Source organism: Gastrolobium bilobum, unplaced genomic scaffold, assembly GCF_033153095.1.
Source record: "Gastrolobium bilobum isolate Gb01-03AN ecotype WA unplaced genomic scaffold, APGP_CSIRO_Gbil_v1 utg1885, whole genome shotgun sequence".
NCBI lineage: Eukaryota > Viridiplantae > Streptophyta > Magnoliopsida > Fabales > Fabaceae > Gastrolobium > Gastrolobium bilobum.
Window position 1 is genome coordinate 305,534 of NW_026899589.1, and position 66,930 is coordinate 372,463.

The following is a 66,930-nucleotide window of genomic DNA, read 5'->3' on the forward strand; positions in this document are numbered from 1 at the left end:
TTATTATTATCTGTTAATATTTTTTAATTAATGATTTAAATTAAATATATTTAAAATTAGTTAATTAATTTGCACAATTAAGTTTGAAATAGAAAAAAAGAATGCATATGAATACCCGTGGAGTTAACTTTTTATCTTTCTCTATATATAACTAGCTTTGGAATTTAATTAGTTATCATAAATTAATTTTTATTTTTTTAATCAAATAAAAATAATAATGACTTCTCTTACTATTTTTTATTTATAAAATTTTAATTATCTCTTATTACGATCATGGTCGCAACCGTCGTTATAAAGCACGTTTGACATTATATTCACTTTGTCCCTCTTCTCTTCATATGCTTCAATTCACTCCCTATTCTCATTCTCAGATCCTTCAATATAATCATGTTCGTCAAGAAGCTCGTAGAGAAAGCTTCCATAAAGAAAGTAAAACAATTTATTCGTCTCTTAATGTCCGGGACCCCTTCAAACGGTGTCTTTTTACTTGCTTTTATGCTATTGTAACGGGCTCTAGGGCTGGTGAAGTCCCTAATATAAAGAAGCCCAATCGAGGAAGAGCAACTAAGTGTCCAGCATATTTGAAAGACTTTGTTTTGGGCTGAGCTGTGACATGAGCCCATTAGCTTAATTCAGTTTATTATGCAATTCTGATTATCCACTGTTATTCATGTTAGGTTTCAAACATCCATTGTATTACAAATAGCCTTTGCGGCTTCAGAAAAGGATATGAAAAATTCGGCAAACTCTCTCTCCTTTCTCTCTTTCTCCCTCTCTCTCATTTCTGTTATAACTTCCCTGTTACATTGGTGCTTCCATTGAGGTGCTATGGCAGAAAATACCAGACTCAAAGATCTTACTACCCAAGTTCAAGCCCATGACTTACAATTTTCTAATCTGGAACACGTCCTTGACAACAGGAAGCACGCGTTTGATCTCTCCCAGACTCAACGGCTGGATGAATTTAGCAGGCGGTTCCAAGAAGTGTTCACTCTGCTTCAAAATATGCAACAGCAGATGACAACCATGACCACCAACCCACCAGTGGGATTACTGGGTGCCTCACCCTCTCGTTCCCCACAGCCGATTAGATCTATGAAAATAGATTTTCCCAGATTCGGCTCAGGAGACCCAGGTCCTTGGCTTTTTGCAGTGGACAGGTACTTTCGTTACTATCAAATTCCAGATCAAGATCGTTTGGATCTCGTTTCTTTTAACTTGACATGCCTGCATCTTGCTGGTTTGAGGCACTGTTTACACATGGCCATTTTCCAGATTGGCACACTTTTGTTAGATCTATTAACCAACGCTTTGGTCCTACGAAATTCGAGGATCCGTTGGGCTCTTTGGCTAAACTACAACAATCTGGATCTGTTGTTGAGTTTCAGACAACATTTGAACTAATTGCTCGTCGTACTACAGATCTCACTCCTCTCATGAGAAAGAGCTTGTTTATTGCGGGACTGAAACCTCAAATCCGCAGAGCGGTCTTGGTTCATAGACCGCTTGATATGTCTTCCGCATTTGCTTATGCAAAAGTTTATGAGGATCAATTTACCGAAAACCGTGCTACTAAACCGTGGCTCTCACGCCCCACTCCAAATACATCACCAGTTGTCGCCCCCTATTAATACAGTACCTCCATTTCTTACCCATAAACCTATTTCAGTGTTACCACCCATTCCCATTAAACGGTTATCACCTGCAGAAATGCAAGCCTGTCGTGACAAAAACTTGTGTTATAATTGTGATGAGACATTTGTCCGTGGGCATAGATGTAAAGGAAGAGCTACTTTGCTGTATTTAGAAGGGACTGATGATGAGCCCCCTGATATATCCCCAGAACAAGTAGAGCCAGTGGTGGAGTTACCCGAACCACCTTCCCAAGAGGTTTTTCATGAAATTAGCTTTAATGCTTTATTGGGCCATCGCTCCTCTAACTCATTCAGGATGAAAGGTAAAATTCATGGCCAACCAGTTCAATTGTTAGTGGATGGAGGTAGTACTCATAACTTTATCACAGCTCGTATGGCTTCCCATTTACATTTAATTTTACAGGTTGTTCCACCTTTTAAGGTTCGGGTGGGTAATGGGGATGCTTTGTTATGTTCTGCCTCTTGCAAGTCAGTTTCTGTTGACATTCAATCCCATTTATTTAGCATCGATGTGTATGTCATTGCTTTAAAAGGGGCTGATATTGTATTGGGGGTACAGTGGCTTTCCACATTGGGCCCAATTGTAATGGATTTTGCTGCACTAACCATGTCCTTTACTCACAATAACTCACAGGTGTTACTTCAAGGGGATCTGGACACAAACCTCAACCACATCAGTTCTTCCCAATTGCACAAACTTATGAGCCATGACTCCATATCTTCCTGTTTAATGTGTTTTGCTTCCCAATTGAACGTTCACAATGACACAAGGGACACGGAAGAAACCATTCAGGGGTTGCATCACATGCTCCAAGAATTCGATGATGTCTTCCAGGAACCTTCCTCTCTACCTCCGGATAGAGATTATAACCATCATATTCATCTTTTGCCTAATTCAAAACCGGTGCAAGTTCGACCCTACCGTTATCCACACTGCCAAAAGAGTGAAATCGAGCGATTTGTGATTGAAATGTTGCACACTGGGGTGATTCAACACAGTCACTCAGCTTTCAGTTCACCAGTTTTATTGGTTAAAAAGAAAGATGGCACATGGTGTTTCTGTGTAGATTATAGGGCCCTCAATGCCCTCACGGTGCAAGACAAATTTCCTATTCCAACTATTGATGAATTGCTGGATGAGTTACATGGCGCAACAATTTTTTCTAATTTAGATTTGCGCTCCGGCTATCATCAGATCCGTATGCACCCAGAAGACTCTCACAAGACAGCCTTTCGCACACACCATGGCCATTTCGAATTCTTGGTAATGCCATTTGGTCTATCTAACGCACCCTCCACCTTCCAGGCCACTATGAACACTATATTCGCTGCTTACCTTCGGCGTTTTGTAGTCATATTCTTCGATGATATACTGGTGTATAGTTCTTCCCCAACTCAACACCTACATCATTTGCGGGCTGTTCTCACTACCTTAAGAGCGCATTCCCTATTTGCCAAAAAGGAGAAATGTTCATTTGGTTGTTTCGAGGTTCCTTATGTAAGCCATATTATTATAGGTGGTGGTGTATCCCCTGATCCAGATAAACTGAAGGCTATTCTGGACTGGCCCATTCCATCCAACACCACACAAGCGCGGGCCTTTTTGGGTATTTCAGGGTATTACAGGAAATTCATTAAGCGATATGCCTCTATTGCTAGTCCAATCACTTATTTGCTCTCTAAAAATGGGTTTGTTTGGTCTACGGAAGCGGATACAGCATTCCGTGAACTCAAAAATCATCTCATTACAGCCCCCATATTGGCCCTACCCGATTTTTCCCAACCATTTGTAGTTGAAACAGACGCTTCTGGGGTGGGAATCAGTGTTGTCTTGTTACAGAATGAGAAACCTTTGGCCTTCTACAGCCGCAAGTTATCGCCTGCAATGCAGCGACAGTCGGTATATGTTAGAGAAATGTTTGCGAATACTTCCGCCATTAGTAAATGGCGTCAGTATCTCCTTGGTTCCCCATTTACCATACGCACAAACCACAAAAGTCTTCATAACTTGATGAGTCAAGTCATTCAGACTCCTGAGCAGCAACAATTCTTATCCAAATCGTTGGGATTTAACTATACGATCACGTATAAGGCCGGTAAGACCAACACGGTGCCCGACAGCCTGTCCCGTTCGTCTACAGGGGGTGCAACAATTTCCCAACCCCACTGCATGGCCATTTCTGGCCCAGTTCTTAACCACACAACAGTTTTACAGTCCGAGTACAAATCTGATCCCTACTCTACAGCTCTGTTACAACAAATTCAAGACAATCCTAGTTCTATAGCTGACTGGAAAACCCGCAACGGATTGCTCTTCCACCGTGACCACATTTATCTGCCAGCCAAATCGTCACTGATTGCAACCATTCTTCATGAATACCACACTTCTGTTCAGGGGGGTCACTCTGGCATCCAAGCTACTCTGCACAGAATAAACAGAAACTTCACTTGGAAGGGGATCCAAAAAGACATCAAAGAATACATACAGACCTGTGAAACTTGTCAAAAGCTTAAACCCCCAAATCACCCTCATTTTGGCCTTTTACAACCATTACAGATACCAGATACATTGTGGGCACATCTCAGTATGGACTTTATAACTCACTTACCTTTGTCCGGAGGATATACGGCCATCTTGGTTGTTATGGACCGATTTTCAAAAGCAGCTCACTTCGTTCCTCTACCCACACACTATTCAGCTTCCAAGATTGCTCAACTTTTCTGGGATTTTGTGGGCAAGCTCCATGGGTTACCCGAATCCATCGTGACAGATCGTGATCCGATCTTCCTCAGTGACTTTTGGCGTTCCCTGTTCAGATTGCAAGGTACTAAATTAAATTTTAGTTCTAGCTATCATCCTTAAACTGACGGCCAGACGGAAAGGGTGAATCGTTGTTTAGAAAATTACCTGAGGGCATTTTCCCATCATCATCATGCGTCGTGGTCGAAGTTCCTCAGCTTAGCAGAGTATCACTACAACACTTCCTTCCACTCTTCCACTGGCGTGGCCCCGTATCAAGCCATGTTTGGTCGTAGCCCACCGAACCTTTTGGCCTACTGTCTTGGTGCTTCCACCAACGAAGTTGTTGCCGCTACTCTCACTGAGCGCATGTCCCTCATGCACACATTAAAAGAAAATTTGTTCAGAGCTCAACAAGTGATGAAAGCTCAAGCTGATAAAAAGAGAAAAGACTGGAACTTTACCTCAGGGGACTTAGTCCTTGTCCGTTTGCAACCGTACCGACAGCTGTCGGTTAACCGCCGGTCTTCGCAAAAGTTGGCGCTACGGTATTACGGTCCCTTTGCAGTGGACGAACGTGTCGGGTCTGTGGCTTATCGTCTTCAACTCCCAGCCACCGCACGGATCCACCCTGTTTTCCACATCTCCCTACTGCGACCCTTCAGATCTGGCCGAACATATAAGGTTCACTCCTTTCCCACATCTGTTTCTGACAACCCTCTGCAACACCATCATCTGGCCATCGTCGGATCCAGACACATCTGGCGAAAGGGAGTTTTGGTACCTCAAGTGCTGGTGCAGTGGAAAGATCTACCTCCAGAAGATTCCACGTGGGAGGATGAGACTGACTTGACCATGCCAGGGACTCATACACGAAACAAGGAACAGCAACCAGTCAGCCGGGGATCCACAGCGTCTGCAGCTAAGGGGAACAACCAAACGACTCACCACCCCCACGACACAGAGAAAGAAGGGACTAAAGAAGAAGACCTGGGACGAGTAATAGGGAAGACCGTCGCTTTGAATGAGGTTAATGGAAAGCAAACCACTCTCCTCGAAAACTCACTTATGTCTGGGGACTTTAACTCAAGTGGCCAGTATCTACCCCTTGATTCGCTCCCTACTGCAACGGCTGTGATGCATCCTCAGGTGTCGGTGCAATCTCAACCACACTTGCACGCAACTGGTTCCCAGTTGGCACCCATTTTGCATTCCCAACCAACGGCTATTAATCAGCCCACGTTGACTGCTCCTTCAACACCGTTGATTGTGCGCAACAACTGTTTCCCTTCAACGTCTGTGGAAGACCACAAGTCTTTGGACCCTCTGGAAGCTTCACCCATTTTACCTACCCAAGTTGCTGACACGTATCCTAGACTTGAGGACAAGTCTAATTTGGATGGGTGGGGTGATGTAACGGGCTCTAGGGCTGGTGAAGACCTTAATATAAAGAAGCCCAATCGAGGAAGAGCAACTAAGTGTCCAGCATATTTGAAAGACTTTGTTTTGGGCTGAGCTGTGACATGAGCCCATTAGCTTAATTCAGTTTATTATGCAATTCTGATTATCCACTGTTATTCATGTTAGGTTTCAAACATCCATTGTATTACAAATAGCCTTTGCAGCTTCAGAAAAGGATATGAAAAATTCGGCAAACTCTCTCTCCCTTCTCTCTTTCTCCCTCTCTCTCATTTCTGTTATAACTTCCCTGTTACAGCTATCATTACTTTTTTTTATTCCCTTCATTCATTGTGGAAAGTGTTGATAGTTAAATTGTCCAAGAGTTTCGATTCATTTTCCTATAACATATATTTGGTCTCCTGTTTAAAATACGAGTTAAAGTGTTGTAAAGAACCTTAGGATACTTACAAGTGTCGAGAGTTTAAATTTCTTTTCTTACAGTGAGTTTGATGTCTTGTTTAAAATATCAAAATAATAGTTTAGATCTCTAACAAAAAAAATATATATATATAGTTTAGATAAAAGTTAAAAGAGACTAGTTTTGGTTCTAAACCATGATTTGAGACTTGAAAGAAACAAAAATACACTACTAGGTGTCTAGGTTAGATATTTCAGATTTTATAATTCGTGAAAGTAATGATCCTTACTGAACCCTTCGGTATATTTTACTTCATAATTGATTAAAATCCTAAAGCTCAAAGCGTATCATCTCCCTTTCTCTCTTATCAAATTGCTATCCGTTTTGTGTTTAAGAGAAAGAATAAAACAGAAATGGAAATGAATGGATACCGGTGAACATAATAATTTTTTGTTGTTGTTTTTTTGCCATATCATGATTCAAATTCCTTATGGTAATTTCATATATATATATATATATATATATATATATATATATATATATAAGATATATGAGATATGATTCTTTAATACTGGTATCAAATTAAAAAAATTTGACACCAAATCCTAATCGTTGATTTTCATCAATCGACGATTACAATTTATTAAAAAATACTAATTAATTAATAAGTTTGATCCATAGGATCGTGTTATACTTTAATTTTTATTTTTGTGTTGTTCATATTTTCTTTTAAATTCTGAATGTTATTCCATTTCTTGTTTTGCTAATAAGAAGCAGGGTTTTCTTTTATAATGCATCTTTTCAAGACAAAAATTGCTCGATATGGAATGTTATTTTTAAGCATGTAAAAATGCTATTACAAATAGGGGTGTTCGCGGTCTGAATTGGATCAGTTTTGAAAGCAAAAATCATCTGATCCAATCCCTTTGGTTTCATCATGTAATCATCTATTTGGTTTGATTTTTTTTCAAATCCGATCTCATCCAATCCAATTTTTTTCGGTTTGGATTGGATCGGTTTTCGGTTTTTTGAAAATTCTAAAATTTGTTTCATGATTATTGTGCAAATAACATCTTTTGTATATATTGGTTTTGTAAAAAAAAAATCGAAATATAAAAGCATCAGTAAACGATAATATAATTTTTTTTTGGCAATAAGATATGAAGCTCTATACAGATGAAATTTTGTTGATGAGATGTGACTAGATTTTTTCTTGGGTTTAGTTGATGCGTCTTGGGTTTAGAAAATTTTGGGCTATGATTGGGGAAAGACCCAAGTAGGTAGAGGGGAATTAATATATTGGATCGATTTGGATTGGATCTGGTTTCATCAACCAACTCGAAAATCGATCCAATCCAATTAAAAATTGCGGATTTTTTTCGGTTTTCGATTTTTTGGTTTTTGATTTTCGATTTTTCGGTTCGGTCACCGCGAATCGGTTTGGATCGGTTGATGAACATCCCTAATTACAAATATTATAGTTTCAATTGCTTTTCCTCAATAAGTATAATTGTATGTGATTCAGAAATATCCAATAATTAGAAGATCATGAATCTTTTTTTACTGTTTTATGATGAAAGAAAAATAAAGAGCAATTTAATTTTATTAATCATAAAAAAATGCCTAGTTTTGGTTTGCAGGAAAGGAAAATCTATTGTATATTTGGTTAAATTTTAATGAGGAAAGTGTTTGTATGGACCTAAGCTATGGTGTAGAGTAGGGAAAAATCTAATATAATATGGATGTATGTACGACAGATCAATAAAAGCGCGTCACCTTAGCTTCTAGTTTACTGGAGAGAGAAAAGGAAAAATGGTTTTTTTTGTTTTACATTATATAGTATATACTATGGGGTTGCATTTTCTCATGCAACATGAGAGGAGCTTTTCTCCTACACATACAATTAAGTGGGCCCACTAGTTTAAATAAAAAAGGAAAATGAAAGAAAATATTAACACGGAAATCGAGCTCTCACTAACATGAGAGAAGGCTATTCCTACAACATGAGATTTATTTATCCCATATACTATCAGTAGTATATAGTGTAAAATCCAAAAGTCACACTCAATTCCATGCAACAGATGTACTAAAGATGCACTCCTAGGGTAAAGATGAAATGGGTCAAACAATTTCTCATAGACTTATTGTCGGGCCTATGTTACGCCAGTCATAGCCTAGCATATTTAATAAAATAAAATGAGCTAATATCTTAAAAATAAACTTGTTCGAAAAATGGTTCATAAACATATTTTTAGAAAATCTAGCCTACAAGCATAAAGGTCAATATCGTATTACTTATTTTAATTAAAATAAAATAAAATAATTGTCTATATATTTTAATTAATACAATTGTAATTTGTATTTTTTTTTAATTCTTAATAGGTATTCAAAATTTCAAATTTAAATAGGTTAATAGTTCTATATTAGGCATGTTGTGTTTAAAATATAGGTAAGATTATGCTCATAATTTAGCCTACATCATGGTAAAATGTCATGTTAGCCTTAAAATATTTTATATAAAGTTTAATCTAATCCAACCCAACCCATTTATACCCGGAAAGCTTAGACGAAAGGAATTTCGGAAGTCAAAACACATAAGGGAAAAATTGGCCTTTTGACTCTTCTGATGCAAAATCCAAGACATATTATCGATTTAATTCTTTTGGTAAACTATTTATCAGTCTAATGCCAATGAAACTCGTATGAGAAATGTGTTCGTTTAAGTGGCGCATCACCTCCACGAGCGATTTGAGTGAAAATGCAAAACATGCATTCTAGTAGAGTGCATTCAAATCGTGCACATACCCCATGGGTATCTTGCTGAGCGCGAAATGTGGCAAGTGCATTTTAACTTTTGCACAAGTCACATATGTGGATAATGTGTGACTTAAACGTGCATCCTTCCCATGTGCGTTTCACTCTCATTAAAAGAATTAAATAACTTAATATATCAGTAGTTTTGGATCAGAATGGTAAAAAAATCCGAAAAAATAATAGTGGCAGTGTGGCACTGCAAGTTTTCCTAGTTCTAATTTATTGCTTGGTCCTTTATTTTTTTGAAAATAATTTCATTATGGATTTGGATCTTTCATGTACTTCATTAGTATTAGGCTAGTGTAAGATCCTTCTGCATAGCTCTTCAATAAAAATAAGAAATTTTCCTATTTAACTCTTTTGGATTAATTTATTTTAGAAAAAAATAATATTTTTCTAAGCTTTTTAAAATTTTAAACAAACAAATATTTTTTAAAAAGTAAATGTTAAAACAAACATGCACTAAATAAAATTTTCAAAACATTGTAACAAACCCAAGACAATACCATTTCTTATTTTCTTGCTAGCTCAGTCACAATCTCTACACTATCCCCAACACGTTCAAATAAAATTCACTATTTTCAAGGTTATATATATATATATATATATATATATATATATATATAGAGAGAGAGAGAGAGAGAGAGAGATAGGATCCTTTGACACCAGTGTCAAATTTGAAGTTTGACACCTCCTCTGAGAGTCGTTAGATCAAAAATATTAACGACTCTGATTTGTAAGTATGTGACACCATTGATCTTTTTTGATCTAACGGCTCTCAGAGGAAGTGTCAAACTTCAAATTTGACATTGGTGTTAAATGATCCTACCTCATATATATATATATATATATATATATATATATATATATATATATATATATATATATATATATATATATATATATATAGAGAGAGAGAAAGAGAGAGGTAGAATCATTTGACACCAGTGTCAAATTTGAAGTTTGACACCTCATCTGAGAGCCGTTAGATAAAAAAAGATCAATGACTCTGATTTGTAAGCAAGTGACATCATTGATCTTTTTTGATCTAACTATTCTCAGATGAGGTGTCAAATTTCAAATTTGACACCGGTGTCAAATTTTAAATTTGAGGTGTCAAAGGATCCTACCTCATATATATATATATAGGGATGAGATCCGTTTACAAACTTTTTTTGCAAATTACACTAAGTACGACTGGTCGTACACTGCATGATTAAAGTATGACCGATCGTACTTAGTGTAGATTGTAAGAGTTTGTAAACAAAAAAGTTTGTAAATATAACCTGCCCTATATATATATATATATATATTTATAAAAGATCAAATTTGCATAAATATTAATATTTTGACAGACAGTTATTAATAAATAAACTTATAGTGAATGGAATTTAATTCCCATAAATTTTATTTTTTTATTTTACTTTAATTGCTCTTCCCAACCCAACTTGAACTATAGAAGCATTTGCCACATTTCGTGCTAAGCAAGACCCCCATTGGATGCGTGCACGACTTGAATGCTCTCTATTAGGATGCACGGTTTGCATTGCGCTGATTTTCACTTAAATCATTCGTGGAGGTGATGCATGACTTAAACACGCACATTTCCCTGTGCGTCAACTACATAGAAGCCCAACTTGAACTATAGAAGACCTTTTGCCAGGCTCAATGGATGAGTCTTAAAAAGAAAGAAAAAAGAAAACGACAACAACAACCTTGTACATGCACAAATGGAGCATGGTTAAAATTTTGTGGTGTTATTTATTTATTTATTTCTATTTTTTCATGTAGTGGAGAATGGAGCAATGTATTATAAAAACGTACATAACTCATACTTAAGCATAGAACTAGAAAAATTGGTAAACTTCATGTAGGAGCATAACAACCAACTAGAAAACTAAAAATCACAATTGTGAATTTTCCTGGCAGCCTGGTGGAAATTCCTCAGATGGATTAAAAGCTATTGATGTAGATCCACGCCTGATATTTCATCAAGGGGTACCATCGAGTGGTGCCAAGTTTGCCTATGACAAGATTCAGAACATATTGGCTCTTTCTACCAAGTATGTTCACCCTTGCCATTTGTACAAGTCCTTGTCAATTTTTTGATGTATACATTGTTCTTTCTGACATCTAATTGGCAGATAAACTGTTATAGCTTACGTATTTTTATTGAATTTATGTTTGAAACTTATTTTTGTTGGGACTTTTTTTAAGGGATGGACGGATTAAACTATTTGGAAAAGATAATGCCCAAGTCCTACTTGAATCTAGTGAGTCAGTGCCTAGCAAGTTTTTAAAGGTTATATTTTCTTTTCTTTTGGTGGCCAATTTTGTCTTTTAATTTCAAATGGTTGATTGATTTCCTTGATGTTGTGAAGGGTGTTCTTTTTATAGGAATATACTTGTCTATTATCAATAATATGATATTTAATATATGCATGCAGTTCTTCCATAACCAGGGCATCCTTATAAATGTCACTCTCAATAACCATATTGAGGCAAGTAAACCTATGAACTTTGCTAAAATTTGTTATATTTTTCAAGTTGGTACTAGCAACTGTTCTGCTATTAAGATTCACCATGTCAATATTTTATCTAAATCATATCATAAAGAAAGTGTTGGGGACATTTAGGTTTGGGACATGGACAAGAAAGTGTTGGCCGATGTGTACATTGCTAAAGAAGAAATCACTTGTCTTGCAATCATTCAACATAGCCTCTTTATGTAAGTAATGTGTCTACTTCGAAATAAGATATCAAGAGATTACATTTTTAAGGAGCACCAAAATTTAGTTATAAGTATGTATCTGCATTGGCAGGTATGTTGGAGTTTCTAATGGTAACATTTCAGTTTTGAAGTTTGATCAAGAACCATGGCATGTGGTACATATGAAATACACCATACCCCTCTTAGCTTCTTATGGTGAGATACATATTTTGTCCTTCCTTTTTTTGGGAGGGGTCCTTTTCCATTCACTTGTTCCAAGTAAATCTTGCCTAGAATACACACCATTGATTCTCTAAACCAGCATTTTGATTAGAACAATAAAGTAAAGAACACGCACTCTCTTAGATATAGCTTCTTGTCATTTTAAATTCCTTAATAATCTTTTTCAGGGAATTCAAATGAAGTGTCTGATGACACTGTTGTGACACACATATTGCCTCAACCAGAAGCCGAAAGTAAGAGGTGATATGTACAAAACCTTCCTCCCTTTAGGACATTTTTATATAATTAATTTGGAGTTTGTTTTTACTTGATCATTTTTTTTATTTAAAAGTTCCAACTTATGTTTCCTGTTGGGCAAGCGGCTTCTTTAATAAAGATGCGGATGAACACCTAGAGGGAGGATGAATAGATGTTCTAGGATTTTTAGAAAAAACCTTTATGTCAAGTAAACTTTAATATTTGATAAATCTAGAATTAGAATCACCAAATTAGGTAGATGCTTTATCTTCAATTTTAATAGAGTGCAATTGTTTCCTATATGCCCTAATATACTAGAATGAAGTAAGAGAACATAATATGGTATCTTGCATCGTGCAACTTCCGTGCGTAGCTAAACTGTCAAGTATATTAATACAAATTACTTACCCAACACCTTTTTTTTATTTGTGCAGCAGAAATACACAAATGCAGATTTTTTTTTAAAAAAATGTAAAAAAAAAAAAAAAAAACTTGAAATTGGGCTTAGAAATATATTTTTTGTAAAAGCCAACAAAAATGACAGAATATAAAAACAATATCTATTCAATGGAGATAAGATCTATATTTCAAGCTCTATCAGTACAAGACTTCAACAACTAATGAACCAACAGATCTAGTCACTAACACTTTCACATAGTTTACAACAAAAACAAATCAGAGTTTTATATGTTTTATGACTTATACTGAAACCTACAACATAGATGCTCCTTTGGATATTTTGACAATGTAGAAAATAGAATTTAAATCTGGAATATATCAAAGAATACTATTTCAGTGCAATTTTAGACCTTATATAAAATTCAGAAGAAGAAAATTTTTGCTCAAAGAAAATGTACTATTCTTGAAGAACAACTTTTTGGAGAGAGATATATATCAGGTTGTGTAATCTGAAAGAGTTTATATATATATATATATATATATATATATATATATAGGAAAAAATGTGTGTCATTTTAAAGGATGTAAAGTTGTGTCATTTTAAGAGAGAGAAAGAGATAGATAAAGGAGGAGAGAGATTTGACAAAACAAAATAAAGGTGTGGGTCCTATCTCTTGGTGATAGTGAAAGGATATAAGTTGTATCATTTAAAAGGATAAACACTTTTTCCATATATATATCTCAATTAAATGAGTTATTATGGACAACCTTATCTTGAGCCCAAAAAAAAAATTGCCATCAGAATTTTATCAAGAGGCCCACATGATTCTTACAAGACAAGTGTTTTAAAAAAATGAGTATTAAAGTAAGGGTTTTATTTCTCTCATGTTATAGGAGAGATGTTATCTTGTGGACTCCACTTAATTTATCTCACAACATGTTGTGAGATAAATTAAGTGGGGTCCACCAATTTTTTTAAAAAGAAAAAGAAAAAAAGAGAGGGGCATATCTTTTTATGTGGGTGTGTGTAACATAAGAGTATAATTTCCCTTAAAGTAATTGCTAAACTGAGTTCAGTTTATTTTATTATTATTATTAACTAATTCTAGTGAAATATCTACACAGCCTTTAAATCATTACTGCTTTGTTTTTTTTATTTTAAAAAAAATTAATTGAATGAGCTATGCTTATATGATCTGTGTATGATTGGAGCAAGATATGACATTTTCAAGGCCAGAAAAAGAAAAGGTGTCACATACCATCTAACATATTTGACACTAAGCTCCCAAAACTTTGTTTCTTCAATTTGAGATAGCTTTGTATCTTCAATCTCTTAGGCATCATCAAAACATTATAAACTTTGAGCTCATGGGATGTCTTCATTCTCTTGTTTGTTCAATGCAGAGTTCTTATAATCTTTAGAAATGGCCAAATAACATTATGGGATATTCGAGAAAGCAAATCCATAGTCAGAACTGGTGGAAATATGTCACAACCACTGTATAATGAAACAAAGAAAGTGTCTTCTGCGTGTTGGGTGTGTCCTTTTGGAAGTAAGGTGGTTGTAGGGTACAACAATGGAGAGCTCTTCATTTGGAGCATCCCTTCTCTAAACATAGGAACTGGTTCAGCATTTAATTATAGTAATCAAAACACTCCTATGTTCAAACTTAACTTAGGATATAAATCAGACAAAACTTCCATTGGATCACTAAAATGGATTTATTCTGAAGGAAAGGCTAGTCGACTATATGTCATGGGAGCTTCGGACTACGCCCCTTCAAACTTGTTGCAGGTATATTTGAATACTTTGCTTACATCATTTAAGGATACATCTTGTTCTTGGACAAGTCATTGAAAGTTTCTGTATCTATATTTTACTTCATAATGAGTCATTTATGAATGATAGGTTTTTTTAACAACTAATCTGTATTAAATGTTTACTGAAATGATTATATGTAGCAGGTAGTGTTGTTGAATGAGCATACCGAATCTCGAACTATAAAGTTGGGACTTCATTTATCTGAAAGCTGTATTGACATGGAGATCATATCAACCTCAAGAGAGCAAAGCAAGCATAAACTAAATTCTTTCCTTTTGCTTGGGAAATCAGGCCATTTATATGTGTATGATGATAGTTTGATTGAAAAGTATCTACTGCAATGCCAGTCTAAGTCCACTCCCTCACTGCCAAAGGAAGTGGTTGTGAAGTTACCACTGCTAGATTCAAGCATCACAACAGCAAAATTCATCTCCAACAATCCCAATGTGTTTAATTCTAAAGATGAAGTAATAGGGTTGTGAAACTGTTTTTTTTTTACTGGACCATATTCTTTTTTTTTGGACAATCTAATTCTTCTATATTGTTTTATTGATTTGACATTTATTTTCTTTTTGTTCACATAGTATTACAGTCAGCTGGTCAAAAATAATCCACCAGTTATTCCCATTGAAACAAATCACAAAGATGGGATTAACTTGACTTCTGCCAGCTTCACTGGTTTTTCAAACGTTAAAAACTTGTACATAACTGGACATAGCAATGGAGCCATAACTTTTTGGGATGCGTCATGTCCCTTTTTCACCCCAATTTTGCAATTAAAGCAACAGGTAATATTTTTATCCGAAACTATTAGTTTGTGTCCAAATGTTGGCTTTATTACTATGACTGGTTAACTACTACTTTGTGCCCAAATATTAACACTATTACATTCCAATTTGTTGTTGGACAAAAATTACCTATAAAATGGGCATTTTGTCTTCCCTTTATTGATAAAGATAGCATTAGTAAGAGTATATATTTCAGTTTCAGAAATAAAGCTGCTTTAATGTATGTAGTATCCGTCAACTTATATATGCCTAGTTAATAAAAGGATCTTGATTGTACTAGCTAACCGAGGCAAGCTGGTGTATTGAAGTCCCATTCAAGAAAGTAGTAGATTGATAAGGACATACATAAATAGGATTAATGTTTCTCATATTGTAAGAGATAATTTTATCTCCTACACATATATAAAAGCGTATGGGACTCATATGGGGTCATGTGAATAGAAGAGAGAAAAAAAAAACATGAACCCCACACATTTTTATGTGTGAGTAGGGTTCAGAAGTGCCTACGTTGAAACGCTCGACCGCTTCAAGAATCAATGACTATCCCCACATACTAACACGAGACTTTTCAGTGTGCTTTTTCTCACTCGCATACTTTCCGGGAAAACTTTCCAGGAGGTTACCCATTCCAGAATTGCTCCAAGTCAAGCACACTTAACTGTAGAGTTCTTCTGATCCGGGCAACCGAAAAGCAGATGCATCTTATTAACATAGATAGTACCAATTAATTCTTATAAGCTATCCCAAACTATGCAGTCTTATACCTGCACAGTCTTTGGAATCCCTCTCTTTCGGGTGTCGATTCGATTCATTCATGCATGTAACCCCCCGCTGGAAGCCTGTCAGGAGCCGCTCCTTGTCTGTGCCTCTTTGCACCGGCGATCACTCCCCGCCCTCGTCAGCGCTCGGGATGTTACATACGTCAAAATAGTTTTCGACTTTTGAGTACTCGAGTATGTGTTGTATCTCGAGTCATTATTAGTTTTTTGAGTTCAAACTGTAAGAGGATCAAAGGCGGTTATTTTCTTTCCCATGTACTTAAGAACTGTAGGGAGCATTTAATTTCTCTTTTGCATGTAATTATTCTTTTATTTGTTTCTTCAATCTTAATGCAGAGTGAAAATGATTTTTCTTTAAGTGGTATACCCTTGACGGAATTATATTTCGACAGCAACTCTCCTCTCCTTGTTTCTGGTGACCAGAGTGGAATGGTGAGCTTCATTCAATTATGAATTTGGTGAAATGTGATATTTTCCTTGTTTTCTCTTTTTGTTCTTACCACCCCTCCTTATTTTTATAGTATGTGTGATATAAACATGATATACAGGTTCGCATCTTTAGATTCAAACCTGAACCATATGCCTCCAACAGCTTCATGTCTCTTACTGGTATTGCATAGCATATTACTTAGTTTACAACTTGTTGCTTAGTTATTAAACAACTAGCAGGCTCCTCATTTTAGTTGATAGTAACTTGCATTGCCATTCCTCTTTTGCAGGAGGAACAAAGAAAGCGACTGATCATATAATCCAGAGTGTAAAACTTGTAAAGACTAATGGTGCTGTAACTTGTATGAACATAGATTACAGCTCAAGGCATCTAGCTGTTGGTTCTGACCAAGGAAATGTGAGATACTTTTCTAGCTTTTTTCAAATAAATAAATAAATAAAATGGGAATGTGTTTTTAGTTTCCAAAGAAACGAATATAATGTGCAACGCAATATATTAATTATCTGGGACGCATTGATTAACCTGGAACTAAACTATCTTTTAACTTTAAGATCCATTGCAATTACCAAGGATCTATTGAACATATTAACTAACACCAAGGATCATTTAGCAGAATAAAATGAGAGTATATTGTGTCCATGCTTTAAGCACCTTGCTAGTGGTTTATGTGACACTCGGGTGATAATTACTAATCATATTGTTGCTTCAGCTTGATGAATGATTATCATATAGTGTGTGGAACTTGAACTTGCTACATTAGGCTCCTTTTGCTTTATAGTTGTGTTTATTATCTTCACAGTACTAAAATGTGCAATAATTTACCAATTGGTTACAGGTTTCAGTTATCAACATGGATGGCCCATCTCTGCTATACCAGAAACATATTGCAAGTGAAATGTCTACCGGTATCATCTCTTTGAGGTTCATAACCTGCAAGTTGTATGGTTTTGAGAAAAACATTTTAGCAGTTGGAACAAAGGACTCATCTATTCTGGCACTAGATAATGAAACTGGAAACACACTGAGTGCTGGAACCATTCATCCTAAGAAACCCTCTAAAGCTCTATTTATGCAGGTGTTGGGTAAGTGTCTGCACAGTTGACACAATTATCCGTTGTCAAAACACATTATCAATGATCCGAATGCTTATTCTGTTTAGGATTCAATGTCAACTCTATTATGTTATACAGAAGGATCAATTATAAAAAATGGCTTAGACTTGAGAGAAGGGAATCTAGTAGAGGATGCAACAACAAAGCAATTAAACATTTTGCTGTGTTCTGAGAAGGCTTTGTATGTCTATTCTTTTGTGCACGCAGTACAGGTAATGTGTTCTTTACTTCTATCCTTACTAATGAGTAGTCATGAATAACCAGCTTGTTAGCTGATGCTTGCAATAACTCTTTCTCTTATGTTTCAGGGAGTCAAAAAGGTGCTTTACAAAAAGAAGTTTCATTCTTCTACCTGTTGCTGGGCATCAACATTTTACTGCCCCTCTGATATTGGTCTCGTACTCCTTTTCACCAATGGAAAAGTAGAATTAAGGTGGTTTTTTTCTTTAGTCTTCATATACTTTTTAGAATATAATTTGATGGGTATATAACATACGAGAAGACTAACCAACATTTTGGTGTTAAAATAATACAATCCCCATTTGAGGATTAATTTTTCAATTAAAAAAAAATGCTACAAACAATCCTTATTCCCAGTTTCCCACAGGTGTTGGATTTATAGATTCTAGCACGTTTTGTGCTCGATCTCTAATCATATATTCATGAGGCCACATGTATCCTATATCCTTCTTAATAGTTACCATCATGTCAATTCAAGATGCATTCTTTTTGCTTTTAACTTCTTTTTTAATGATTTAACACATACATATGTAATAATGTTAGGTCTTTGCCAGAGTTATCTCGGATAGTGGACACTTCAATTAGAGGCTTCACTTACTCTCCTCCAAAATTGAAGTCATTTTCTGAAAGCCAGATATGTTGTTCATCCAGAGGAGATCTTGTTTTTGTATGGCTGTATCTTTCACTAGTACAACAGGTTTCTTTAGATATTTGTAACATCAAATTAACTCACCATCAGTTTACAGGTTAATGGTTACCAGGAAATTTTTGTTGTCTCATTGCTGGTCCAGAGGAATATTTTCAGGTATATATGGCCAGGGAATGGCTACAAAAAACTTCTGCCTAACAATATTTCCCACTGGGAAAGATATTTAGAGCCTTTTATCTTCTTTATTATTTTCTTTTAGAACTGACAAATAGTGATAATTCTAGATTAGTAGTCTCATATTCCATAATTCTTGACTTCATTTTAGGCTTTTGGACTCTGTTAGCTGCATTTACACGAAGGAAAGGATGCTATTGCAAGAAGAGCTTGTTCCTGGCCCGGTCATCCACAAGGAAAAGAAAAAGGTAAACAGTAACATTTTTAATAACTCATACAACTATATCCATAATCTTTGTGACAGAAGGTATTTGATCTTGTTTTTGGGCATTCCAGGGTATATTCGGCTCCGTTATCAAAGATTTTAGTAGCAGTAAAGGAAAGCATGCACCCCTCATGGAAAAAGATCCTAAAGAAAGAATCCGAGAACTCTCAGCAATGTTTTCAAATGCAAATTTTCCATGTAATGCTAACAATAATGATAACTCGACCGTGGATGCAAATCAGCTTGAATTACACATAGGTATAACAATGCCTTAGATATATGGTACTGAATATTTACTTGAAAAATGAAACGTTTGGCCTTTAAGGCAGCAGAATGATGAAATTTGTCAGTTCTGCTGTCTGTGTCTACTATTTATGTGATACATTTTCTAACGTGGATACTTACTTGAGTTTGAGGTTATCAATTTGATTTGTTCCCTTTTCCTCCTATATTGATGACATTGATCTAGAGGATGATGGAGAAAAACGCAAAGAGCAAAGCATATTGGGAGCTCAGAAGAAATTGGCTGGCAAATTTCAGGTTCTGAAAGGTTTGTGAGAATGAGTTCACTTTTATGCATAATTACTTTGGGTTTTCCTTTTATCCTTTAACATAACACAACAAATTTTCCTACCCTCACAACATTTTGTGGGGCCCACACTTTTTAAAACAAAAAAATAAATAAAAAATTAAAGCACGCAAAACGAATCTCTATAACATTACACAATCACTTTTCCTACAACATAACTCTTATAAAACCCAATTACTTTTTCTTATGTTCACCATTTGACCTAAGAAATAAGCACTAGAACTACTGTGGATGGGATAAAACATGAGCCAATATAGGGGATTTATATTTTATACATATTTCAGGATCTCATTATGCATTCCATTATGTTAAAATATAAAATAAATGTTTTCTGATAGTAATTACAAACGTAAGACTTTGTTTCGAGGAAACACCGTGCATAGAGTTGTCTCCAAAGATTTTTGTAAGTTTGTCTTCTAGGTAGGTTGTTCTTGTTCTTTTTCTGCATGTAGACACTGCCTTAAACCAGCATAAAGGAACAAATTAACACTACTGTAGCAGAAATTTGAAGTTGAAAGTAGGGTAAATGGACTAAAATCATAATAAAGAAAATTTTATCCATTATTTCCCATCTTGCTGCTTTTCCAGTAATTTGTATACCCTTATTTTGTGAACATTACCTTCTTGTAACTAAGCAACTCTTGCAACCAAAACTGCTTTACTAGAATTTAGTAAACTACAACTTGCGACCAAACAGAAGCATTAAGCAATGCATTTTAAGAATTTTCAATCTCCTAGCTACCTTCTGATTGGACTGAAAGTTGACTTAAGGGTCTTCCAAAACGCTAGCTAATTTAATTGAGCATCCAATATACAGGAAGATTGAAAGAGATGAAGGGTAACAACCAGAAACCATCAGATAAAGAAGAGCAAAAAGATGAGAAAGCTGGTGCGCTTGATCAAATTAAGAAGAAATATGGATTTTCTTCTTCCTCCAGTGTAAGAATATATCCATCACATGCACCCTTGTCATGTTTGACTTGCATTCCACCATATCAAGAAGATTTACAAAGGACTTATTTGTTCAAATATCAATTTTTTAATTTACATAAAAATATAAGGTACTACATCACATGTAATAATACTTTATGATCACTATATAATTAGGCATAATTTTCATATATGTAAAACTTTAGTACTTTGATCCGAAATATGATTGCAAACATGAACCGATCATGAATCTGGCGCTATAGGAAACAGGCGTGGCTACATTGGCAGAAAGCAAGCTGCAGGAAAACACAAGGAAATTGCAGGTATCTTTTTATGTTGACAAATTTCCCATGCCCATGTATGCAACAAAAATTGGAAAAATAAAAAAAATCCAAAATTTATTTGTTCACATATCGTCTTCTATAACTTGGCAGGGTATCAATCTACGTACTACAAAGATGCAAGATACAGCAAAATCATTTTCATCATTGGCAAAACAAGTGCTGCGAACAGCTGAGCAGGATAGACGAAGTTGATAAGAGCTATAGCTAATCTATTACACTTAGGTCATAAATTGTTTTATATTTTAGTTGCATATATATTCTAATAATATTTTGTGTATGATAGTTCATTAGTTTGTCCGCAATTATGTTGTATTTACACTGACAGCAACGCTGAAATGATGCCTTGATGCTTTTGTTTTGGATTGATATTGTGTTTACTTTGTGATCATGTATTATATAGATTGAGAATTTACAGTTTCTTCCCAATCTTTCTTTCCCCGATGAAGAAATTGCCCAGAAAACATACATGTCTTCCATTCCTCTCTTATTTAAGGCTCAATTAACTCACCAACCTATAATTTTTCTAAAAGAAAAACTAATTTTGCCCTATTTGTTTTGTGCTAGTTTTGTTTCTTTTGGCGTAAAACTGCTTCATTACTGTATTATGAGTATTATGTTGGACATCAATATTCTATTCACTTTCTTTCTTAAACACAATAAAGTTAAAAGATGACACACAATTTGCTGTCCGATAAGTGTATTGATGTCTAACATCTTTATCGTATCAGCAATGTTCATTTCAGTGAGTAAAAGAGTTTAACAAGCTCATTGAGAATTGCTCTTTTTTTCTTCACTAAATAGAGTACTAGGCCATCATGATACATTTAGAACTTGAAGAAAATTCCGCACAGTATGAGTTTAGACAACAATCTTTACAATGACCAGTGTTTTATCAGAAGTTCTTCTAATAATGAGCGTATTTGTTCTCTCACAGTATCTCTGTTACTAACACTCAATGTAAAACAAGTTGCCCCTGCATGATTCCGCAACCTCGCAACTGCAGAAATTGACTACATTAGTAACTTAAAAGTTCAGAAATGCAATTAGCCAAATAGTGGCTCCAAAATCCTCAAAACATCTTCAACAGATCTTTGAGCTTCATTCGTACCAGGCCATGTGACAGATTTTGTCCTATCTCATTTATTTAAAGAATCAAGAAAAGAAAATTGTTTGAGAAATGGGGGAATGTTAAAGTACTGAAAAAAATTACCTGCAGGTATATCTCTGCCAAATTTTGGAACTGGAATGGAAGCCAAAATTGGGATATTTGACTCCAAAACTTTTAGTACTGCAGGGAAGAATGACGAACTGTATAACTCCATCTTACCAACTTCATCAATGATGAAGAGTTCAGTGTCTTCTCTAACCTAGTCATTGAACGTGTCTTCGAACATCAAAGACTGATGTAATATATAGGCAATGGCAAATAATATCTTTTATATCCTCAATGACAAATCTACACTCAGAAAATGAACTCCACCAATAGTTTAAAAAAGCATGTGAGCAGTTCAAGAGCATCATACCACATTTTCGATAAGAATTGAAATGCATGTAAAGATGGTGATATATTTGGCATAACGTGCAATAATCTAATCTCCTACAACGGCACTAAAAACAATAGTGCCCTCTTCATTCCCTTTACTGTTTTCACTCAAGGAACTAGTTACTTGAAAATATCAAAGGACAAATCCCCGTGCACATGACTCCTCTACTTGCAAGGGTGACGGTAACGGTTAATTGTACGCGTTCTTACCCTTACACTCTTGCAAAGAGATGGTAAGGAACTAGCTACTTAACTTAAGAAAAAAAAAGGCATAAATAAAACATCTCTGACAAGCAACAAACAAACTACAGAGAAAGCGAGCTCACCTGCAATTCCGGCAGTGCTAGTGACTCAAAAGATGCAATATCAACTTTATACTTCCCAACGCTAGGCCATGTGAGAGACTCAGGGCTGCCAATGCAATTATTAAATAACACCCTTTAATTAAATAAGCAATTGACTATGGGATTAGCGTTTGTAAGAGATAATTTTATCTTTTACTTATGCATAAAAGTGTGTGGAGTTCATATTTTATTTTTCTTTCTCTTCTTTTCACACGTGAGCACATACACTTTTAAGTGCTTTTAGAAGACAAAGAAATATTAATCCCATTAACTATCACATAAAAACCTTTCATTTGTTAGTGCTTGAGAAATGAATACCCTTTAAGCACCATCACCAAGAAACACAAATTACAAAACATAAAAACACAAAAGTTGGGATCTTTATGTGAGAAATGACCTTGAAATGTTGGCAGAGGCAAGTGGGCATGTGCGACCATCTAGAGTGACCACTTCGAAACCAACCCTCTGGCCTGCGTGTCTAACTTCACCTACAAAACCAACCACCAAAACCATTTTGGTTTTGGGAACATAGGAGCTTGTGAAAGAATAAGAAGGGATGCTTACGAGTGTAGAAGCCCTGAACCTTGAGGGCGGGATTAGAGGCTTTGAGGGACTCGAACACTCTCATAATAAGAGTGCTTTTTCCCACGCCCTGATCAATGAAAGGATAGTAAATTCAACAATCAAGAGTGACTAACCATGAAATTGAAATTGGAAAGAGAGAAGAATCACTCACAGGAGGACCCGTGACCAGGAAGCATTTGCCGGGACCAGCCATTGTTTCTGTGCCTGTTCTAATGGGATGAAGTTTAAGGGTCGACTTTTTTAATTCGAGACTAATTTTTATTTTATTTTTTGATACATAATTCGAGACTAATTTTTATTGGAGAATGAAAGTTTCTTTTTTTGTTTTATTTCATTTCAATTTGGCTAAATAGATTCGTGATTAGTTGTAAATTATTAATTAAATTAGTTTAAGAAATGATTAATCAAACATTTTTATTGAAAGACAAAACTTTCTTATTTGCCAAACATTTCGAGCACTCTGCCATTTTTATTTTTATTTTGTCATTGCCTTCAAAGTCCAAGAGCAAACAGCCAAGTTGAATGCTTAATAAAAATTTGTATGAAAAGATTAAAGGAAGTAGAGACCTAAAAAAAAAAGGAAGCAGGACCATCGTATTTGAAAATTCAGTTTTGTTTTGGTTAAAGGGAGGAATTATTATCACATTCTTTTTTTTTAGTACAAAAAAATTTAAGTGAAATTAATATCGGTATCCCACTAAAGTCAGAAAAGACCTCAATCTCTTTGAAAATTTGCTTAAGAGATATATCACTCACCAATAAAGTCCGCTAGCAAAATTTGAGATATAAATCAAATCATTAGTCAACTCTGCTCACCATTATTATTGTATTCTAAGATGACACATTTCAATGAAACTTTCAAATTGTCCATAAAAAAAAAATAAAGTGTTATTTGTTACTATGAGAGCTATATATCTAAGCTTTGCAAACTTAATCTTTACCAGTTAAACCAATTGAGGTTGGCCATTAAAAATATAATTATGCTGTCATCACTCATCCGTAGGTTCCTTCTTTATTCAACTTAAAATTCACAACGTATTTTCTTTTCTTTTCTTTTTATAAACAACTGACACTGCCAAAAAAACTGTTTTTTTTAATAAAAAAGTAATGTTTTTCTGGGTATTATTATTATTATTTAGCCATCAGAATTATAATTAAAAAATAAAACGATTAATTTCAAACATTAACTACAGAGTGGCACTGCATGTACAAGCTAAAATTATATAATTACTTTAAAACCACAAAGTGAAAATAGGAAAACATCTGTGAAAAGCTTGGTTTATTCAAGGATTAACGAAAACGCAGAACATAACAGCTGCTATTTAAAATCCTGAATTGATAAATCATCAACTTCCATAAACCACAAAAGACAAAATAGCCATTCAAATCCAAGGCATTTAACAGGATTATCAACGGACAGTCAATTCAGAGCTTACCAAGGAAGATGTAATTTTATGCATTATTCATTCATCAATGTCAACTTGATCTGATTAACATAATGGTCCGTGTGATTATTAACTAGCCGAAATAATATTAAAATTGAGATTATAATTTCACTCCTACGGTTTTCTTACTCGCTGATAAATTATTCTCTTTTTAATATTGATTTACAAGCAACTATATTCTAAAACCAATGAAGATTGATAGTCAACGATACCATGGAAAGATCCAGATTGTTTAATCACAAAACATCCTTAATTATAAATAGTGAAAAGATTCATAGCACGAGACAGACAGACAAAAGGAAAACTCATTTTTTGAGAATATAACAGCACACGACATCTTTTTTTTGTATAGAAACAGCACACAACATCTAATACCACTTTATGATTTCAATTGTGGGTTTACCTTTCTCTTTAATCTGAACGAAATAATAAAGGCATGCTTCATCCACAAAAACGACTTTAAAAAGGAGATTCAAAATAAAATTACAAAAAAAAAAAAACAGCTATAGCATTTCATCAAACCAAAAAGGTACGCGAATATGACACCAATATTCAATAGGAAAATGCAAATCCATGAAAGCAAACTGAGTCTTTTTTAATGATAGCGGTTGACTTTTAAGTACAGGATCATATAGCTAAATGTAAAATAAGGATTATGCAACTAATCTAAACCTAAGAATGAAGAAACAAAAGCATCCATGGATTGGCAAACAGTCTACCAAATTCTAAGCGGTTTAACCTATGCATAATGATTATATATTCCAGTTACTCCTAAAGCTTCTTCCTTTGTACCAGCAACTTTACTCGTCATCCTCTTCATCCTATCAAATAAAACCAAATCAAGCATATTAAAAATCAATATTAAAATCAATTTAGCAGGCACCTAACAAAGCACAGAACACAAGCAATGAAAAGAATATTACATCCTCTTCGTCCTCATCATGGATTTCGGACTTTGACTTATCAGACCCTTCTTCCTCTGAACGGTTTTTGCCCTCAGCCTAATAAATACATCAAAACGAAGCACAATCAATTATAATAAAAGAAAACGGAAGCAAAAATAAAAACGCACAAGTAAAAAAGTGGGTCGAGAGATAAAAAGGAAGTAATCACCAATGCAGTATTGTAGGCCCGAAGAGTCTTTTCATACTCCGCTTTCTTCTTGCCTGCCTTAGCAACGTAAGGAGCCTTTTCCTGAAACGCATTTAAAACACACAACAATTATCATAAAAGCGTTCGTTAACATTGAGCAATTTTTCAGAGAAATAAAGCGCAAATCACTCACCGCATCAGACAGCGATTTCCATTTACCACCTCCAGCTTTACCGACCTAATTGAGTTTCACAGTAAACCGCGAATTAGAATTCAAAACAGCTTTGAAATTTCAGAGATTCGACAAAAAATAAATAATAAAAAAATAGGTCACTCACGACAGCGACAGATTTGTTCTCTGGATTCTCTTTCTTGAACTGCTCTCTGAAATCAGACCTGCAACCACCACGAAAACACGCATTAGTAATCAGAAACCGTAATCGAACAATTTTAATCACAACAGACTCGTTTCGAAGAACGATAAATACAATCGCAAAAGAAAAAGACTCGAACAATTTTCAGCACAAAACCATACATGAAAACGAAGAAAGCGCTTGGAGGCCTCTTCGGCTTGTTTGGATCCTTCGCAGCTTTCTTCGACTGCTTCCTCCCGGTTCCAGCTCCCTTGCGCTTCAACCTAACAAAATCAAAACAAATCGAACAACAACCACAACGAATCAAACGCTTGATCGCAATAATTAGATCTAATTCTAAAAAAAAAAAAAACGAAACAGATTCTGAGAAAACGAGAAATGCGGAGGAAACTCACCGGTTATCGGCGGGTTTGGAGTTAGTGGTAGCCTTCGGCATGGTGATCGCAGAGAAAAAGTTGTGAGTGAGAGGCGTTAGGGTTTCAGCGTTACCTTAGTTTGGGAAAAAGGGAGAGATTAAAAATGAAGAGAGAGCGAGGTTGAGTTTTTATGTTTGCGAACGCTAGAGAGGGATAAGAAGGGGAAACCCAAAAATATGAAAATTGCATATTTTTGGGTTTTGGCGGGATATCGAAAATCTATTGACACATCATCAATCCGTGTGATCTCGCGCCATTCACTCTCGTTTCTTGATTGTGTTTCCTTTTTTGTGTGCTGTGATTGTGACTTGTGAGAAGGGGTGAATCCCTTATTATTATTTTTGGAAAGAAAAATAAAATCATAATTTATAAAGCATTATTAGAATAATAGAACATATATTTATAATAGAAATAAAATATAAATATGTAATTAAATATAATTATATTTTATTAATGTAAAATAAATTAAATTAAATATTAATATTCTTTAAAATATTCTAATATTATATAGTCAAATTCTATTATGTTATTAAATTATGAGGCAAAGAATATATACTATAGAAATGTTAATTATTAATAGAAACTAATATGAATATAAAAATATTATACTTCATGCAATCAAATATTCTATTTAGAGAAGAAAGATACGTGGATATAATATATTTATATTTGTTCGGTTCTGTTAAACCGTATAATGATACTTCAAGGGTATGCGCTCAGAGATATCCGTATCTTGGTTGGCTTATAGCCAATATCCCCATCACTGCGCACAAGCAATAGGCTTATAGCCGAGACGTGGGTGTGTGCACAGTGTGGGCAGAAGTAGTAAATGAGTTCAGAGTATATACCTAGGGTCTTTAACCTCTTATTTAGAAGGGTTACCTCAGGGGCTTGTGTAGATCTCCCAGTTGTAGTAGGATTTAACGTCCTTTCTGTTGGGATAGGGACTCTATCCTTAGCTGCCTTACTGTTTTATATTGTTAGGATAATTGGAGAATTATTCTTTAAGGGATCCTTGGGTAGGTGGTTAGGATATGGAAATATTCCATAACAGTTGCCCCCAGCCCGACAGTTCGGAAGCTCGGACTGCTGGGGTGCCTAAGTTTGATTGATAGATCGACCCTACCGAGGTACTATGATCCTGCCTTGGGTCTGGTGTGACTACCTCTTATGGGTTTAGCTTTTTATATTGGCTTTTTTTTTCTTGAAGTCTCTGAGTGGTGAGGCGGTGTTTGCCTTTTTTTTTTACTTTTTTGGAGTTACCCAACCCTAATTATCTCTTTGAGACGAGTTGGCTCCCTCCGGTATCCCCACGAGCTTCGACTCTTTGAGCCGGCTATGGGACTAATCCGGAGTGCGGGGGAACAGTGATGGCTAAAGGTTCAGCCCCCTCCCCAAGAATGCATTCAGCGGGAATCGAACACATATCCAACCCCACTAACTCAGCGCCAAGTTACCAACTGAACTGCACCCATTGGGTCTTTTTTTTTTACTTTGAGCTAGGCTTCTTATACCATAGCTTTCTTTAAATTGACTTGGCTTTTGCCTTGTCTACACTTTTGAAGGCAGTATATTTGCCTTTCTGAAGCCCTTCATTGGGCTTAGTTGGAGCTCAAAGCCTAGGCCGAGCTATTAACCTTGAAGCCCTTAGTTGGGCTGAGCTCAAGGCTATGGTCGAGCTCTTACATTTGAAGCCCTTAGTTGGGCTGAATTGAAGCTCAAGGCTGATGCCGAGCTTTTAATCTCGAGGCCCTTCACTGGGCTGAGTTGGAGCTCAAGGCTGAGGCTGAGCTCTTAAACTCGAAGCCCTTCGTTGGGCTGAGCTCAAGGCTATGGCCGAGCTCTTAAACTTGAAGCCCTTCGTTGGGTTGAGCTCAATGATGTGCCCTTCGTTGGGTTGAGCTCAAGGCTGTGTCCGAGCTCTTAAACTTGAAGCCCTTAGTTGGGCTGAGTTGAAGCTCAAGACTGATGCCGAGCTTTTAATCTTGAAGCCCTTTGTTGGGCTGAGCTCAAGGCCGAGGCCGAGCTAATAAATTTGAAGCCCTTAACTGGGCTAAGTTGAAGCTCAAGGTTAAGGCCGAGCTAATATATTTGAAGCCCTTCACTGGGCTGAGTTGAAGCTCAAGGCTGATGCCGAGCTTTTAATCTTGAAGCCCTTCATTGGGCTTAGTTGGAGCTCAAGGCCGAGGCCGAGCTATTAAACTTGAAGCCCTTAGTTGGGCTGAGTTGAAGCTCAAGGCTGATGCCAAACTTTTAATCTTGAAGCCCTTCGTTGGGCTAAGCTCAAGGCCGAGGCCGAGCTAATAAATTTGAAGCCCTTAACTAGGTTGAGTTGAAGCTTAAGGCTGGGGCCGAGCTAATATATTTGAATTGTGACGACGAGAATCTCTGTCAAATCGTCATCTACTTGGATCTAGATCTCCATTTTAGAGTCTCTCGTAGGATCAAAAGCCCTTTTACGGTAGGGTTTGTCTCCTCTTATATATGTGGTTTCAGCAATTTCAGGGCGCGCGAGGTAACCTTTTAATCTGTGGCTTCGTGCTATATTGCGGGTGTCCACCATGGATGGGAGTCGAAATTTGCCGATTCCCACAGACGGCGCCAATGTTCGGTTCTATTGAACCGTATAATGATACCTCAAAGGTATGCGCTCAGAGATATCCTATGGATAGGTATCTTGGTTGGCTTATAGCCAATATCCCCATCACTGCGCACAAGCAATAGGCTTATAGCCGAGACGTGGGTGTGTGCACAATGTGGGCAGAAGTAGTAAATGAGTTCAGAGTATATACCTGGGGTCTTTAACCTCTTAATTATAAGGGTTACCTCATGGGCTTGTGTAGATCTCCCAGTTGTAGTAGGATTTAACGTCCTTTCTGTTGGGATAGGGACTTTATCCTTAGCTGCCTTACTGTTTTATATTATTAAGATAATTGGAGAATTATCCTTTAAGGGATCCTTGGGTAGGTGGTTAGGATATGGAAATATTCCATAATAGTCTGCGCGTGTCCACCATGGATGGGAGTCGAAATTTTCCGTTTCCCACAGACGGCGCCAATGTTCGGTTCTATTGAACCGTATAATGATACCTCAAGGGTATGCGCTCAGAGATATCCTATGGATAGGTATCTTGTTTGGTTTATAGCCAATATCTCCATCACTGTGCACAAGCAATAGGCTTATAGCCGAGACGTGGGTGTGTGCACAGTGTGGGCAGAAGTGTTAGATGAGTTCAGAGTATATACCTGGGGTCTTTAACCTCTTATTTATAAGGGTTACCTCATGAGGTTGTGTAGATCTCCCAGTTGTAGTAGGATTTAACGTTCTTTCTATTGGGATAGAGACTCTATCCTTAGCTGCCTTACTGTTTTATATTGTTAGGATAATTGAAGAATTATCCTTTAAGGGATCATTGGGTAGGTGGTTAGGATATGAAAATATTCCGTAACAATATTATATCAGACATATGGATATAATATATTATATAAAGATAATATATATTTTTATAATATATAAATATATAATATATTTATATATTGCAATATTTGTAAAATCCTTATTGAAGCCCCCAACTCGCGTGATGTGTTCATTATAATTTAATGGCATCTTTGTAGAATCCCAAACCATTAAAGCTTATAATTTTTTTTGTCCCTTCGGGGACATCCGATAAAAGCTTATAATTTTTTTTTGAAATAGATTAAAGCTTATAATTAATGGTCATTTAACTCTGCCCACGTATCGTGCAATATATTTAATGGTCATCCGGTGACTCGGCTCATTAGTAGAAAATTAAACTTGTGGTTAGTCCGAGCATCTTATTGAATGGATATGTAATTAGATCGATGAATACTAATTTAACTAGGTTAGTTTACGATGAAGTCTATGACTTGACTTGTTGAAAGAAAATTAATTTCGACAATATTATCAATTCTGCGTACATACAAGAATGTCTTTAATTACTTCCAATTTGCACCTTGACATAATTTCCATATAGATTCATATCATGCTTCTTCTTCTTCTTTTTTTGATACTATTCATATCATGCTTCTTACTTGGTCACAAATATAGTTGAAGCTATTATTAAAGGCTATCCAACCCAAATAGAATCTAATTATGTACATGCGGTGTTATATGACGCTGTCAAGTCATAACACATCAACACATAGGCCAGAATTATCCAAGACAATTCATAACACACACATTAGCACTCCAAATGCTACATAGCTCAACATAACTATGAGCTTGAAGTACAATATACTCGGGCATTACAAAACAGTCCATTTCACATGAGTATCAATACATAATAGGTTTACAGAAAATCATACATAGAACATGAAAATAAAAATCCGAACCACCAACAAAACATCCTCAATTACTTGAACTTGACCACACATTCTAAACATAAACTGTCGATAAACATGATTTTCATATATTCTCTTATCCTTTTCTTAAACTTTGGTACTTGAAATCAACAAATTTCATAAAGGGTGAGATTCATCTCAATAAAATTAAGAATGCTCACCCTTTTCTTACCATTATTCGTTCACATGTTAAGAAGCAACTATTCTAAGACCATTATGCAAAAATTAATATAATTACAATATCCCATCTCTATATATACAAAAAATCGAAGGACCAATTTGATTTGTTCTCTTTTCATCCTATATAGATGACATTGATCTAGAGGATCATGGAGAAAATCGCAAAGAACAAGGCATATTGGGAGCTCTTAATAAGAAGAAGTTGGCTGGCAAATTTAAGGTTCCGAAAAGTTTGTGACAATGAGTTCATTTTCATGCATAATTACTTTGGGCAATGCAATTCTCATATTATTGGAAAGGAGGGGACTTTTCCACACATTCAAATTCATGGTGGGATCTACACATAAAAAAAGAGAACAAAAGAAAAATTATTGCACGTAAAATGAACTCTTACTAACATGAGAACTCTTTTTTTCCAATTACTTTTTCTTACGTTCACCATTTGACCTAAGAATTAAGCACTATAATTACTGTGGATGAGATAAAACATGAACCAATATAGGGGATTTATACAGATTTCAGGAAGAGGAATTGTAGTGCTTGTGGCCCATGAATTTTTGGGTGCCCCTTCTCTCAAAACAGGGGACAAAATGAAAAAAAAAGGACAAAATTCTCTCATGTGAGAGAGACCACCAAATAATTAAGTGAGTCTGGATCACTTAATTATAAAATATAAAATAAGTATAATGTTTTTCTCCTTTCACATGATACGAAGAATTTTCCTACAGACACATAAAAGTGGGCCCATCAACTTTTTTAATTTTCTTTTGTTTTAAAAATAGTGGACCCCAAGATTGATTGTCTCTATGATATGATATGACCTAAGAATTTTTACTACAAGATGATATTTATTTTTCCCATAAAATAAATGTTTGGTGATAGTAATCACAAACGTAAGACTTTGTTTATAGGCAACACAGTTGATAGAGTTGTCTCCCAAGATTTTTATAAGTTTGTCTTCTAGATATGTGGTTCTTGTTCTTTTTCTGCATGTTGACACTGCCTTAACCCAACATAAAAGAATAATTAACACTACTATCGCAGAAATTTGAAGTTGAAAGGAGGGTGGATGGACTAAAATCATAATAAAGAAAATTTTATCCATTATTTTCCATCTTGGCTCTTGCTGCTTTTATGGTAATTTTCCCCCTTATTTTGTGAACATTTCCTTCTTATAAATTAAATTTATTAAATAATATATAATAAATATTAATTTATGTTGAATAAATAAAAGTTTTTTAATCCTCAAACATGAGAACTCAAGTTCAAATCTTCGTTTCTTGCAAAATGTATATATTTTAATTGATCCTATAACTAGCTTAAACCGGTGAGGTGAGGGCACCGAGTTTGTTAGTATTTTGGTTTATATTTTACACACAAAATAAAATCTCTAAAAAATTTCATTCCTAGAAAAATTTTAAAAAATCTTTCGCCAAATATAAATAAATGAAATTATCACCCTCATTTTGCTTGGAATCTGAAAATAAAACTTCTACCAAGGTTCTTTCAATGTTTGTAGTACGGGTTAATTGTTGCGGTTTTGTAGTTGTTTGATGCAGTTTGTTAGGCCTGATTTGGACTACGACCCAAAATGCTTTGCGGGCATGATCCGAATTCCAGCCTAAAACAGCTGGTATGATTGTTGGGCTTAGAAGGCTAGTTGATCCAACTAAAGGGAACTTTCCTAGCCCGAATTCAATGTTTTTCATTTATTTTTTCCCATTAAGATAAAAAAGAAGAAAAACAATAACTAACATAAAACAAACGTATCGAAAGCCATTCTGCATTGATCTTCCTTAAAATCGAATGACGGAGGAGAGTGAATTATGGGAGACGAAGAAGCAACCCATGAACATCAAAAGTCGTTAGCAGCTCTTCTCATATTTCTGATCGTTGCTGCTTTTCAGTGTGCATACCTTTGGCTCGATCACTTGAAGAAGGTATCGTTCTAATGTTAGTCATTAATTGTAATCATGCTTATGAATCTGAAATTTTTTTCACCATAAACTAATCAAAGGATTGCAAATCATTTTTCATTCTTTTAATAATTAAGAATTTTTCAACCTCACCTAGCTAGGCCTAGGATCTCTCCATTAATCAAGGAAATAAAATATTGTAGCATGTATACGTAGGAACGCAACAGCTTGAGATATTGTGATAATATTAATTTCTTTTAGTCATATGATTTTTCTACAGAGCGGATCCGATAATGAAAAAGATATTCAGTTGCGTGGAGAAATAAAATACCTTTCGAAGCAGGCAAGCTTATTGTCGCAGTAAGCAATTCATATGCATGGGTTATGCTTTTTTTATTTTTTTTGTTGATTATTTCAAAAGCCCTCCTCCACTTTGTTTTGAGCAAATGTTATCATTCGATGAGTTTTCTTTGCTCGAGCATATTGCTATGTGATATACTTTTGTTTTTTTGGCCTTTCAATGCAATACAATTTATGAGGAGGAGAAGGAATGAGGGGCAAGACATAACTATCTATAACAGTTAATCATCTTTTGGATCTTGAGTTTTCTATATTTCAAAATGATAAAAAGTGATTATGTTTGGTCATTGGAAGTTAAGGGGTAAATCTACAATTTTGTCAAAAAACCCACTATTACATGTGTTACAGATTTTTGGCAGTAAAATTAATCACATGTCTAAATAAAAGAGAATTGGGAGTGAAAATATTGAAGTACATGTGCAACAGAGAAGTATTAGTAAGGAACGTTAATTATTCACTAAGACATTGAACTGAACTTCTATTAAAAGCAAAATACACTAATAAGAAATATTTAGCATTGTTCAGACATGTAGAATAAAGATGCAAATTAATTCCCTTACCGGTATAGAACATTAATATCAACTTGGGGAAATAAAATAAAGAAATTAACATGGGTAGAAATCACTGAAAAATAGATGACTGTAAGATGTGATTGCAAATTTATGTACATATGTATTATATTTGTGTGTGTCTGAGAGAAAGAGAGCATATGGGTCACTTCTTTATCCTCTCAGGCCATCAACCTTTGCACAAGCAGCAAAACTCAGAAGACTAGCAGCTGCCAAGGAGAGGGAACTTGCAAAGTGTGAGTTTATTTCCAGTTGGAAGCTGTTTTACTTTTACATATTGTATTGTATGCAATGTTGTGTAGAACTGACATATTGCAAAGCCACCATTTCAAATTTGCTTTCAAGACAAACATGATGTGTGTGTGTGTGTTTTTGAACTTTGCAAGCACCATATAGTAACCAAAGATGATCATATGAAAAAAAGATGATCATATGCTGACACTAGTGATTTGAACAAATTTACTAAACAAGGTCATCTGAATTTAGCTGGTAAATAACTAAATATATTCTCTGTATTTATGAAAGATTTAATTTTAAAAAGGGGAATCATTTTCTCCTGCTATTGGAGAAAATGACCCCTTCCTACAAATACAATCATAAATGGGTTCCATTTTAGATTTTTTTTTTCTCTCACCTTAAATTTTTCTCTCACCTATTGTCTTGTGTCAGCTGCATGAGAGTAGTTTTCTCCTATAAAAGGAAAAAACTAAACTCCTTTTAAAAAATATTAAGGAGTAAAAGAAACTTATCCCCTTGAAACCAAAACAGTACAGAAGAAAATTCAATTCAATTTGAAGGTGTTTGAGCTATAAGTGTAATTAAATATATTGTTGGAGAGGAGTATATTTTAATGAGGTTAAAATCCTTATTTAGTATGCATGTTAAATATTGAATAAAGTGGTTACAGTAGACACTGTTTAAGCAAGAATTACTTGCTGCATTTGATGCGCTCGCCTAATTAGTTGTCCACTGTTTGTGCAAGCAACATTTCTTCACTGCACTTTTTCTCCCTCCATAAATATTATATTTATCTTCATTTTTCACATCCTTATTTTTATTCTACTGGTTTATTAATTAATTAACAATTGATTTTTCTTTACCCACGAGTTCGTAAGAATTATTGTCTAAACTAATCTGCAGATCAAAATTTAAATCACAAAGATACTGCTTTGTATACGAAAGTGCTGCTTGCCTCAAAGGTATCTACAGATATAACATTATTCTTTAAAGTTTACAGATTTTCTTTGTGGAGGCTTATATTATGAGTTACTTTTCCTGTGTTGCTTTGTAGTATTTAACATATGGATTGATGATTATCTGGTTCTGGCGTGTTCCTGTGGCTGGCATATCTCAGCAACTTGTGCAACCATTTGGTAATGCAACTATGATTATATAATACTTTAATTTTACTTGGTTACGCCATAAATCAACTCACTCATATGGATTTATTAGCAGGCCATACAAAAATCAACTTTTCTTATTTTCTTGGAATATTTTTACTATTTCCAAATGAAGCCCGATGAGACAAATACCATGTCTCATTGCTTCTTGTTACAAGAGAAAGAGGAAAACAATAAGCTTTTGCTTTGAGTTCTAAATATTTTACACTCTTTGCAGGGAGATTTTTATCTTGGAAGTCTGGAGGAGTTCAAAGCAACGATGTTATGGTAAGTAAATGCTTGTTTCTTTACTTAGATATGTTATTGCCATAATTTTTCTTTTTGGGCGAGTCATGCAAGTGCCATGATTAACCCTTATATTTAATCTAAATAGATTAGTTTAATTATTGGAGAAATGTGTTTATTGTCTTTAATTACTCGAATCTGAATTTGAATTTAGTTTCTAAAGGAATTAATTATCCTACATATACTTAATCACAGTTGATGGATTTTTTCTCTCAAGATCAATATTCTCATCGTTAAAAAAAAATAAAAAATCCCTTATATTAATGGTAAACCATTTAACAAAATTCAAATGTCATCTGAATATCCTAGGAGCTGCTTAATTTTTAGCCCATTGTAAAACAGTTTTAACCTGTTTTTACAGACATAGGATTTTAATCATTCTTCACTAACATTTTGCTCCTTCGCCTCTCAATTTCTTGTTTTAATCTTCACGATTAAATTTGTAAATTCTTACAATTGTCTGCAGCATTCTAATTTTTTGAATTTGAATTGAGAATTGTTTCTAACTGTCTTTCCATCATTACAGATTGGAGTAATATCTTGGTTAATAGTATCAGCCAGGGTTTGCAGATTTGTCCGTCGAGCTTATAGCAGATAAATAATCATGATTTTCATCGTGCAATAACGAAAATTGCTAGTTGCTTGGAATCTTAGTTTTAAGTGGAATGAACAAGATGTTAATGCTTAATATATATATGTTACTTTTGTAAGAAAATTGTTCTTATATATTTCTCTCCTCGGTCTGGTAAGTATTCCAATTTTCTGAGATCCACTTTCCATCATGTGCTTGTTGTGTGATAAGCATTTAACTAAAAGAAATTTATTATTTGGTAAGGAATTTTATCATTAAATTTAAGGGAAAACTTCAAAAAACCACCTATGAATTTTGTTAATTATCATTTATCCTCTCACAAAATTTTTGAATCATTTACGCCCTTTTTTAGATCTTTTTTATCATTTATCACCCTGACTTAAAGTTTCTTTATCACTTAACCCCCTCACTTAAAGGGGTAAAGGATAAAAAAACTTTAAGTCAGGAGGTAAATGATAAAAAAATTTAGGAAGAGGGTAAATAATTATAAAAAAAGTTATATGAGAGTTTTTGAAGTTTTCCCTAAATCTAAATTGCTAGATTGCGCAACGCTGTAATCTTGTTTATTTATTAAATTAAGTAAATGTACATATACCTCTTCAATTTAGGTTAATTAATTGCATTTGAATCCATAAACCATTTTTTTCTTAATCTCTTCAACGATTCATTCTTCGGAATAATCCTGTTCGAGCATTGTCGGTTGTTATAACGGGGGTGGCTCTCCCAAAATTATCCAAAACTTTTTTTTTTCATTCTCATAGCTCGAACACAAGATCATTGTTTAAGAGACAAGCTCCTACCACTTGTGCCAATAATATTTGGTATCGAATTCATAAACTTTTTTTTTCCAGTAAACAATCCATAAATTATTTAAAGTATAATAAGGAACTTTCAAATTTAATTTTAATAAAAAAATATTACATTCAATAATTCAATGTCATATTATTTAACAAATTTAGCATCTTTTGTCATTTTTAACAAACTTGTTTATGACTTATTTAGAAAAAAGAATTATTTTTTAAAATTCTCTTAAAACACTGCAAAAAAAAAACTTTTCCATCTCAAAAAAACTTTAATGTTTTTACGGTGAATGCAGATAAGTTATATACATTTACTCCCCAACGATATTAATTTGGGTTGAATGATTACAAAATTATAATGATAAAGACCGTAATAATCTTGGAATTAATTATAATTACAAAAATATCTTAATTTTCGTTCCAAAATGAGATCATTTTGGACTCAATGTAGATAACTAATCTATATTCACGGTAGAAAAACCCCAAAATAAATAATGGGTTTGTGTTTTCTAAAGTTATTTTAGATAACTTTATCTAATGTTCATCAAAACGATGTCGTTTGATGAACATTAGACAAAGTTATCTAAAGTAACATTAGATACTTTTTTTCCATAAATAATCTAAATGCACACCTTTGATGCACGAAAATCCTTTTTGAAAAAAAAAAATGCATGTCGGACAGCTACATGTTTCGATAAGCAGTCAATGCTCCGACACACATTCAACGTTTTTCGACACGTGTTCAACATTTTTTGACTTTTTTTTTATATCCAAATTTTATTTTATTTTTATCTTTTTAACTAAACATGAAAAATTAATTTATAAATCAAATATTTTCTATTATGAAATTTGACTTAAAATAAAAAGTTATTTTTTTTTATATTTATGTTATGAAATTTGAATATTTAATTGATTATCAGATTATATGACTTATTATGAGCTGCTATATGTATTAAATATAAACTGTATTATATATATTAAAATAGTATTTAATATTAAAACGTGTCTTAACATGTCAAAATTTAATATTTCTTTAAATTAACATAGATGCGTACTTTGTAAAATACTATTTTTATTTTTTTTCTCTTTTTTTATTTTTTTTGGTTTGTTTTGAATGTAGCCCTAACAACGTACATACGGGAGTTTCGGCTCGCAAGTCGCAAATATTTACAACAAATTTTTTTGTTAATAAGCCAAGTGCGATGAGCTGGGCTAACGTAAAAGTTTTAACATAAATGAATTGGCCCAATTTAAGAAAATTATCGGGTTAAATTGATTGGGCCAAAACTGATGATGGTGGTAATTCGGTAATTCCACTAGCAATCAACTACTCTATACTACTTTCCAACTGTAGCTAAAACGACAAGGTCGTTTGCTTCAGCACCGAACAGGCAAACGCTCTTCAATTTGCCACCTATTTATTTCACGGCACAGGTGGCGAATAACCTGCACGCGCCGTCAAAGCAATGAGCGAAGCCGAAGAAGCTTCGTCTTACCCTCTGATTGACCCGGCGAACTTCGATCTCATCATCGTCGGCACCGGTCTACCGGAATCAGTCATCGCCGCTGCAACATCTGCCGTCGGAAAGACTGTCCTCCACCTCGATCCGAACTCCTTCTACGGAAGCCACTTCACTTCTCTCTCCCTCGACGAACTCACTTCTTACCTCAATTCTAATTCTATCCCTGCAAACACAGCCGCCGCCGCCGCCATATCTGGCGATTCCGATCACGTCGTTATAGAGCTCATCCGGCAACCGCTGTACTCCGACGTGGAGATCGTTTCATGCGCTTCTGATGATGAAACAGTGGTTCTGCGAGAAAATTCGAGAAAATTCAACCTGGATTTGGGAGGGCCCAGGGCATTGTTTAGCGCCGACAAGGCCATTGATCTGTTGTTGAAGTCAGGTGCTGCACAGTATTTGGAGTTCAAAGGGGTCGATGCGAGCCTCGTGTACGAAGCGAATGGGGTTTTGGTGAATGTGCCAGATTCTCGTGGGGCAATTTTCAGAGACAAGAACCTTTCCCTCAAGGAAAAGAACCAATTGATGAGGTTCTTCAAGCTTGTTCAGCAGCACTTGGCTGATGATAATCAGAGTGAAAGAATTTTGGAGGAAGATCTGGAGAGTCCATTTGTTAGTTTCTTGGAGAAAATGCGGTTGCCGCCCAAGATAAAATCGTATTGACCATTTCTATTTGCTAGTGAGAATTGATTTTTAATTTATATGCCAATTTTCCTTTCCGCCCTGTTTTATCTTTTTTGAGCATAGGGGATTTTTCCTTTGATTGTGTTATATCTGATTCTTGTTTTCGGAACTTTTGAAGTTATATAGCAATTTATTAAATAGATAAGTGTGTATATATGTGTGTGTGCCAATACAAGTCTTCAGATTAGTGCATACACCATACACCATTGTTGACTTGATTAATAGTTAAGGGTGTTTTGTTACCTGATAATTACCAACATTCTGGAGATGGCAGTTTCTGCAGTCCCGGGTTACACTCAGCACTGGTCCTTCAGCATTTTAACACTTGCTAAGACAAAATCAGGGGATAATATTGTTCTGTATGCTGTTTCTTTATTGGCAGTGAAATTTGTGGCTTGTAGTTTGATATTTCATTGCCATACTTTTAAGGTATGAGAAATTAGGGGTAAGAATTTTAAATGTTGTGCTTTGAAAATCAAAATCACACAGAGGTGACTTACACTTTAAGAACAATAGAAGAGACTCTTCTGGACAATTCTGAATATCCCCCCTTTCCCCATTGATTGGTGAATTGATTTTTGACTAGCTTTTGAATTCTATTAATTGTTTCTCATTCCTCGAAGAAGAGGGCGAACTTGGAGCAGTGGTAAAGCTGCTTTGTAACTAAAAGGCCATGGGTTTGAATCCGGGAAACACTCTTTTTACAAATATGTAAGGGTAAGATTGCAAACAAGGATTGTCTTCACCCCTACCTTTGCAATTCGGGGTTTAATGGGGAGTGGTTTGGTTTCTCTTTCCCTGAAGCTGTTGTTTTTTATATTATAAGTGAAATCTGATGATTGGATGAAACAATTAAAATCTTGGAATGTTTGGTAGTGGCTCAGTTTGTTTGCTTCTTATGCTTAACACAGTGGGGTGTTAAGTAAATTTTTCTTTGAAGTTGATCACCTTCTTGTGCAATGAAGAGAACTATATTCTTTCCTCTTTGATTGGCATTTTTGAATAAAGTATGTCATGCCTAACTGTATATAGAGACTGCATAACCTGTTAACCTGCATGAGTATGCTCAGGTAATACCTATTTGTCTTCTACAGGATTCTTTTATATGCTATAGCCATGGTAGATTATGACCAAGACAATGACGAGGTTTGTAAAGATTTACTTAAAACAAAAGATGGAATAGATCGTTTAGCTCAATACAGTTCATCTGTTGGAAGGTAAGCTCTTATTCTTATTGTTTCTTGTGCTATAATTACCTTAATTTTTTATTTAAGAGATCGTGATTAATTTATTAATACATACTTATCTTGGTTCTCTCAGGTTTCCCAATGCACCAGGGGCTTTGCTTTATCCTATTTATGGTGAAGGAGAACTGCCACAAGCTTTTTGTCGTCGTGCTGCTGTCAAGGGTTGCATTTATGTAAGTTTCAATGGATTTATGATACTATTTGGGAAAATTTCTTACAACCTTAAGGCTTAACTTCATTCTCTTTGAAACTTGAATGCTTTCGTTTAAATATTGTTTTGTTTCTATCAGAAAAAAGATAAAAAGAACTTTGTTTTATACGTGGACTCTGTATATAAAATGCTTCTTGTGTGTGTCTCTTTCTTCCATTTTTAGGTTGTTGCTTTTTTAAGTGTCTTCATATCGTATGTATGATAGAAGGAAACTTGGGTTCAGCTATCCTGTTGTCATGGAATTTGTCATACTTGGCATTTCCTGGATCTTTCTTTCTGAATGCCGGGACTGTAGTTATGGTTAAAGGGATGAAATTCAAATGTTGCTAGATGGGGATACTTTTTTTACAATTATTATTCAATTTAGTGGAGCCATTGACTCTGTGCTGATTGTTGTCATCATAACAATATTTTTGCATTAGGATGAAACTCATTTATCTATGTTCTGTTCATGTTAATGTTGGGACGTTTTCTGATATTTTCTTGGCTAACTAAATGACTTTTTAACTATTTTCCTGTATACATATTTTTTTTTTAAATTTTTTTGGTTGTTTTGTTGAACGTATATGCTTATTTACATCTTAAACTTTTTTTATTCAGGTTCTCAGAATGCCAGTTGTTTCTCTGCTTATGGATAAGGTGAAAAAATACATCTTTGATCTGTGTTTAATACTTTTTTGTGGGAAGAGATGAGGTTGGATTGCCTCAAGTGCAATTTCATCTTTGTCATTTTTAATCAACATTGCAGGTTACTGGGTTTTATAAAGGTGTTAGATTAGCTTCGGGTCAGGATTTATATAGCCATCAGCTAATCTTGGATCCATCCTTCACGATTCCATCACCATTGTCTTTGTCTCCTAGAGATTTTCCCAGTGAAAGGCTCCAAATGTTGAGTCAAATAGATATTAAAGGAATAGTGGCTAGGGGAATATGTGTCACCAGGAGTTCAATAAAGCCAGATGTATCAAATTGCTCAGTGGTGTATCCTCCTAGATGTAAGAGAGATTTAATTACTGCATTGTGTTAACAAGCGGCATGTAAAAACATGAGAAATAAATTAACTTTTTTCTCTCTTCCCTCTAGCTTTGTATCCTGAGCAGGTGACATCAATCAGAGCTCTTCAGATAGGATCAAATCTTGCTGTTTGTCCTGGGGGCACGTAAGTTTTTTACCTTATATACATTGGGATGCTCTTATTTTGTAGTTGCTTTTGCTTTAAATTTCATTTCTCCCTTTTCTAAATCTTATATTTTGTACTTTAAATTTTTTCTGTCATTTAGTGTAGGTTGGGATCTGGTAATCATTAAGTATTCTGTAGTGACTCAAACAACTTATTTTGCGAAACATAGTACCTCTGGTTTATATATTTTGTAACAATATGAAAATATTTTACAAAAATTTCCGGGTCTTGGGTCCACTTAATAAAAAAAGATACTTTTTTCTTTGGTTAAAATTATAAATATATTTGCATATTGTGTGAATTACCCCATAATAACATACACCGTTACTGCACACCAAACACTCTAATCTCTAACTGTAATTCATGCCTCGAGTTTTCTAAATGATATGCCCATGGCCTATCTAAACATTCCAATTCCTCTGAAGCAAACTCTGAATATCAATAACCAAAGCATTATAAGGCTGATAGGGAGAGCATCCCCTTAATAATATGTAGAAAATTAGAATTCAAACATGTTTCCGTTTTTATTTCCTATTAATTAGGATTGATTATGATTGATTAGGATTGATTATGATTGATTAGGATTAATTGTGATTGATTAGAATTGATTGTGATTAGGATTGTGATAGGATTGATTAGTCATCGCTTAGTCATTCTTAGCGATTCTTTCTTGTATAAATACTCACTCATGTAATTTATTCAAAATCAATATACAAAAACTTCTTTTCAATATGGTATCAGAGCGGGTTCGTTCCTACCCTAATTCAAATCTGAAATAACCATCCAAACACTTCCATCACCGTCAAACACCGCCTTGAATCTGTCCAACACAGAAACCTAGTTTACTGACCTCCGATCAAAAAAGTGAGGTGACCATTCGACTCAGAAGGATCCGACGAGTCGACCGCCGCTGGACCCATCGCCGTCAGCCGCTGCACGCGCCACCACGCGCCGCCTTCCAGACGTTTTTTTTTTCCGTCGCGACTTGCACAGACCTTCTCGCCGGCTTCTCCCCTTCCTGTTCCAGAGGTCAGATCAAAAGTTTACAAAACTTGATTTTTCATCAACGGTCAACCCTTCTCTTTTTATTCATGGCTTCCTCAAAACACTCTTTTTATTACCACGAGCAACCTCCTAAGGCCACTAGTCATGTGGTCCAGCAAGGTACAACTTTCCATGTTGATAGTCAAAATCATTGGATCCTTGATTCTGGAGCCTCTGATCATATGACAGGTAATCTTGGCTTGTTTTGTTCATACACTCCATATTCTGAACCTTCTCGGGTCAAGATCGCCGATGGCAGTTTTTCCCATATTGCGGGACACGGAACCATTAAACTTTCTGAGCTGATTACTTTGACATCAGTTCTTTATGTTCCTTCTCTGACTTGTAATCTCATTTCCATTAGCAAGCTCACCTCTGAGTTGCATTGCTTTGCTAAATTCTTTCCACATGGTTGTGTTTTTCAGGAACAGGACTCGGAGAGGATGATTGGCAGTGCTAGAGAGGATGGTGGACTTTACTACTTTGAGGAGGATGTGACTCATGAAGCTGTTTTCGTAGAAAAAAACTCTATGTTTCCTTTTGATTCATGTAATGATGTTATGCTGTGGCATCGTAGGCTAGGCCATCCAAATTTTATTTATCTTCAGAAGTTGTTGCCAAACTTATTTATTAATAAAAGTCCAAGTTTGTTTTCTTGTGATATTTGTCAACTTGCCAAGCATACTCGTGCTCATTATCCTTCTAAAGTTCACCATGACTCTTCCCCATTTTCCTTAATTCATAGCGACGTATGGGGTCCAGCCTGTGTTAAAAATATTTCAGGTACTCGATGGTTCATTACCTTCATTGATGACCATTCTCGAGTTTGTTGGGTGTATCTTCTAAAGGATAAGTCCGATGCTGCATCCGTGTTTAAAAAATTTCATGCCATGGTTCAAACCCAATTCCAAGTTGCTATACAAATTCTTCGTACAGATAATGGCAAAGAGTATTTTAACTCTATTCTTGGAGAATATCTTTCCCAACATGGCATCCTTCACCAAAGCTCGTGTCCTGACACACCCCAACAAAACGGAGTTGCGGAAAGAAAAAACCGACATCTCCTTGAAGTTGCTCGGGCTCTTATGTTTACCACGAGTGTTCCTAAATATCTTTGGGGAGAGGCAGTTCTCACTGCCTCGTATCTGATAAATCGAATGCCATCTCGCATTCTGAAATTTCAGTCTCCTCTTTCTAGTCTTGTTCGTATCTTCCCTTCCTTCCGAGGTGTCTCCTCCTTACCTCTCAAGTTATTTGGTTGTGTTGTATTTGTCCATATTCCCTCCCATCAACGGTCTAAGCTTGATCCTAAGTCTCTCCAGTGTGTCTTTATTGGTTATTCTCCTACTCAACGTGGCTATAAGTGTTATTCACCCTCTCTTCGTAAGGTCTTTGTCTCTATGGATGTCACTTTTTCTGAGAATGACCCTTTCTTCCCCTCGACTTCTCTTCAGGGGGAGTCTATAGGAGTAGATGAAGATCAGTCATGGGAACCTATTAATGCCACAGTATTACCTCTACTTTTAGAAACAGGGGGAGCTACAGAATCCTCACCATCAGGAGCCTCCTCAAAATGGGGACAAGTTTATAGCAGGCGAAAGCCTCCTCAAAGTGTGAATAACCCAGAGCCTCTACACTGCCAGGATTCTGAACCATGTTCTAGTTCCAGCACCCCAATACTTGAGTGTCATGGTGAAAATGATCTACACTTGCCCATTGCTCTCAGAAAAGGTACTCGATCTTGTACTACTCATCCTATTTCTAATCATATTTCATATGGAAAGTTGTCCCCAGGGTTTCGTGCTTTCAATACTATGTTGGATAGTACAAAGATACCGAGAAATATACATGAGGCTCTCAATGATAAAAAATGGAGGGATGCTGTCTTTGAAGAAATGAATGCTTTAGAAAGAAATGGAACTTGGGAGATAGTGACCCTACCCAAAGGAAAAAAGGCAGTAGGATGCAAATGGGTGTTTACAATAAAATTCAATGCAGATAATAGCATCAACAGATACAAGGCAAGATTGGTTGCAAAGGGTTTCACTCAGACTCATGGGATAGATTATCATGAGACTTTTGCTCCGGTTGCTAAAGTCAATACCATCCGAGTTCTCTTATCTCTTCCTGCCAATCTAGATTGGCCTCTGCAACAGTTAGATGTGAAGAATGCATTCCTAAATGGTGACTTACATGAAGAAGTCTATATGGATCCTCCACCTGGTTTTGAAAAGGGAAATGGATCAGTGTGTAAACTAAAAAAGTCTCTATATGGATTGAAACAGTCTCCCAGAGAATGGTTCGACAAATTCACACAAGCAGTCAAAAGAAGAGGCTTCATTCAAGCACAGACTGATCATACTCTCTTCCACAAACACTCTAAGGATGGTAAAATTGCTATTCTTATTGTATATGTAGATGATATAATTCTTACAGGTGATGATATTGAGGAATTGAACACCTTGAAGAAATTTCTAGCAGCTCAATTTGAACTCAAAGACCTTGGCACTCTCAAATATTTCCTTGGTATGGAAGTTGCTAGGAGCAAAACAGGTATCACTCTAACACAAAAGAAATATGTTCTAGATCTTTTGTTGGAAACAGGAATGTTAGGGTATAAACCTGCTGAGACACCTGTGGAACCTAATACCAAGTTAGGTATTGAAGATGGAAATGAGGTGGATAAAGAACAATATCAGCGATTGGTTGGTAAACTAATCTACTTATCTCATACGCGTCCTGACATTGCCTTTGCGGTGAGTATGATTAGTCAATTCATGCACTCACCCAAGGAGAAGCATCTTAGTGCAGTCTATAGGGTGCTTAGATACCTCAAGAATACTCCAGGAAGAGGATTATTCTTTAAAAAGGGGTATAAAAGGACAATTGAAATCTACACTGATGCAGATTGGGCAGGCTCATCAGTAGACAGAAGATCTACCTCAGGCTATTGCACCTATGTGTGGGGAAATCTTGTTACTTGGAGAAGCAAAAAGCAAACAGTGGTTGCAAGAAGTAGTGCTGAAGCAGAATTTCGAGCTTTAGCTCATGGAGTTTGTGAAGGAATCTGGTTGAGAAGACTTCTTCAAGAGTTGAAGATTTCATATTCCCTACCAATAAAACTATATTGTGACAACAAGGCAGCTGTTAGCATTGCTCAAAATCCTGTGCATCATGATCGAACAAAGCACGTGGAAGTTGATCGTCACTTCATCAAAGAAAAATTAGATGATGGAAGTGTGCATTTGATATATGTTCCAACCAAAGAGCAAACGGCAGATGTCCTTACCAAGGGCCTACACCGTCCAGCATTCGAAGACTTGATTGGCAAGTTGGGAATGATCAATATTTACCTCCCAACTTGAGGGGGAGTGTAGAAAATTAGAATTCAAACATGTTTCCGTTTTTATTTCCTATTAATTAGGATTGATTATGATTGATTAGGATTGATTATGATTGATTAGGATTAATTGTGATTGATTAGAATTGATTGTGATTAGGATTGTGATAGGATTGATTAGTCATCGCTTAGTCATTCTTAGCGATTCTTTCTTGTATAAATACTCACTCATGTAATTTATTCAAAATCAATATACAAAAACTTCTTTTCAATATAATAAGATTAACAACTACCAACAAATCATATTAGAAATAATTTGAGCGTTCGTTACTTCAATCCATGAACAAACCTCCAAAGCTCCTCTTGAACAAAGGAGCAAATATCAATATTACAGCCAAACTACATAACTAAATCCCTTTGCAAGCAGCTTGCATTTTATTTTATCAAAAGGATGCATCTAACACTTGACAGAGGAAGATCCATCTTGCTTTTTTTTTTTTTTTTTTTAAAGTGAAGGACCCAAGAAACTAGTGATGGGCTTCAGATCTCATCTCTAGAAGGCAGGTTTTCCAAATCGTGCCTATTCTTCATATGGATGAAGCTTAGGAAGAGATGCCAAGAAGGGTAGGAATTTGGAACTTGGTTCAGGTTCAGATGTCTTGGCTCTGAGTTTTCATGTACTCGGTCTATTATTCAAACAGACGTGCTAATAGCAGTGTGAAAAACTCAGGGGGGATGTCTAGCACTATTTTTAAATTCATTGGGTAACTCACACGGTAAATATAGTTGAAAGGGGTTTTTAAAATTTTTAAATTTTCTTACAGCTTTCTTGAAGGAAATGGTTTTTTAAATTTTCTTACAGTATTCTTGAAGGAAATTTAATTTGTAATGCTAATGATATCTTTCATGAAACCTTTATTTGTATCAACATAGATGCAGTTCATGTTCTAAAATCATCGCTTCACCCCATTATTATGATGACTGCCGATGGTGCTTACCTCCATTATTCAACAACGATTGCGTAGAAGATGTCACTCACTCTTAGCAATGAGAGGAAACATTAAAAAAAAAAAAAAAGTGAACCATTTTATGCATTTTTTTATTGGGTGTGAGATGATACCAAATATATCTAAAAATATTTTTGTAATTTAATTGCTCTCATTCAGAATATATTTGTTTTGATTTTTGCTGCATATTAGCTTGTTTTTCTTGTCATTGTTTATGTATATTGATTGTGGCCTTCAAGATAGTGACAGGCTGACAGCTTCTGGCATGATTTACATTTACCTTTAAAATTCTATTTCTTTATGTTACCATATTCACGGTCAGCACCTAGTAATAACATATATTTTCCCTCGTTGAGTGAACTTGAACTTAAACTGACCATGTTTGACTTCTCTTTCTCAGCTTTATTTTATACTTTTCCACTTTGTGCAATGATGCTGATGAAGGAAAGAAGTTACTAAAAGCAGCCATGAATGCTCTTCTTACACTGCCTGTATCTGAAAACCCTGAAAGTATTCCCATTGTTCAAAGTGATAGTGAAGATATAAAACCCATTGTGCTCTGGAGTGCATTTTATATTCAGAAATTAACTATGGTGCGCTTCTGATTCTGACTTGTTCACTGATTTCTTTCTTCCATGATGTTAATTTTTACCTGCATATTGTGTGTGCTCTTATTTCCTGCGTGATTTCTTTTGCTTCATCCATCACTATTTGAATGTCTGCTTTGTTTTGGTCATTATGGAGTCTATCCCCCCCCTCTCTTTCCCCCTCTCCCTCTCTCTCTCTATTTTTTTTTAAAAATCTTTGAGATTAAAGAAAGTATTAGGGTTCCTAAGGACACGTCTTACATTTTTTTATGTAACACAATCACTGGCCACTAGGCAGTGTTTTAAAAATTTTTAATGACAGATGTGATTCAAATATGTGTAACATTTATAATGACATCATTTTATTGACTTACAGATATACCGTTATTTCTATTTCAGAGTAAATTTGAATCTATCAGATCCACTCCTACACCGGATGGAAATCTAAACTACAATGACCTTTTAGATGCAACTGAGAAGGTATGTCTTTGGTATTCTTGGTTTCAGAATGATTTTTCGCTGTATGTCATCATAGCTAGACCCCTTACTTTTGAATAAGTTGCTCGCAATTTTTGTTCATGAAAAGTAGGCAAATGAATTGGGAAAACATTTGTGCACGGAAGCATTTACTTTGGCAAATTGAATATGTAAAGACCAAAAAAAAAGTTATGATCGTTAATTAACAATTAGCACCGTCACGGATGCTTACTAATTTGGTGGTGGTACTCTCACAGCTATTTGGTCAAATGTACCCGAATGAAGAATTCTTTCCAAAGACGACAGCACCTGAAGATACTATGGATGATGATAATGGGATAACTCTGGAGAGCTAATCGAGGTCAAAGTCAAAACTATCTGAGCATCTCATGTGAGAACTTCAACGTCAAGATCTGGGAGAAAGGGTGTTTTAAAATTATAAGCGCATGGAATGCCCCGAAGAATTGAAGATGTAGGCTTAATTTGTAATTAAGGAGGCGAAAGGTTCCAGTTCCTACTTTATGGGTGAAAAGAAACCAAAAGGGGGCCCAAGTGAAGTAGTAGTTACTGATTCTGAATTTTTGTCAAGCATACAGATATTGATTTGGTGTTGTATATCCCACCTATGAGCCACTTTCAAAAGATGTGGAATAGTGGAAGTTTCAAAGTTTTGGGGCTGAAGTATGGTGCTCAAGATCCTATATCTTCATCTGCAATTTGTATTTTGAAAACAATTTGATTTTATAATTTTATGAGGTTAGGACCTGTATGAATCTGTTGCAATATATTTGAAATATGGTGTATATGATAATCATTATGTTTCTGGCACGGTTTCTGAAAAGAAACAATTTTTTCTATTTTTAAGAATGAGAATTGTGTTTGATAATACAACAAATAATATAATAATTTTTTTTTTATTAAGCATAATTTTTTTTCGGATCATCATTTTCCTTAAAGCACGGTGGTGGTGGTAATGGTGGCGATAGTGGTGGTCAGTAAAGCACGGACATGCTCATCCAAAAAAAATTTGTGTGTCGGACACGTGTCTGACATGCGGTCAACATTTGGGGACACGCGGTCAACTCTCTGACACGTTTTTCCGACACGCGGTCAATGCTAGGACACGCTCGGACACGTTTTTTTTTTTTTTTTTTTTAAATCTTAATTTTATTTTGTTAACTAAATATAAAAGAAATAATTTATAAATTAATTTTTTTTTGTTATGAAATTTGACATGAAAAATTAACAAAGTACGAAAAATTATTTATATTTATATTAATGTTATGAAATTTAAATATTTGATTGGTTATATGACTTATTATGGACTTTTATATGTATTAAATATAAATTATATTGTATATATTAAAATTTTTATTTAATATCAAAACGTGTCCCAACGTGTCCAAATATGACATTTTTTAGAATTAACGTGTCCCGTGTCCGTGTCCGTGCATCATAAGTGGTGGTAGTGGTGGCAGTGGCTGCAGCTGATGGTGGTAATGGTGGCGATGGTGACATGGTGGTGGTGGTGGTGATGACATGGTGGTGTTGATGATGGCATGGTGATGGTGGTGATGGCAGTGGATGCGGCGATGATGGTAGTAGTTGGTGGGAATGGTGATGGCCGTGATGATGGAATGGTGATGGCATAGTGGTGGTGGTGATGGCAGTGACTGCGATGATGGTAGTGGTGGTGATGGCAATGGCAGGTTTTATCCATTTACGTTCCTGAGAACAAAAGTTAAAAGAAAAAAAAAAAAATTGATTCTAAGAAAATTGTTATGTACACACATGAACACCTGAAACATTGTAGGTTTTGGAGATATACCTGGGGAAAACTTGACTTCGTCTTGGAACGAATGAATCAAAAGCCCTTTCGTTTGCAGTTTGCTGGTGAATCTGGTGATATTCTTATTGAATTAAAATACTGTGTACATGATTTTTTTCGATTTAAGTTATGAAAACTTTTACAAAAAAATTATGCACTTTCTTTTCATTAAAAATTATCACTAGTTCTTCGACAATCTTATCTAATTTTTTTTAAAGAAAAATTACTTTTGGTTCCTTCGAGTGCAATTGTTTTTCTCATTTAACATGAGAATCTTATCTAATTCTTTTTTAAAGAAAAATTACTTTTGGTTTCGAGTGGAATTATTTTTTTCATTTAACATGAGATAAAATTATTTTACTAGACATACATATAAAGGTGAGAGGAGAGATAATAGAAGAGAGAGAAAAAAATATAAATAAGTCTCATTACTCCATATGCGTGTTTAAAAAATTTATTTTATCTTATGTTAAATTAGAAAATAATTCCCCGACCTATGTGTGCACTACATGAGACACGAGATATGATACGATACATTAATTTTTAAATATATTAGATTTCAACATGTTAGGACACATTTTGATATTAAATAATATTTTTAATTTATGTAGTGTATATTATATTTAATATTTAATAATTTAATAAAAAAATGAAGTTAAACTTATAATACCCATCAATTTTGCAAAAAAATATAAGATATCACAAATATTTATATTAAATTTAATAAAATGATAATTGTAATCCAACGAATCTAATAATTGGAATTAAAAACGCAACGTAACAACCTAAGTGTGGTGGCTCAGTTGGTAGCATGGGGACTGAGTGGTGGGAGAGGACCTCGGTTCGAATCCTACCAACACCATCTGGGGAGGGGCATAAGTACCGTAATCCTTGGACTCGCACCCGAACTCTGGATTAGTCCCATAGGCGGCTCAAAGAGTCAAACCCGTGGGGATACCAGGGAGTTCTGATTCACCTCAAAGAAGTAATTATGATCAGTTACCAAAAAAAAAATGCAACATAACATTTGAACCCTTTTTTGAGTCTCTGCAACGCATATTGAAGTGTTGGGGAGTGTCAAAAAATGTCGGATCGAGTATCACACGTCAAGGTTTTTGAAGTGTCATTACATCGTAACTCAAGACTATGATAGGATTTTAATATAATTTATTGTTATTAAATGATTAACCTGTCAACTCAATATGAAAGAATATAAACACAAATTATGTTAATTTTTTAAATTTTATTAGATTATTTACTCAATTATTAAAGCGTATTCATTTATGTAAAATTGTACACGAATTTAAAATTAAACAAATATGAAAGAATATAAACACAAATTGTGTTAATTTTTTAAATTTTATTAGATTATTTACTCAATTATTAAAGCGTATTCATTTATGTAAAATTGTACACGAATTTAAAATTAAACAAATGTATATATTTAAAACATATTTGCACCAAAAAAAAATATAAATTACAAACTAAAAATATATGAAAGAAAGGTGATTTTTTTATAATCTTTAAAATAACATAATAAAAGATTAAAAAAGAATAGCAAAATAATGGTATGCAAAGCACATGATGCAATGATTCCCTGTGCCATTCGGAAATATCTTCAATACTACGGGAGTATTGAAGACTCGGTGTATCATTTATTCATTTCCTGTGCCATTGGAAAATATCTTCAATATTACAGGAGTATTGAAAGAATATAAACACAAATTATCATTTATGTGAGGGGGTGTGTTAGAGAATAATATTTTTTCCTAAACCATCACCCTTTCTACTTTTAGTAAAGGAGTACATATTCTAATAGCACCAAAGATGTGCTCGTGTAATAGCACCAAAGATGTGTTTGTGCCATTGATACTTATTTTCGCCATTCTATATTTTTATTTTCCGCTTTAATTACTTAGTTTCAGTAAATATTTTGGAGAAAGAAAGCGCTGTCAGGAGCCTTGAGAAAATGCTCAATGAGCGTAATAATCCCATTATTATGTGCTTGATGTCAACGAATTTTTTTAAACATGAAATGTTTTTGTCCTTTCTTTATTGAATAATCTTCATATTTAATAGGGAACAAAAATAGACGCATCTAAATTGGTATACATGTTATAATGAAGGGTATAAAATTGTTGAGATTTTCAAACATTTTACTTTCTTCTTACCGTGACATTCCAAGCATGAATACCTACAATACTAAAATATCAAAATAATTACTTATGAATGAGATAACATTACCATGCCAAGCAATTTCTTAATTATATTTTCTCATTCAACACAAAAAATTAAAAATAAATAAAATCACAAAGCATCACAGTCACAATTGCAAGTAATAGTTAACTATCAATTAAATTGATTATATAGTGTTTACCCAAAAAAAAATAAAATTGATTATAATAGTTTTGTATAAAATGGCATTGATGCTTGCAAATGCAGAACACACTGTTCATTTGGTTGGAAGGGGCATCAAACATTAGACCACATATGAACAAGGCCTCCACACACAAAAAAGAAAGAAAAAAAAATGAAATCAGAGGAAGAAATTAACAGGAAAACTGTTCTCGTTCACAAATTAGTAAGAGTGATGATGGTAAGTATAATCTCCCCAAATTTTAAATTTAATTTGATTGACTTGATTTAAAAATTAAATATATTTGATTTGATATGATTTAGATTTCGAAAACATTCAAACCGAAGAGCAAACTCAAAATTTTTAAAAAGTCATGACCAATCAAGATACTTTTCCTGCAAATACCTCACTTAAAAATCAATGATCTTAACACCATTATGACTAAATTGATTTATCTTTCTCTCTCTTTTTGAGATTCTAATCTGATGGTGTTGGAGGGTGATAAGCAGAGTAGGCAGGTAGAATAACCTATCCCTTATATCAATTAGAATCAATAATCTTGATGCTACCTGAAATATGGTAACTTAATTTTAGGTTGAAATTAGGAACTTTGATATTAGCAAAGTTATTGTTCAACATTTTTTTTTACTTCTGTAAATTAAATTGGGAACAAATAGTTCTACCGTCAACAAAGGCTAGACCCATATAATGAAACTTCTTCTTTCTTTGATTTTTTATTTTTTAATGCAGTCCAATAATGGTGAGTCATTAGTATAAAACACATACCCTACTGGGTCTCATTGATCCTCACATCAACCAACTACTTCCTGGATCTTTCTTCACATGAATTGTAGTCATTTTCTCCCTACATTTAAGAGCTTCTTCCCATTTTCCCTCTCCAATGTAAATGTTTGAAAGAAGAATATAAGAAGCATGATCACTGGGATTCAATTCTATCATCTTCATTGCAGATTTTTCTCCAATTTTTGTGTTATTATGATTCCTACAGGCACTAAGTAATGTTCTCCATGCTGATTCACTTCCATCCTTTTGCACTATTTGATAAGCTTCTTCCAGCCTTCCAGCCCTACCATAGGCATCAACTAGGCACGAATAATGCTCAGATTCTGGCTTAATCTTGTATTTGTGAAGCATCAATGTAAAGAAATACGAAGTATCTTCTACATAACCTGCATGGCTACAAGCTGATAGCACAGCTAAGAAAGTTACATGATTGGGGGTCAAACCTTTCTTCTCTATCTTATTGAATACTTCTATGGCTTGCTGTGCTTTTCCATGATGTGCATATCCACAGATCATGGCATTATAAATTACTTCGTTTGGCTCTATTTGTTCACCAAAAACTTTCTCTGACTCCCCCATGTTTCCACATTTAGCGTACATATCTGTAATGGAACTTCCAACATAGACATCATGATTGTAACCACACTTAATAGCAAAAACATGCAATTGTTCACCCACACCTATAGCTGAAAGTTGTGAGCAAGCTGAAATACATAGTGGAAGGCTATAACTAGTAAAAGTGATTCCATCAGCCAACATGTCTTTGCATAGCTCTAATGCTTCTGATTCCATCCCATTTTGTTTATAAGTTCCAATAATAGAACTCCAAGAACTATCATCTTTGCAAACAATGTCATCAAAAGCTCTAAATGCATCACCAATTTGTCTACCCTCAGAGTACATGTGGACTAATGCATTGCCAACTAAAGTATGATGACCTACACTTGATTTCAGTATAAGTGAATGAATTTGTCTACCTGCAGGTAAATCTGATTTATTCTCACAAGACTTTAAAACAGCAATCAGAGTGGCACCTTGAATTTGCAAAAAGGTTGTTCGACGAAATTCTTGTAATAGTTGCATAGAGTGGCCAGATCCCTGCTCCAGCTGAGCATGAGCCAAGATCATAGAGTTCCATGCTACAATATCTTTATCATTAATCCTTCTGAACAACTTTTCCGCATCCATTAGTTCACCAAGACTGGCATAGAGAGTCAACAGCACACTTGCTACAAAACAATCTTTCTGATGCCCATTTTTTATCATTTGGCCATGCACTTGAACTCCTGTGTTCAAGTCCTCTATTTCAACACAAGCTTTCAATGTACTCGATAATACATGCTGATCTAGTTTCAATCTTTGTCTACACATGTCCTTGAAGAAATGCACAGCATCCTCTCCTCTATTATTTATGGTATAGCCTGAAATGATGGAACTCCAAACAAAATTATCCTTCTCCTCCATGGAATCAAAGATTTTCCTGCAAGAACTTAAGTCCCCACATTTGGCATACAAGTCAACCAAAGCACTGCCCACCACAACATCAACTTCAGCACCAAACTTGGATGCAAGCCCGTGAATTTGCTTCACCTCTTCCAACGAAGAACAGCACTTCAGGAAGCTACTAAGTGTACTATTATCGGGTTTCAAGCCTTGAATTTCCCACATTTCAGAAAACAACCTCTGAACCATGCTAAAATCGCCAACTTGAGCAAACCCAGAAATCATAACATTCCATGCAACAAGGTCTCTCTCCATCAAGTCATGAAAAACACGACATGCATCCCCGAGACCATTGCCACTGTTGAAGTACATATATACAAGAGAGCTCCCAGCAAACTTGTATCTCTCAAGCCCAGAACGAAGTAAGGTACCATGAATCTGCAAACCCATATCCCGCAAAGCAGGATAAGCACAAGCCCTAAGCAGAACAGAGAACGTGTACTCATTGGGTCTCTCATCCATTGCACGCATGTGATTGAACATCTCAAAGGCTTTTGGGAGAGACCCAGTTCGAAGATGCGCGGAAATTAAGGTTGTCCAGGTGACAACATTCCTGTGAGGCATTTGGTCGAACAGGAGGTGTGCATGGCGGAAGTGAGCAGATTTTGAGTACAAACTCAAAAGGGTGTTGGTTAAGTGGGTTTGTGAAATGCATTGAGAGACTATGAGCTTTGCATGGATTTGGTTACACTCTCTCAGCGTTCTGGGCTTTGAAGTCTTTGCCAGTGACAGCAAAAATGGTTCAATCGTTATTCTTCCAATAATTTGATTTGCGTTACACATGTCAAGCTAAAACAAACCCCCTTTTTTTTGAAGTTATGATTGTTGAATAGATTCCTTTTTTCCCTCACAACACATTCATGAAACAAGGGATAAGAAGATAGTAAGTTCATAAGAATTGGACGTGTAAAATAATATATGATGAATTTTAATCATATAAGGATAGATGGAAGATAGGAAGAGAGAAAAAAAAAAAAAAAAAGAACAAGAAGTTATAAGGTCATGTTAAATAAAATATGATAAGATTTAATTTCAAAAATCTTAATATTTTTTAATTAACAATGTTTAAATAAATTTAATTTTGACACTATTATTAACTCCAATATTAAAAAATGTCAACCCGAGTTGGAAATAATTTCAAGGGCAATCATGAGACATAAACTTTCCTGAAAAGAACAAAAAGGAAAAAGTGGGCGTTTCCCACTACAACGTTTTGTGAACTGAAATGAATGATAATGTCCTTTAGCATATAAACTGAGGCATGAATTTTCTTAACAAAAAGGGGGCGTTTTCACACTTTAAAGTTTTGTTAACTGAAACGAATGATTATGTCCTTTAGCATATAAACTTGATGTGAAGTCTGGATTGCTAGTTAAATCTCGGTTTTTTGGTTTCCATAAGAAAAAAAATCTCCCTCTTTTTTTAATCCTTGATTTTATTGTTAATGAAAAAGCTGGAATTTGTCAAACAAATTATATAATTATGAAAATTTAATTGCTCAAATTGTGCGTCGAATTTAAAGAGAAAAAAAAATGATAAAACACATCCACACAAAAGCAGAAACTGCCACGCATACCGTGTTTTGGAACTGAGAAGCTATTTGAGCACAATTGGAGTTAAAAAAAAAAAGGACGGAGAGGTTAAGGCAGTATAACAGTAACAGAGACCTGGCGTTTCAACAGTTCAAAAAGTATAAATAAATTAAAAGTTTAATGTTTATCGTATTATAAGAAATAAGAGAAAAGTTATAATTATAATTTTTTTTTACAACCTCTTACAATCATATCTTAATACTGTTGATTTTTGTTAATCAACAGTTATTATTTATTATGAATTAATAATTAATTAATGAGTTTAATTTATAAAAATAATAACTGTTAATTGACGGAAATCAACGGTGTTAAGATATAATTGTAAGAGATTGTAAAAAAAAGGTGATAAGTATAACCTTCCTCAAAAAATAAATTTATCTTTTATTTGCACATAATATTTTTTTATAATATGAGAAATATTAAATTTATAAAATAATTGCAACAAACATTTTCCAAAAAATATAAAATAATAATTACTGTAAACAGTATCGAGTTTGTTGAACGCATAATCATCTCCGTGTGCTTTCCGCAAAAAATACGGGGTTCTTTGAAATTGACGTCATTCAACGCAAACTTGTACGTGATCCCTCTAAAATAAAAAACAAAAAACAAATAAATACTTATTATTTAAAATTTATTAATAGTATATTTGGATTGGAAACCCATTAAATGTTTGTTCATAATTTGGAGGATTATAAAGAGGATTAGGATATAAAATATTTGTTCTTCAAAAAAAGGCGTCATCATGGTGTAATCATTTGTGGTTTTCTCAATTGTCCAGTTCTATTACTCGAAACAAATCCTTTTGTATTAACAAAAACACAAAAGAAACGTAATTAATGCAAATAAAACATTCAAACACGAATATTTAATGAAAACAAGTACAAGTAAGCAAAATGCTACGCTTGAATTGAAAACCGAATTGTTTCTCCGTTATATTTCGTTATTTACGGAACTGATGTGAATTTATAATTTGCGTTAGTGAAGTTAATGGTCTTATCATTATTATTATTTTTCTACACAAGTTAATGGTCTTTATTAGACTCATTTATTTGATTTTTTAATATGTTTTAAGTTACACTAAAAGAAATTTATTTTCATTATTTCAAACAAGTTAAATGTTAAATTATAATAATGATATAATATCTCAAAAACATATAATAAGTTAATAACAGTATATATATATATATATATATATATATATATATATATTATTAAAAATGTAAGTTTTCGTTTATTAATAAGATATGCAAATATTGCTCCGTTAATTAAATATTAGTATGCTGAATTTGACCTATATTATGAACAACTAATAATATAATTTTAAAGGCAAAACTAATGATGCAGTTATTACATTATACTAATTAACATGTGAAAGTTTTTGGATTATTGAATTAAAAAGATCTTGTATTTTTTTTTTTTGATAACAAAAGATCTTGTATTTTAAATTCATGAACTCAAAGACCAAAAAATATCTTTTATTAATAATCAGTAAATAGGTTGTCTCACTAAAACTTGGACGCGTCATAAGAAAAAGCTTTAGCGAAAACACGGTTGGATGTTTTCAATCGAGACAACTGCTTATATTATTTTATGTTAGTATATAAACAATTGTATTGCTTTTTGGTTGTATATAAGTAATTGTATTGATAAAAATTAAATTTATGGTTGCGCAATAAATTTCACCTGCACACAAAACAAAAATGGCGAAGAAAAATTAAAGGAAAAACAAAAGGGAAAGTAAGCAATGAAAAAGGAAAATAAAAAGAAAGAAAGAATACTACCATGTTTTGGAAATTGATCTTTTTATGTTTATACAAATGTAAATCAATGATAATAATTTTATAGTTATTTATTTTAATATTTTTTTATCATTATTAATTAATTTTTATATAGTTATAATTTCTCAAACAATAATTTTTGTTTATTTTAGCTAGACATGATTCGAAACTGATCCGAAACTAACGAAAAAAGCGGAAGATCATGCAAACTCACACTTAAAAAGCTGGTTTTGGCTCATTCTTTTCCTTTTTATTTGTCCACTCTTCATGTTTCCTAGTTTCTACTACTACCCATTACTCACGCTATCTTCAACTTCTTCATGGATTCCTCGCTGACCAACCTACTTGTCTTCAACAACACCATTCAAAGAGGTGACCCATACTTCAACCCCACCATGCCATCTCATTACCCAGAATTTTGTTTTCCATTTTTTACTTGTCATTTTCATCTAAAGCCTTTTTTTGAGAAAAAAAAAATGATCTTTTTTGGTGGGGATTGACAATTTTTTTCTTTCTTTCTTTTTTTTGGTATCTGTGTGTGTTTGTGTGAATTACAGAGTTGATCAGGAGCGTGCATGTGTACCGCGAATGTGATGGGGAGGAAAGGGAAGTTGAAAGAGAGTTTGCGTTTTCAGAGAGTGGTTCCTATGAGGAAATGCAGGCTACCCCAATTCTTAGATTGATGAAATTTCGTGTTTCTGAAGTTTATGAAGGGTACCAGAATGGAGTGTGGCTTTGTATCTTTGCATTTCACTTCGATCACACTCCTCAATTTTCTCACATTCCATCGCTATTGTTGGTCACGAGGTATATCTATCTATCTACTTACCCCCTATTTGTCCTTGTCATTAGTCCTTGTTTGTTAACCTTATTTGTTCCTTTCAATAATTGAATTAGAGGATCCCTCCCATCTACTGAATTGGGATTAGTCCATTTGATTCTATGATTTTGTATTTGGCTATTGGGTCCCACCAGGATTTCCACACCTTTAGAGAAGCTTAATATTGTAATTTGTGCAAATTGGATTAGTACACTTTTAACTGAAAGCTAATTTTGAGTTATAATTTTACAAGTTCTGGTAACGGATGTGGATCCTCTGTTTTTCCTCTGAGAACAAGAGAGAGTTTTCTTCTCTTGGGAGAATGAAAGATAAACTGTTTTGCCATAAAACTGGTGGACCCCAACACAACACAAGTAACCGTGGGTCACTCCCCCAATAAACAGTTTCTTTCCATCTCATAACATACCCTCTCATAGAAGATACAAGTAAACTTATAACAGTCCAAATTACTGGATTAGTGAACTGTGGTAGTGTTTCTAGTTTGCTTTATGTGGTGATTAGTAACTGATTATTCCAGAGCGTACTTTTGTTATGAGTTCTTTTTAACGGAAAGTTGAAATAAGGGAAAGTAGATTGACAATGGAATGATATTAATCATAACAAGTAGAACAAAAGTTAAGGCTTTAGACCTGAAAATGCTTTTGTCTTTACTGTTTATCATGGGAAATAAACGAAGGTTAGTGAGTGACAGCATTTTGAAACAACTGATATTTGCTTTTACAGGAAAGTATATCAAATGTGTTTTAAGGTGAAAACTAACAATGACCTTTACCCCAAATATCCACAAATAAGGAGATGCATTGATAGATAACTTATAACATTTGTCCTATGCCTTGTTGGAGATGCTTAACCTTAAACCCATTGGAGATTGCAGAGAAGTATTCTTCATATGAAGTTCCTGCTTTCTATCGTTAGCATTTTGTTGTCTTAATATCCAGAGTCACTGTAATATTTACTCTGAACCATTTTCTAATTTGGCGTTCTGATAAATATCTTTCCTGTAATAATCTTATGACAAGGAGCGGCTCCTGACAGGCTTCCAGCGGGGGGTTACATGCATGAATGAATCAAATCGACACCCGAAAGAGAGGAATTCCAAAGACTGTGCAGGTATGAGACTGCACGGTTTGGGATAGCTTATAAAAATTAATTGGTACTACCTATACTAACAAGATGCATCTGCTTTTCGGTAGCCTGGATCGGAAGAACTCCACAGTTAAGCGTGCTTGACTTGGAGCAATTCTGGGATAGGTGACCTCCTGGGAAGTTTTCCCGGGAAGTGTGCGAATGAGGAAAAAGCACACTGAAAAGTCTCGTGTTAGTATGTAGGGATAGTCATTGATTCTTGAAGCGGTCAGGGCGTTACAAGTGGAGTGGTATCAAAGCAGGGCCTCTCATCCAGTACGGTGTGGTTCGAGGACGAACCAAGCGGAAGCTGGTGGGCATGTAACATCCCGAGCGCTGACGAGGGCGGGGAGTGATCGCCGGTGCGAAAGGGCATGGACAAGGAGCGGCTCCTGACAGGCTTCCAGCGGGGGGTTACATGCATGAATGAATCGATCGACACCCGAAAGAGAGGGATTCCAAAGACTGTGCAGGTATGAGACTGCACGGTTTGGGATAGCTTATAAAAATTAATCGGTACTACCTATACTAACAAGATGCATTTGCTTTTCGGTAGCCTGGATCGGAAGAACTCCACAGTTAAGCGTGCTTGACTTGGAGCAATTCTGGGATGGGTGACCTCCTGGGAAGTTTTCCCAGGAAGTGTGCGAGTGAGGAAAAAGCACACTGAAAAGTCTCGTGTTAGTATGTAGGGATAGTCATTGATTCTTGAAGCGGTCAGGGCGTTACAAGTGGAGTGGTATCAAAGCAGGGCCTCTCATCCAGTACGGTGTGGTTCGAGGACGAACCAAGCGGAAACTGGTGGGCATGTACCATCCTGAGCGCTGACGAGGGCGGGGAGTGATCGTCGGTGCGAAAGGGCATGGACAAGGAGCGGCTCTTGACAGGCTTCCAGCGGGGGGTTACATGCATGAATGAATCGAATCGACACCCGAAAAAGAGGGATTCCAAAGACTGTGCAGGTATGAGACTGCACGGATTAGGATAGCTTATAAAAATTAATTGGTACTACCTATACTAACAAGTTGCATTTGCTTTTCGGTAGCCTGGATCGGAAGAACTCCACAGTTAAGCGTGCTTGACTTGGTGCAATTCTGGGATGGGTGACCTCCTGAGAAGTTTTCCCGGGAAGTGTGCGAGTGAGGAAAAAACACATTGAAAAGTCTCGTGTTAGTATGTAGGGATAGTTCTAAATTTTCTCAGCTTCTATATTTTTTTTCAAGTACTTCTACAAAGTAACTTATATCTAACTCCCTCTTTTAATTCCTTAATATACAGAAACCAGAAGCTTCAGACGATTCCAAATTTGCTTAATGATCTCCATATCATAAGCAAGTTGGACTCGAAGAATGAAGACAAGGATATACCACAAGACTCTGCAAGGGAAGAATGGCAAGGAAACAGCAATGGTTACCAACCATCACAAAAAGTCTTGCCTGTGTTTTATCAGGATCTCAATTGTCTTCCTTATGAAGAAGACGAGTCTGAATTACCAGACAATGAGACAGATGTTGAAAGCTTGCCAGGTTCAGACTCAATGCTCTCAGTTATCTAATAGACACAAACTATTTAGTACTAAATGATTAGGCACAGTTTACTCTGCAGCTTTGCTATTATATGGACATTGTAAATCTTTTAACTCACTTGATAAAACCTAGGAATTACAATATATCCAAGTTTTGACTATAATGACTATATTATTCTTGTAACTGAAGTCTATGGTTCTGAATGTAGAGCTTCAGAATTGCAGATCAAATGCAGGGAATCCTCTTTGATGATTGGCACATAAATGGAACTTCTTTTGTAGATTTTAAAATTCTAGATATTTCCCTCTTTTAAGGATTAATCTTATTAACTCAAATCCTGTATTCTGTGTAATTCCTAATTTTGAATGTCATTATCCATTTTGTTTCAGCAGCTGAGTCTTTGGCTTTATACACTTAATTTATTAAAAAGGAATACTATAAATTGTAATGCAGTAAATATGTTGCGAAATGATTTCTGCTTTGCCATCCTGTACATAAATTATCCTTCAACATGTGTGAAGCTTTCTTATGTTGAATTAATCATGTCATGTATAAATATTTATATCTAACAGGTAAGGTTAAAGTTTGCAGATTTGGTAGAGAAGAAAAAGAGAGCACCCAGTAACCATGTGGCAAAAATTTCTTTATCAGATTTGGTCAAGTACTTTGATATGCCAATTGTAGAAGCATCAAGAAATCTAAATGTTGGGCTTACTGTTCTCAAGAGAAAGTGCAGAGAATTTGGTATTCCCCGCTGGCCTCATAGGAAGATCAAATCACTTGATAGTCTCATTCATGATCTTCAGGTCCTTCTTACTCGACCTTTTTTTGTGTGATGACTTTACCACTCTCTTTAACTGGCTATATGCATATTAATTTGAGAAAAATGCTATCCATTTGCTGCTACCTCTTGAACTAATATTATCTTGTGAAATGCAATGAGGGAATAAGAGGTAACTTATTTGAAGTCAGCACAGTTGAATAATGGAATTATGCCATATACCATTCACTTGAAAGTACTGTCAATGATTGTTGAAAAGTTCTTTGAAGTCTAATGCATAGTGTTAGCTTTTACGTTTCAGGACATGGAAAAATATTTTGTAAAATTTGGGTCATTTTATAGGTCTTTTTCTGGGTTCATAATTGTCCAATTTCATTAAAATCTTGAAACAAGAAAAAGCAAAATGATTATGAAACATAAGAGGATTCGGCTAATGTTGCTTTTATAATCTAGTGAGCTGCAAACACTCAATTAGGACAATAAAGATGATGAATTAGAAGAAGATGAGGGAGATCATATATTTTATTTACCCTTTATTGGGCATAACTTTTTTAGTGTGTTGGTCATACGTGATACATTCAATCTTGAGTTCTGTCTTGCAGATTCTTTTAATAATATGGCTTGAAATTTAAACATGATGTATATAGTATTTGAGGCTTCCTTAGACAGGTAACCATTGACTTCAATGCTTGATTTTAAGTTCGTGTGTTTATTCATAGATCTTTCTGCATTTGCGTTGTCTATTTTCTGAAGGCTGTTGTATATGGTCTATTAAATCTTTTCCTTTTGCCTTTTATGTGGTAAAACTACTCCTTTGTAATCGAAATGTCACGGGTTCAAATCTGGAAAATATCCTCTTTGCAAATATATAAAGGTAAGACTGCGTATAAGAATTGCCCTCGACCTTACCCTTGTTGGTCGGAGTTTAATGGAGAGTGGGTTTTTTTTTTTTTTTTTTTTTTACCGAGCTTAAAATCGATTTTGAGTGAAAAATCGATTTTGACTACCTTTTAATCTCTAGTATATTAAAATTTGAACTCCTCCCACACATAAAAAACAATTTGGAGAACATTCACTGATTTATGAGAAGGATACCTGCAGGAAGAGGCAAAACACCAAGAATTGGAGGACAAGGTTGCGGCCATGGCGGTGACAATGAGGCAAAGAATGTTGGAGAATGAAAAGGAAAACATAGAGAAAAAACCCTTCATGGACATACAAAGTGAGACCAAGAGATTCAGGCAGGATGTTTTCAAGAGAAGGCACAAAGCTAGAGCTATTGAAAAACAGAGTTCTGAAGTTTCCAGCACTTAGTAACTTCAAAGAGTCAAAGACCAACAAAATCCAGAGTTTGCAAGTTGTAAATTAGACACTGAAACCTTTACACCATTGGTCATTTTGGCCTTTATAAATTTACTTTGACTTATATATGTGGATTGCAATATACTACTCAAGGGAATCATCTATAGTATATTTAGAGCTTAATTTTCTTGTTTTCTTTTCTTTTTCTCTGCATCATTGCTTCCTCTTCTAATACGCTTTGAGACTTGTGACTTCTTTATATTGATTGACTCAAAGTGAATCATGTCCAATTAGAAATTTATGAAGTCCCATGCATAAAATTTGATGGAATTCCCATATATATATATATATATATATATATATATATATATATATATATGGGAAATATAAGAATCATGTTGCAGGAATGGCACTGTTCATTCCTGCAACTAGGATCCGCGTCCGTATCTTAAGGATATGGCGTTGTATCCTGATTTTGGTTTGACTTTTTTTTTTTAAGCGTGAGACCCACACTTGATTTGTGTGCAGGAAAGTGCTCTAGTCATGTCACATGACAAAAAGCGAACCCTATATATATATACTATGATGCATGGACATTGACACGGAACACGGGACACGACACGCCAACACATTAATTCTAAAAAATGGCATATTTCGACACGTTGGGACACGTTTTGATATTAAATAATATTTTTAATATATATAATATAATTTATATTTAATATATATAACAGTCCATAATAAGTCATGTAACCAATCAAATATTCAAATTTTACAACATAAATATAACAATAAAAAAAATTCGTACCTTGTTAATTTTTCATGCCAAATTTCATAACAGAAAAAAATTGATTTATAAATGATTTTTTTTATTTTTAGTTAATAAAAAAAAATTAAGACTAAAAAAAAAAAAAACCGTGTCGGAGCGTTGATCACGTGTCAGAAAAAGTTGATTGTGTATCGGAAAAACGTGTCATAACGTGTCGGTGTCTGGCACGTGTCTGACACACATTTTTTCAAGAAAAACCCGTACATATATATATATATATATATATAGAGAGAGAGAGAGAGAGAGAGAGAGAGGTAGGATCCTTTGACACCACATCTGAGAGCCATTAGATAAAAAAAAGAAAGCAATGGTGTCACATGCTTACAAATCAGAGTCGTTGATCTTTTTTGATCTAATGGCTCTCAGATGAGGTGTCAAATTTGAAATTTGACACTGGTGTCAAAGGATCCTATCTCATATGGGGAGGGATCATTTGACTCTAGAGTAAGATTTAAAAGTCTTACTCCTCATCCCAACCCTTGATTTCCGTTCATCCAACGGTTAGCATTTATTTAAAATTAATAATTAATTAATTGTTGTAACTTATTAAATGTTAACCGTTGGATGAACGGAAATCAAGGGTTATGATGAAGAGTAAGAATTTTAAATCTTACTCTGGAGTCAAATGATCCCTCCCCATCTCATATATATATATATATATATATATATATATATATATAAGTAAAATTATTTCTGCAGCCGCTTTACGTATAGCAATGACAGGTGTATGGTTACGATTCCTCACATTTAATGCTTTCATCCTTTGTATGGTTATGATTTCCTGCATTTAATGCTTTCAAGTATATATATGGCAAATATTTGATTGCTGCACGTACAGCAGCTGCACAAATATAAACCCCATATATATAAAATGAGATTGTTGTTTCTAATATTGCAGGAGATAATTTTATCTCTTCACACACATAAAAATGTGTAGGACCTATACGAGACCATAACATTCTCTCTCTTCTTTTCACGTAATCCCACATGAGCTCCACACAATTTTATATGTGTGTAAGAGATAATTTTATCTCCTATAATATGAGAAACATTAATCACATATAAAATAGAATATTTCTAATGAAATATCTAATAAATCATATAGTATATAATAAAGTATTTATTCATTTTTTAGTAGTATTTTTATGTTATTCAAATTTATAAAATTTTGTTACATATATAATGATCTTATTTTATACTAATCTTATTATATAAGAATATTAGATATTTTTTTTTTTATTATTTAACTATAATAATCTTATTTTATTTGAAATGTTCGAATTGTCTGTCTCTCCCGTTTGCATCTATTAAAATTTGTTTCAAGCTCAATCCTGTTATGATATCACCACCAAACTAGCGACATCAAATTTAATTGGGGCTGGGGAAAAACTGGGATTATAATAAATTTACGAGGTGTATATTTGAAATTTGGGTTAATTGAACTGCAATAGGTTGAAAATGGTTTTGATTATGTCTGTAAAAGGAAGAAGTGATCATTTTGTGTTGGTTGAATGGGAACAATACTTACAGGGTTTATCAGTAAGAGAGAGAGAGAGAGAGACTTTCTCTGCTTATGGGTGTATTGGTTGCCATAGCAGTACCTGTATCCCAATCTGCAGAGATAATTGACGTGCGGTGTTTAAAAACCCGAATCTGATAGGTTAGGTTGACCCGGGTTTTGGTAATCCAATGAGAACACCGGTTTCGGTTTGAGCTGGCCATTAAATCAGTCATGCAGTTGAATAGATTTTGACCAGTTAACTTGGCCAAGTCTAGTAAGTCGCGGGTCAAATAAAATCCGGCGGATCAAGTTGTTTTCTCCCTTGAACCTCTTTTTTAAAAATTGAATAAAATATTCTATTTTTGACAATTGTTATGAGTCGAACTAGCCTACGAGAATGAGTGGCTGGGAATCGAATCTAACTTATGGGAGTGAGTAGTGTTACAACTTATCATTAGATTATCTTTAATTGTTGGTCAAAATATATCTTATAATATATTTGTTATATAATTTAATATAAATTTAATTAAATCGATTGAACCAATGATCCATTAGTTAAACCAATAACTCAATGATTCAATACTTTAACCAAGTCGATTACCTGACTGAGTTTTAAAACACTGTTTATGTGGGCTCACGCAAAGGATTTTTTGCGATATTCAGGAGACGTTTTTAAGTGCTCCTTGATTATTTTTTATTGGTGGAAAAGACCAATGAAAACATAAGACAAAAGAGAAAGCATAAGAGAAAGAAGAGAATTTTTTTTATTTTTTTAATTCACATGTCATCCTCTTAATGGAAGGAGCAAAAAGTCCCTGTGCACTCAAATTTTTTCCGAG

The 66,930-nt window shown here is 34.7% G+C and overlaps 7 protein-coding genes across 9 annotated transcripts; 4 read left to right on the forward strand and 3 right to left on the reverse strand.

Moving 5' to 3' along the window:
- The first annotated feature begins 4,677 nt into the window (after positions 1-4,677).
- Positions 4,678-21,057, forward strand: LOC133291730 (uncharacterized). Its single transcript, XM_061490040.1, is given in 26 exon segments — positions 4,678-5,898; positions 10,903-10,925; positions 10,927-11,091; positions 11,246-11,330; positions 11,476-11,529; positions 11,665-11,756; positions 11,851-11,954; positions 12,149-12,221; positions 14,022-14,412; positions 14,583-14,906; positions 15,024-15,227; positions 16,343-16,438; positions 16,555-16,615; positions 16,726-16,853; positions 17,293-17,554; positions 17,651-17,781; positions 17,878-18,002; positions 18,353-18,476; positions 18,556-18,614; positions 18,784-18,880; positions 18,940-18,960; positions 18,963-19,148; positions 19,345-19,447; positions 20,304-20,425; positions 20,680-20,739; positions 20,851-21,057. Coding segments are annotated over 26 exon segments (4,413 nt in total). The 3' UTR covers positions 20,953-21,057.
- Positions 21,058-21,453: 396 nt separating this feature from the next.
- LOC133291787 (uncharacterized) lies at positions 21,454-23,510 on the reverse strand. 2 transcript variants are annotated; one of them, XM_061490118.1, is made up of 6 exons: positions 23,384-23,510; positions 23,212-23,299; positions 23,045-23,135; positions 22,630-22,714; positions 21,968-22,127; positions 21,454-21,760 (listed from the first exon to the last, which is right to left on the reverse strand). In XM_061490118.1, the coding sequence occupies exons 1-6, from the start codon at positions 23,423-23,425 to the stop codon at positions 21,633-21,635; spliced, it is 594 nt and encodes a 197-aa protein (XP_061346102.1). In that variant the 5' UTR covers positions 23,426-23,510; the 3' UTR covers positions 21,454-21,632. The 2 variants fall into 2 exon arrangements, with proteins under 2 accessions (XP_061346102.1, XP_061346101.1); XM_061490117.1 differs by having other exon boundaries at positions 21,462-21,757; positions 21,971-22,127.
- A 1,886-nt stretch (positions 23,511-25,396) lies between these two features.
- LOC133291788 (high mobility group B protein 2) lies at positions 25,397-26,579 on the reverse strand. The gene is made up of 7 exons (XM_061490119.1): positions 26,539-26,579; positions 26,305-26,406; positions 26,108-26,165; positions 25,963-26,007; positions 25,791-25,871; positions 25,601-25,678; positions 25,397-25,498 (listed from the first exon to the last, which is right to left on the reverse strand). The coding sequence occupies exons 1-7, from the start codon at positions 26,577-26,579 to the stop codon at positions 25,478-25,480; spliced, it is 426 nt and encodes a 141-aa protein (XP_061346103.1). The 3' UTR covers positions 25,397-25,477.
- A 6,347-nt stretch (positions 26,580-32,926) lies between these two features.
- Positions 32,927-36,324, forward strand: LOC133291725 (protein GET1-like). The gene is made up of 7 exons (XM_061490032.1): positions 32,927-33,040; positions 33,297-33,376; positions 34,111-34,181; positions 35,086-35,144; positions 35,237-35,318; positions 35,563-35,612; positions 36,157-36,324. Exons 1-7 carry the CDS (start codon positions 32,927-32,929, stop codon positions 36,226-36,228), a joined length of 528 nt encoding a protein of 175 aa, XP_061346016.1. The 3' UTR covers positions 36,229-36,324.
- Positions 36,325-38,409: 2,085 nt separating this feature from the next.
- Positions 38,410-49,179, forward strand: LOC133291762 (rab escort protein 1). Of its 2 annotated transcripts, XM_061490084.1 has the most exons (9): positions 38,410-39,201; positions 40,324-40,446; positions 40,550-40,649; positions 41,288-41,326; positions 41,436-41,682; positions 41,771-41,846; positions 47,659-47,851; positions 48,245-48,325; positions 48,580-49,179. In XM_061490084.1, exons 1-9 carry the CDS (start codon positions 38,489-38,491, stop codon positions 48,676-48,678), a joined length of 1,671 nt encoding a protein of 556 aa, XP_061346068.1. In that variant the 5' UTR covers positions 38,410-38,488; the 3' UTR covers positions 48,679-49,179. The 2 variants fall into 2 exon arrangements, with proteins under 2 accessions (XP_061346068.1, XP_061346069.1); XM_061490085.1 differs by lacking the exons at positions 47,659-47,851; positions 48,245-48,325; positions 48,580-49,179 and adding an exon at positions 43,337-43,426.
- A 4,134-nt stretch (positions 49,180-53,313) lies between these two features.
- Positions 53,314-55,596, reverse strand: LOC133291731 (pentatricopeptide repeat-containing protein At4g39530-like). Its single transcript, XM_061490041.1, has one exon. The coding sequence runs from the start codon at positions 55,594-55,596 to the stop codon at positions 53,314-53,316; it is 2,283 nt and encodes a 760-aa protein (XP_061346025.1).
- Positions 55,597-58,506: 2,910 nt separating this feature from the next.
- On the forward strand, positions 58,507-63,773 carry LOC133291732 (protein RKD5-like). The gene is made up of 5 exons (XM_061490042.1): positions 58,507-58,558; positions 58,744-58,993; positions 61,431-61,678; positions 62,270-62,484; positions 63,561-63,773. Exons 1-5 carry the CDS (start codon positions 58,507-58,509, stop codon positions 63,771-63,773), a joined length of 978 nt encoding a protein of 325 aa, XP_061346026.1.
- Positions 63,774-66,930: the final 3,157 nt, after the last annotated feature.

What these genes read in the sequence shown, in the direction of transcription:
- LOC133291732 (XM_061490042.1), top strand. Translation starts at nt 58,507, where the DNA reads ATGGATTCCTCGCTGACCAACCTACTTGTCTTCAACAACACCATTCAA. An exon ending in CAACAACACCATTCAAAGAG is followed by an intron (nt 58,559 to 58,743) that starts GTGACCCATACT and finishes TGTGAATTACAG; the next exon opens with AGTTGATCAGGAGCGTGCAT. An exon ending in AGATGTTGAAAGCTTGCCAG is followed by an intron (nt 61,679 to 62,269) that starts GTTCAGACTCAA and finishes TAAAGTTTGCAG; the next exon opens with ATTTGGTAGAGAAGAAAAAG.
- LOC133291731 (XM_061490041.1), bottom strand. Translation starts at nt 55,596, where the DNA reads ATGTGTAACGCAAATCAAATTATTGGAAGAATAACGATTGAACCATTT.
- LOC133291788 (XM_061490119.1), bottom strand. Translation starts at nt 26,579, where the DNA reads ATGCCGAAGGCTACCACTAACTCCAAACCCGCCGATAACCG. An exon ending in GGGCCTACAATACTGCATTG is followed by an intron (nt 25,679 to 25,790) that starts GTGATTACTTCC and finishes TGTATTTATTAG; the next exon opens with GCTGAGGGCAAAAACCGTTC. An exon ending in ATGATGAGGACGAAGAGGAT is followed by an intron (nt 25,499 to 25,600) that starts GTAATATTCTTT and finishes TTTATTTGATAG; the next exon opens with GATGAAGAGGATGACGAGTA.
- LOC133291787 (XM_061490118.1), bottom strand. Translation starts at nt 23,425, where the DNA reads ATGGCTGGTCCCGGCAAATGCTTCCTGGTCACGGGTCCTCCT. An exon ending in TCCTGGTCACGGGTCCTCCT is followed by an intron (nt 23,300 to 23,383) that starts GTGAGTGATTCT and finishes TTCATTGATCAG; the next exon opens with GGCGTGGGAAAAAGCACTCT. An exon ending in TAGCACTGCCGGAATTGCAG is followed by an intron (nt 22,128 to 22,629) that starts GTGAGCTCGCTT and finishes TTCAATGACTAG; the next exon opens with GTTAGAGAAGACACTGAACT.
- LOC133291725 (XM_061490032.1), top strand. Translation starts at nt 32,927, where the DNA reads ATGGGAGACGAAGAAGCAACCCATGAACATCAAAAGTCGTTAGCAGCT. An exon ending in CAGGCAAGCTTATTGTCGCA is followed by an intron (nt 33,377 to 34,110) that starts GTAAGCAATTCA and finishes TTATCCTCTCAG; the next exon opens with GCCATCAACCTTTGCACAAG. An exon ending in AAGTGCTGCTTGCCTCAAAG is followed by an intron (nt 35,145 to 35,236) that starts GTATCTACAGAT and finishes GTTGCTTTGTAG; the next exon opens with TATTTAACATATGGATTGAT.
- LOC133291762 (XM_061490084.1), top strand. Translation starts at nt 38,489, where the DNA reads ATGAGCGAAGCCGAAGAAGCTTCGTCTTACCCTCTGATTGACCCGGCG. An exon ending in GCTGTTTGTCCTGGGGGCAC is followed by an intron (nt 41,847 to 47,658) that starts GTAAGTTTTTTA and finishes TCTCTTTCTCAG; the next exon opens with CTTTATTTTATACTTTTCCA. An exon ending in TTTTAGATGCAACTGAGAAG is followed by an intron (nt 48,326 to 48,579) that starts GTATGTCTTTGG and finishes GTACTCTCACAG; the next exon opens with CTATTTGGTCAAATGTACCC.